The following is a 72089-nucleotide window of genomic DNA, read 5'->3' on the forward strand; positions in this document are numbered from 1 at the left end:
GCTCCTGATATATTGTATGAATGTATAATAAATTTAGAAGTGATTATATACTATATTTGGTTCCTTCATTATGTAAACCATGCACTGAGCAGCACTCTCTAAAACTGCCTACATAGTATTTTGACTATTCTGGACTTTTCATATAAATGGAATCATACAATGCATGGCTTTTTGTCTGGCTTCTTTTACTTACATACATTTTCAAGGTTCATTCATGTTTTAGTGTGTATTAATACTTCATTCCTTTTTAATGGCAGAATAATATTCCATTGTTTGGATATGCATTTTGTTTATTCATTCAATTGATGGACACTTGGGTTATTTCCACTTTTTGACTATTATAAATAATGTTTCCTATAAGCATGAGTACACCTTTTTGTGTAGACATTATTTTTAATTCTTTTGAGTATGAACCCATGAGAAGAACTGCTGGGTCCTATAATAACTCTATGATTAACTTGTTAAGGAACTGCCAATGTGTTTTCCAAAGTGACTGTGCCACTTTACATTCCTACCAGCAATGTCTGAGGGTTTCAACTTTCTCCACATCCTCAACATTGGTTACCGTCTTTTTCATTTTAGCCATCCTAGTGAAGTGGCATCTTACATATCCCTAGTGATTAGTAATGTTGAATATTTTTTCTTGTGTGTATTGGCCATTTGCATATCTTCCTTGGAGCATGCACACTCAGATCCTTTGCCTATTTCTAATGGGGCTTTTTGTTCTTATTGTTGAGTTGTAAGTTCTATATACTCTGGCATCAGTCTCTTATCAGGTATATAATCTGTAAGTATTTCCCTCCAGTCTGTGGGTTGTCTTTTTCATTTTTCATGGTGTTCTTTGAAGCACAAAAGTTTTTCATTTTGTTGAAATCCAGTTTATCTATGTTTTTCTTTTGTCACTAAAGCGTCTGGTGTCATATTAAAGAAACCTTGCCTGATCCAAGATGAAGACTTACTCCTGTGTCTTAAGAATTGTATAATTTTAGCTTAGAACAATGATCCATTCTGAGTTATTTTTTGAGGTTGAGGTAGGAATCTAACTTCTTTAGGATATCTTGTTGTCCCAGCACCATTTGTTGAAAAGACTATTCTTTCTCCATTGAACTGTCCTGGCACCCTTGATAAATATCAATTGATCGTAAATGTAAGGATTTCTGTTGGCTATCGGAGTTCCTTATACTTTCATATAAATTTTAGGATCATCTTGTCAATTTCTGCAAAGAAGCCAGCTGAGATTTTGATAAAAATTGCATTGAATCTGTAAATCAATTCGGGGAATATTGCCATCTTAACAATATTGAGTCTTCCATTCCATTATCATGGGATGTCTTTCCATTATTTGGGTTAAAATTTTTTCCAATATTTTGTAGTTTTTCAGTATACAAGTTTGGTACTTATTTTGTTAAATTTATTCCTATTTTATTCTTTCTGATGTGGCTGTAAATAGAATTATTTTCTTAATACCATTCAGATTGTGTATTACTAGCATATAAAGGTACAAGCGATTTTCGCATATTGATTTTGTATTCTGCAACTTAACTCGTTTCCAAAGCTTTTTTTTTTTGAAAGAGGGTCTCACTCTGTCCCCAGGCTGGAGTGCAGTGGTACCATCGCTGCTCACTGCAACCTCCACTGGCCCAGGCACAAGTGATCCTCCCACCTCAGCCTCCCAAGTAGCAGGGACTACAGGTGTGCACCACCATGCCTGGCTAATTTTTGTATTAATATTTTTAGTGGAGACGCAGTTTCACCATGTTGCCTACCCTGTTCTCAAACTCCTGGCCTCAAGGGATCCACCCGCCTTGGCCTCCCAAAGTGCTGGAATTACAGGTGTAAGCCACTGTGCCCCGCCCATTTCTAATACTTTCTAGTTGGTAGCTTTACCCTATGTGTGCTTTGCTACAAAATATCCAACAGCTCATACTACTTAACAATCCTCTTTTAATGCTTCAGAATAACTTTCTTTTTGATATTCTAACAAAAATTATTTGGACTAACGTATTGCTTTTCCATCCAAAACTACTGTCTAGGCTGGGCATGGTGGCTCGTGCCTGTAATCCTAACACTTTGGGGTGCTGAGGCGGGAGCCAGGAGTTCAAGACCAGCTCAGGCAACACGGTGAAACCCCATAGCTACAAAAATTACAAAAATTAGCTGGGTGCGATGGTGTGCACCGGTGGTCCCAGCTACTTAGGAAGCTTAGGCGGGAGGATCACTTGAGCCCGGGAAGGTTGAGGATGCAGTGAGCCATGATTGAGCCACTGCGCTCCCACCTGGGCAACAGAGTGAAACCCTGTCTCAAAACAAAAAACCAAAACAGAAACTCCTGTCTTAAAGTTTGCATCTTCTAGGGCAAAAATAAAACAACTTTATGTTTTCCCTAAAATGAACCAGTGTGTTGTCTTAGCTTGTACTTAGTCTGACTTAACAGTTATTCAATTATGCTGTTTGATAATGATTATGTCAGATTTATATTTTATGTAGTAACTAGAAGTGGGAAGTCACATCCATGTCCCCTTATTTAGCCATAGCTATTCTGCCTTTGTACGTAGAACACTGCTCAAAAACCATAAATAATCAGTATCTGTTTATTTTTTAAAGTCATGGGCAGCAGCTATAGGTTTTTCTCTTCCTGATTAAATGGTACCATGAACAGCAAGCATGTGTGCTTTATGTGTGAATGTATAAAATACTGTATAGAAATCCTCTTGGACTATATGTCACTCTGAGATCATCACTGGTTGTGCCTTTCATTCACTAGATCATATGAATTTCTGGATGATCTCTGGTCACTTTCCTGACAAAACTGAGCATCTTTTATTTGGATATTAAGCATATAACATTTTCCTGATGTTCAGAGACAAGCAGAGAACTCTTAGCTTCAGGGAGAGAAAAGTTATATATTCAAAGAAACAGAAAAGTGTTTACAATGAATTGGAAAGATGCAAAAAGCAAGTTAAAACACTTAACAGAGACTTGACATTTATTGTGCAATTTTATCCCCAACAGAACACGTGGCATTCTAGAGGTATATGAGGTAATAAAATCAACACTCCAATTAGAACACCTGAAATAATTGGCTCTAGTAACAAATGTCTCTTATAATTAAAAATATTGAATGTTTAAAAAACTTTTATAACATTTTAAGTTCCCAAAAGAAATGAGCCTAACACTTAAAAAACAACTTACTCTTCTATATAAATTGTTCACAAAAAAATCTTGCTATTCTATATTACACTATGCATTTGTAGTTTTATTAACATATCCCTAGTGGGTATTAACTCTACACAGTACAATCAAATAGAAATTATTCATAGAGAATCAACAAGACTCCAACAATAAAAATATCAGGATCAATGGATTTGTCACAGTTTCTCCACAAGTATTCATCATAGAAAATAGAGTAAAGGCAAGTCGGCCCCGGTGTTAGGCTGCTACATGAAGTTCCAGAGAGGAGAGACATAAAGGCAATGCTTAAATTGGGCAGGGTCGGGCTGGACCAGTGACCTTGAAAGCTTCAGGACCCACTGCTAGCATGCCCTGTTCCCAAGAAGCACAAGCCAGGACCCTCATGGCCTTGGCATGCTCTTGAACTTAAACACAGCCAAAGGGATGTGAAAGCCAAAACTACAGGAAAGAATCAACAGATTACTATATTTTCTTACAAAATTTTCACAACAGTTCTCACAGAGACATCATAAATTAAAACTCTCTCTTCCAAACCAACCAGACTCATCAGCTCTAAAGCTACAAAGACACAAACGTGAAAAGTGAATTGAACATTGGCTACCTGACGCCCTGGTGCTATTTCTAACATCTAGGAGTTCCCAAAGACTCTCACTTCACTGACTTCAAATGTTTGCTTTTATCTCTCCCTGCATTTTTGCACTAGGAACCTATGAGATAAATGTGAACAAACTCCTGATTTTAATTTTAATTCACCTACTTTTTAAAAAAGTTTTCTGCTCTTCGTCATAGGATCTTACATAGGTCAAGTCTTATACAGAAACCTGGGCAGTTCCCAGAGGACATACGGTTTGTATGTTCCTACTTAAGTATCGACATACTTTAGAAGTAGTTTTTAGTAATACACAAATATCAACTCTCCCTTGATGGCATAAATAAAACAATAAATCCAATCCAAAGTATTGATGTGCTCTGAGAACTGTGTTGCAACTACTGAGGAAGACTGAGCTCATCATTCTGCTTCCTACGCCCAAAGTGATCCTCTTCTTAGCTAAGTACCTTGGGCAGTTTCTTTATCAATACAATGGGAATAAGAACAGAAACAGCCTCAAAGGGTAGCTGTGAGGATTAAAATGAAGTACTTATCAAAGTAACTGGCACACAAGAACTCAATAGATAGATATTAATTATAGTTACTACTGTTGTTGCAATTAAGTGGTTCTGAATGGGCCCAGATAGTTTTCCAATGTGGCCAGGATACATCTGGCCTCTTGTATTAGCCTGATTATTCCAAGAATAAACAGGTTTTCAAATGAGTTTTACTAGCAGATGTGCTTTCATTCTAATTCGAGGATCTGTGATTCAATAAAAACACAGCCCTTATATCAGACAGCTATAGAGTTACGAGGAAAATTAATCTGGTCACCATTACTGCAAAGACTTGGTGATTCAGTGCCTTCAGAAGTCAAATTAACCAAGCTGGTCATTAGATGAGGGAAGTCTCGACCTCTCAGTGCTACCTGTAACTGAACATACTGTGGAGTGTGAAAGTGGTCTCTAATGTGTACACAAATCAGTTAAAATTTTATATTTTACATTTAGAAGACAAATATTGACAGATTATTATTTTTGCACTCCATGTTGTCTGATGTTAATTCTTCACTCTCCAAAAAAAGAAAAAAAAGAAAAAAACAACATAAATGAAAGAACCAGTGCCACTGGCTGACAATGTAACTTTGCAGAGGACTATCCATCCGCTGGGTGACATTTTCCTACATTATTCCAAGCAAAGTGGTTATTTTTATCCAGTACTTACATGACTGAAAGAAGCCATCACTATGTTTACAAAAATACATCGTAATGATACACACTGCTGTTTAGACACATTTACATTAGAGTTCTGACTCAAGCACTCCATTTGACATGTTTTGCCAAACAGTTTTGGCACGTGTTGCCACATTAAACATACACCAGCAAGACTTGCACCATATGTGCAAAATCATTTTCTATTACATTTCTAAATATCTGTATATATGAGCTGTCAAAAATTAAGGCAGATATGTACTGTGAAATGACATAGCACTGAATGAGGAAAGTTATACGTTTAAATCTTTTCTAAAATTGAAGCTATTATCCATGGATGAGATTTTTAAAAATAATTGAAATCTAAGAAACTCAGGAGGTAGTCAATGGGTATTAAGTTTAGGTTCTAGAGCATGTAGTGAAGGATGGCATCTAAATGAGGGCAATGGATGTCTGCTTTTCTGAACATAGTGCATGTTGCATCTTTACCTGATGCTCTATCCATTTTCTGAGCACAACAGAAAGGAGGCAACAAGCCATTGAGAGTGGCAGGGGAATGTAGGAATCATAAACCCATAGATCCAAAGTCTGGATTATTGCCTAATTTGGGATAAACATCTGATAGTGCAAGAATAGTTACTGGACTTAAAAAAGTCCTATCAACATCAGTTACCACTAGTTGATGGGACATGGAGTAGTTGGATCAAATAAGAAATGTTAATAATTTATCTCTCCTTATAATGCTGAAGGAATCTCTTATGTCAATGTGTCTGTCACTGATAAAGGGATAAGGAACAATGCAGAATACACAATCACCCACTAACTCTACGGCTGTGAAGTAGCTACATATATATCTTGATTCCCCTACCAAAGGAGATGATAGCAACTTTCTGCAAATGCTCTAATATCCTTACATTCCTAGTGAAGCTTAATGAAACATAAATGGTAACAGTCACCTAAATGCTGTGGTGGAATGAGGAAAACCAAAAAAGTGATGCCCGGGTTCAAGGGCTAGAGGAAATATTTTCAAGTAAATAAGGAAGGTACTTGTAAAATGTTCAAGTTAAAACGGGAAAGTACTTGTAAAATTGAAATGGTTACAGTTTTTCTTGAAAGCATTTAACACTAAGGTTAAGCCATGTCATTTTGAACAGTGTACCATCAATAGTCAGTGAGAAAAGTGACTTCAGTAACGTCTTGCAAAATACTGGTCCCTCCACAGGCTCCCGGCCTACACTATCCAATACCGATCATTCGAGGGCCATCCTGAGCCTGGCTGGAACTGAGCTTGGGGCTTCAGCTCACTGTGAAAAGCCGGCATGATCTTTGTAACAAGATTTTAATGTGGAAAACACAGGACACCGTCACTTTTGGTAGGTATGGCTCTTCTGATAGCTGGGCTTATGGACCACACGTAGTCACTGACAAAAAAGCCACATTTAGTCTTTGTTGTCACGCCAGCCCCGTGACCTCCTTCTCTCACCAGTGAAGCAGGGGCACGGCTGCATCCTGAGCTGTTTTAACTCCATCTATTTTACACCACCAATGCCAACATGACTCAAGAAGGACTCTAAAAGCTGACATGACTAAGTTTTTTATGAGAGCAATCCGTCCATTTGCCAGATAAAGATGTAGAAAATCAAATCAAAATGATAAGCAACACTTTCAAGTCTCCAAGGATTTCAGCTGAAAGGCTCACAGAGCAATGGCAGCATCCCGTCTTAGTGGGCGAGCTTTCAACTTGGCTACACAGAGGCTCAATGGACTTTACCAAAAACAAATGAACACCCTTTGTAGGTCCTGATTTAAAGATCATGAGACCATGCAGACAACCATCGTGAACTTAGGTACATACTAGCCTTAAAGGTGAAGCTCAAGTGGCAGTGTGGATATGTCCCAAGGAGAGGAGCCAGCAGTGTCCACATTGATGCTCCATCATAGCCTCAGTGGCTGCCAGTGCCTGCGTCAAACACCAGGCTTGGCTAAAGGAACCTAGCAGTTACACGAACAGTAGAAGTACAGCGGAACATCTCACTCAGGCAAAAGTCGTAGGAACATCTCATTCAGGCGTAAGTCGTAAGTCCTAGACCCAGGAATTAGAACTGGCTGTGTGATGCTGAGTATGGAGCGTGTCAGCCTTGTGCAAAAGAGATGTCCAACAATTGGTCTCAACATTCAGAATTTGTTGATGGAGAAACAGCTGATAGAGAAATGATTAACCTGGTATGGGCACGAGGGAGGAAGAGACCAGGTGTAACTTTGGAACAAACGTGGTGGGCAAGCCTGGGACAGCAGCGTTCTCAGGAGTAACAGTGACAGCCAAACCACAGGCTGCTGTCCCCTGCTCTTGCAGCACTGGTGCAGGTGCGTCATCACGTACGGCCATGGAGCGGGAGTGCAGAAAGTGCTCTCAGCCTCAGCGAAGACCAGCACGACAGGGCTCCAAGATGATATCTGGATATCAAGAAACGTTCAGGACCTCAAACTTCCAGGAAAACAAGAAGGGCTAGTCTTTTTTTCTTAAAAGCAGTGATCAAATATTGTTGCTACAGAAACACAGAACAATGTGCTCAGCAGTAAGGATAACTTAAGGCCAGTGAAAAATTAAGGTAAGATGGAAAAACAGATGCGGCTATGGTGGTGTTTTTCTTCTAGCAAAGATGTCATGTTGTCAAAAAATCTTATAAGACAGACACTGACTTCTTGGACCTCTAAAAATGCTTTAAGAGATCTTTCTTCCTTGGAGAGCCAAAGATACTGGTCTCGTGGTTGCCATAAGAACATGGCATTTGCCCATATAATTTCTTTTACTTCCAAATTTTAGCTAATTTGCCCCAAATAGGATTGAATATTAGTTCTCCCTATACCATTGAGTAAATCTGACAAATTTTAATTTTCTCAAAACAGGATTGAAATATTAGTTCCCCCTGCATCACTGAAAAAAGACAGATGACCATCTCCATAAACATTAAACTTTTCAATGGATGAATTCTAGTAATACAAAAAAAGCTAATAAGCAAAAGCTACAGAAAGACCTATTTCTAGGACTTTGTATATAGTGAATGCAAACTAAGTATTAAATCTAAAGGATAATTTATGAGTTTATGTTGACAAAAATAGCCAAAAAACCCTTTATCAATGGATGCTCATCAACCTGAATCTCCATTCAATTTTCAAAACCCTTGGTCATGTCTGCAGATGATAGATAGTAGCCTTCAATAAATGCTGTCCATTTAGCCCTTTGCTCTACAAAGAATGTAGTAATCTGGACTAGTTTGGTAAAGAAAGCCTGACTCCAAACAGAAAGCCCTCAGAAATGATGATTCTAGCACCTCTATAGCATTTGCCAATATGGAAAGGTTCCAAAGATACCACTAATTTCACATATGGACCTCAACAAATTAACCAGGGGATAGTGAGTGGGAGCAGCACAGTGCTAACTTAGCCATAGCTACAGGGAACATTGGGGAAAAGGAGGCCTGGTGGGGATGAAACATTTTCATCAAGGACAATGGGAAACAAGTTCCATACAAATTCTAAAGATCAAATCAGCAGAGAAAGACCCTCACATTTCAGAGCAATTACTGACAAGCCCATTGCATAGTTGTCAGAATGGCCTTGAAGCTGTGTGTATACAATGCCAGAACATCTAGTCAATTCAGGGCATACCAAAAGTCACACCACTTGTTTGGTCTTCAGTGCACCAAACAACTAATTGATTTAAATTTTCATTGTTCTACCCATCACTTTAGCACTGTGTCAACAAAGCCTGATTTAAGGCTATGGAAACTATGGATTTATTAACCTACAAAACTGAGCATTTGAAAATGGTTTTGGATCTTTGGATGTTTCTTGACTAATAATGAAAAATGACTACTGTTTGTAAACTCCAGAGATCAAATAGTGCCTTCTTGATCAACACAGTCGTTTTTAAATAACAGAAAAACAGCTGACCTGTAATTAATCACTGTCTGTAGATGTTGCCTCTGTTCTCTGGTTTCTTTTTAGTAAGACATTATTAATGTCAAAATGGTGTATGATGTCATCTATCCTATGCCTTTGTCGAGAAATACGAAGTCAGGTCTTTGGAAAACATAAAGACAACTTACTTGAATTAAGAGAATGTTTGCTCCTTGTCCCTTAACACAACTCCATGTCTCCACCTTCTCCCATGGGCAGAAACACTACCCCAGCCTACCTTGGGGACTATCTCTGCCCAGGTAGCAGAGTTTGAAGATTTCAGAAAGGTAACTAGGAGCTCACGTATTTTTTCACCCTCACCATCTAGCCAGTAATCATTTAAAAATCATAGCTTTTTCTTTTTATAATATTCCAAAAGTCTGTTGTAGGCGCCACAGACTTCCCAAACAACCCTAAAATGGATTTCTATTTGGGTACTGTGGCAGCTGAGTACGTGCAGAGTATGGCAGAATGACATGCTTTGGACTCTCAGGTGACAGGAACAGGACATTCACAATTGGAACTCTTGAGAGGACCGGCTGCTACAACAGGAAGATTCTGTCCACTAATCCCCAGATCCATCCTGGGAACTTTTATTGAAGACTTCATCCTGAGAAGCCTGATGATCGATCCCTTCATAAAACGAGCCACCGTTGTGCAGGAAAGTCCCCACCGCCCGCCCCTGTCGGGCGTGACCAACAGCGTCGCTGAACACTTTGTTTATCTGCTCCTCCGAGGGCATCCACCAATCGGGGTTGGAGGTACAATGCATCCTAATGAATTCTGTAGGAATATACACAACATCAAAGAGAGAGAGAGAAAAACAGCTGGTTTTTGCAGAAGATGATAGGACAGGCTGCTTAAACTTTAACAGAAGCTCTATAAGAAAAGCTTTATGGGAAATCCAATGCAATGCCATGATGATGTCACTCATTAGACCCAATTTATTCCATACAAATTTTCTTCTCATGTGCAAAAGTAAAAAAAAAAAAAAAAAATTGCATAAGTAAGAGGGTAATCCCTCTAAGAAACATTCGCTGTTGAAACAAAAGGTAGGTTTGATTTGTAAGGCATGGGATGCACCATGTCTGGTATAAGCAAGGAGTAGATTTCAAAACCCAAGTTGTTACCTGCTCACATTTTGAGAATGTTACTATCTCCAGAAGCACAACAAATATCATTAGCATGGTATTCTTTAACCAGTTACTAATTTGAAGATGGAGTACAATAAAATAACAGTCTTAATGACTGAGAAGGTGCCTAAGTGTTAGTTCAGAAAAGGTACCCATGTTCTTAGAATGTCATGTGATTAGCTATACTTATTTCCGAAAATGTAATTTCTATACATGGGCTGGCAAATATTTTTTACATGCTATCTCCTCCTAATATTTAATTTTACCACAAAGCAATTAACATGCCCGGAAGAGTGAACTGTTTCAGCTGCCTCCAACATGGACAATCACCGTATCTTGCCTATGTATTCCCCACCCAAAAGCTGGATGGAGATCCATGCATTGTGGCCCTAAGTGAAAAATGCGCTGGAGATGGCAGTCTCTGGTTAGGCAGCCTGGGCTGCATCAGGCATCAGTGTGACAGTGGCTCCTGCAGTGTTTCCAGAGCAGCAGCACTAGTTCTCTGGGATGTATTTTAATCCATCACTTCTACTGACTTGCTATAGAAATATAAAATGTTGTGTAACAATTTCTGGAAAACAATACAGCGATGAAACCCCTTATTTGACTCCTTTATAAGCCTAAAGGCAACTCCCTTGAGTACACACATACAGGGCACAGTCAAGCCCCCAAGCTCAACACTGCCTCTTGGTGAGTAACTCCATCATCTCTGATGATGTCAGGGAATACAGAAAACTGTAGCTAGTTTGGCAGGACAGACCCTGGAAATTTCTACCACCTAGTTGCTCTGAGTAAGTGGAATATTCAGACCGACTAATAGGAGGTGCGCTGGAGCACTTGTGCCTAGTAAACACAGGCATTTTCATCTCAGGTGGTTTGCTGAATCGTAGGCCATGTGTGCATAAATCCCTAAGGTTGTCCTGATCTAGGAAACACGCATGCCTGCCCCATCCCTTCTGAATCAGAATCTCTGGGGACAGGCCTAGGGAATCTCAGCTGCTAACCAATACTACGTATGCATCCTAGGCACATAATGTCACTGTGGGCATCTCAGAAGGGAGTGCAGAAGTATTCTGTCATATAACCAGGGCCTTAGCAGTGATAATCCAGCTTTTTTTTTCTACTGTGATTTCCTCACCACGACAAATTTTTATCCCTATTTAGAGTAAATCAATATTAAGTCTTTCCAGTCAATAAAACTGCCATTGAATTGTATAGGTTAATATTGAGCTTTTTGATATGGATTTTTCAGATGTGAACAATGTTTTGTTGGCACTATAACACTTCTATTTGTCTAGGTCTGTATTTGCACTTGCTGAATCAACTGGATACCTCCTGATTCCTCCTTCCCACCCCTCTGCCTGGCCTACAATAGTGCAGATCAACTGCAAAGTAATCAGCTATTAATACTGCTGAAGTCGTATTATCTCCGCAGTACATTTAATAGAAACTTTTTTTTTAACCAAAAGAAAAATGTTTTACTGGGCAAGGTATATTTTAGCATTAAGGAGAATTAATCCTGAACAAATTTAAGGAGTTGGGCCAAGTATTTTTGAGAAGGTACTAGAAGAGGACACAAACTAGAACTGGAAATGAGGTAACATTTTACCCATTAAAAAAAATTTCCACGCCTTCCCTTCCTCTGCGTGTTCCCCTATGCTCCAGTTTTGCTGGAGGTGGCCTTCTCTGGCAGCAAAGAAAATCTGAATTTGAAGCGTGAAACATGAGGTGTTATGCGATGCTTATGTACCACTAAGTGAGAACAACAATGCTAAGGCAAACAGAGGTTTTTAAAAGAGCTTCTCAATACTGAGTAGATGGGCCACATGAAGCCTAGACGTTCTCAGCAGAAAGAAATCAAAATACAGTAAGGCTGAACACTTGTACGGGGAGAGCCACAGCCAATGCGGTGAAATGAGATCACAGATGGTGACACTGAGTGGAAGGATGCAGTACCTCGGAGGCATGTTACTTTAACTGGATCCAGAGGGCGTCTTTCGGGACCTGTCTCTCCTGACTGCACTGACCTTTTCCTTTTCCCAAGGCCGCATGAGTACTTAAGCTCATCGGTTGTGAAAACAAATCTGATGAGGTATCGAAGGAGCCGTCTCCCATCTTTCTTTGAAGAATTTACAGCCTCATCCCACTGTTTGCTCGTTATGTAGACAGGATAGTTGTTCAACAGCTGCTTACTTCCCTGGAAAAGCGAAATATTTTCTCATTACCCACCGAGTCAGCCAGCCAGAAGCAGAAGTGATCTCCATTTCAAAGGCAAACATGCTTTTTAACCAAATGGCTATGCTGACAATGAACCAGGTATTGAAGTGCGCAAGTAATTGCTCAGACTCAGAAGGGGCACTTTTCAAATTACATTTGCATTTTCTGTAACAAGAGCCAATGAGGTATAATGAACACCTTTGAAAGGGGAGCTATTTATAACTTACATTTTAACAGGTAGGTTCAAATGTGTCAAGATCCAATGACAGGGAACACTATTTAAATCTAACCTGTAACTTTCCTTTTCAATCTATTAAAATATGCAAAACTTTGAAGAGTGTGATCAAACAGGTCCTTCATGTTTTGGTTACTTTTAAATACTTTTCGAAATGATGCTGGTGATCTATTTTAATAAGGCATTACTTGTGTTTAACGCACCCAACAGCTGGTAGTCACTGCATTACAACAGAAACAACATTAAAAAGCAAATTTTAAGAAGGGAGAATTGTGGAAACTGAAAAAAGAAACCACTAATAATAATGCAAAACAGGTTTCCTCAAATTATAGCTTCTGCAAATGCCACTATGTCAACTCAAAATTTTTCTTACTTTTCACCTTGATAATTTATGTCTGCTATAAAATTCCCGGGCTAAATAGCTGCAGTGGGACTAATTACGGGAATTTCTGTAACATTTATAAGCCATGTTTAATCAATTGCACCTACACAACCATTACTTTAGTTCTGGTTGTCCATAAAATTCTACAGTCCAGGACAAATTAATTAACCCATGATCTTAGTTTTAATGTACTCCTTCCCGAGTAATTAAGGTGTACAAAACAAAGAAGGGAAAACTCATTCATTTTTACAACTTGGCAAATTTACTACAGGTTATAAATTTGGCACCATTTGGATCTGATAGGGTTTTATTTCAAAAAGTGCCCTGCTTAGTTAAACACTGAGAACGGGAAATGGCATAGGAACCAACAAGAGGTAGGCAGCCCGATGCGGCTGGGAAACTGGCACTGAGTTCTGCGCGTGGAGACTCACCACGGCAGCACTCATACGCTCCTCAACGAGCATCAGTGTGATGTGGTCTCCTTTCCTAAGGCAGGCAGCTGAGGCACCTAGTTTGTGTTCTGAATTTACAGTCAGGCTGGGTTTGAATTGAATCTTGGTTCTGTGTCTTATTAGACTAACTTGAGCAAGTTACTTCAAGTTGTTGGATCAGTTTCCCCATCTATACAACTGAAAGGAACTGAATTATCATGAGTACAAGATGTGACTATTTGGGAGCATGAGCCAAGCCTTGGCTGGGTACAGTGGAGGACCCTGCATGTGAGAGACAATCAAAAGATGGGCAGGGGCCCAGAGCTCCCAAAAAGTCCTTCAGCCCCGGCTGCTGTTTCCTGGCAGGAGGTGAGAGACGGAGGTCTGAATCAAGTCTGTGCAAGGCAGAGAGAGGTGGGAGTGAAAGCTGTCCAATCGAGGGGGCCAGGCAACCAATTCCATGGGCCAGGGTATGTACGGGAGACTGAGGAAGCAAGACGATCCCCAGGTCAAACAGTGATGTCTTTCACAAAAATGAGGAACAGAGGCTACGGTTGGGAGGAAAGCCGCAGCAGGGAAAATAAATACATTGCTTCCCAAGCACTGAGAGGAAAGGTCTCCTAAGGGCTCTGAATGGTTAACCCCTCGGCCCTCAGGGAGGCTGGGTGGGAGGTCGGGGGGCGGCATGAAATCTGGGGGCTGGCTGACTCAAAACCACTCACTGTGTCACCAGTACTTTCATGAAGGAAGCTTAATAAACATCCCCATTTATTGCGCAACAGATGACCAGCCCGAAGCACCTGCCCCAAGCACTTTGCACACTTCCCTCCTTTCTCCTCACAGGTGGAGGTACTAGGTCTATTCCACAGCTGGGCTCTGGGGTCAGCCTTGGGCAAGTGACTTGTCTAAACTTCGTTCCTTTCTGTTAAAATACAGATGATAATCCCAGCTTGGTGGTTTGTGGCGAGCAGTCCAGCCGTCTCCCACTAGAAGATAAGCTTACGAGAGCTGGAACTGTTACCTGTTTATTCTATGCCAGACTCTCAGGGCGGAGTACAGTGCCTGACACAATGTAGGTGCAATAAACATTTGCTGAACAGCTGATGCAGTGGAGCACGGGCCTCTGTGGCTGGCACACAGCAAACACCCAGTAATGGTGGCTACAATGAAGAATTCTTACTTTTTTTTTAACCACTGAATATAAATTCGCAAAGGTAAAGAACTTTAAGGAGAGCAACACAGATGAGGAGCCACTAAAAAGGAGACTTCTACCATCCTTAATTTAAAAAACGAGACTTCCACCATCCTCTTAGTTATGGTCCCTGTAAATAGTCATCAGCCTTAGAAAAGACTGTCTAGCTGCTTTTTAAGCTGTTTATTTAACACCATATAATTTTGAAAAGCTGTTTTACTCAGGAGAGTGAGCTCACCTGGTAAGCCAGGATTACAGCTCTGTTTTACCAAGGAGGTCAAATCCCTTTCCAAGGCTTCACAACTCAAAGGGATGGGGCTGGGGATGCCATCCCCGAGTTCAGGGTTCACCCTGTACGCAATGCTTTGCTGTGCCCCTGAAACTGGTCTATTTCAAGATGGGACAGACTAGTGATCTGGCAGCTGACAATCCAGGAAAGGAGCTTTCCCAAAACCTTTGAAAAAATCCACTGAATGCAGTAGCTCTGCATAAAATGTTGGTCTCATAAAACGTAGGAATACCATTTGGAGGTAATTTTTATCAAGAAAAAGGGAAAGAAAGAGAAAGTAATTTATAGCCCAAAGCACAATTCAGAATGCTCTCCGGGTTATGGATGAGATTTATAAACCTGTTTTAGCATAGTTAATAGAAGTAAAATGTGATAAATAATAAAAATGAGAAAATGCTCGTGTGCCTGAAATGACAATAAAAATAGTACAGTCATAATGATGATGAGTCATAAAGTTTAAGTAGTCCTATCCAGAGGAAATGTAGATATTTCCCCTATCTTCTTATTTTTGTAGAATTCTGGTTGTATATTTTCTTCAATTAGCCACCCACAGGTTATTAAACATTGACCTATTGTTGAGTCACTGAAAAAAAACAAAATGAATCACTCTGAATGGGTTACTTGAGTCATCATCAAATGGAAGACATAGGTGTACATTTACTATTAAGCAAGGTAACTAGCTCTGAATTACACTTCTGAACAGTGTGCCACACAGGCACAAAGCAGGGGTGTGGCAGTCAGGGAGAGCTTCCTGGAGGAAGTGGGCTTTTCAATTGTGCTTTTTGTATGACAGTAATGTCAAGTCAGGAAATACGGATTTAATTCTAGGGAGCAAAGGATTTTAAGTATACATTTACTTTGGATCTGTAATTCAGGGGGGAAAAAGAAAAACTTTACAGTGTGGAGAACGGAGAACAAAGAAGCTGCTGCAATAGTCAGGTGAGACAGTCAACCTAGGAAAAGAGAGACAACTCAACATAGCTGTAGAATTCTTAGACTTAGGAAATGAGGGGGTCAGTGATGTGTCAAAACTTCTACCTGGGGTTGGTGGGGCCTTTATTAAAAACTGGAGGAACTGCAGATGGGTATTCAGAATAGGTGCGGTGAGATCAAGCGGTGTATGGGCAAACCACCGTGGGCCAGGCAGTTGGCGCAGTGGTCTACAATGAAGCCACCAGGACTGGTGCTCTAGGTATGCATGTGGGACTTGTTAACACACATCTAGTGAATGTTATAATAAACACAACTGGACCCAGGCTCATGCCTGTAATCCCAACACTTTGGGAGGCTGAGGCAGGAGATTCACTTGAGCTCAGGAGTTCGAGACCAGCCTGGGCAACATAGTGAGACCCTGTCTCTATAAAAACTAAAAGTTAGCTGGGCGTGGTGGTGCACACCTGTAGTCTCGGCTACTTGCGGGGCTGAGGTGGGAGGATCACCTGAGCCTGGGAGGTCGAGGATGCAGTGAGTCATGATCATGCCACTGTACTCCAGCCTGGGCAAGAAAGTGAGACCCTGTCTCAAAAATAAATAAATAAATAATAAGAAACATAGCTGATGAGAAAAGGCAGTAGAGAGTGAGAGAAAAAGACAAAGCATGAACTCTGGAGAACAGTGGATGGAAAACCTCACGAAGGCGTCATAGGAAGAGGGGCAAGGAGCCAGGAGAAAGTACTGACACTAAGGCTAAGGGCAAGAGAGAGCACAGAGGAGGAGAGGTGGGGGCGTGGGGTGACCAGAGTGGAAAAAGGGTCACAGGACCAGACAACTGGAGAGTCACCAGGGGCCTCTTGCAGAAAACTCTGGTAGTGGTGGAAGTGAAGCCAGATTACAGGGGTGGGGAAGAGCAAATGGAAGTTAAGAGAGAGAAGATAAAGAATATAGACCAGCTTTTCAAATGTTTAATCATTAGAAAAAAATGAGGTCACCATTCAGCAATCATGAATCGAGTGTCTTCTATGACACTAGAGATGAGACCCGGGCTGAACTTCCGAGGAGCAAGATGTGCTGTAGTGCAGAATGAAGGTGCTGACCCAGGATGCTTTGGGAGCCTGGAAGGAGATGGAAGTAGAAAGGAGGGCAAAGACGGCAGAAGAGAAGGAGAATCCAAGGAAGGCTTATTTTTAGGCTGGGGGAAACCTCAGAGCTTCCCCAGGGGATTCTTGTGGGGATTGTCCACGGTTCTCAAGTCTTGTATGAAAGTCATATATTCAAAACTGAGTCCTGAACATCTTATAAGTATGTACCATCTTTATTACTATTAAAACACATAATTTATTCTATAGATTGGGAGAGATTGTGGTTTCTTCCACTGAAACCCAGATGAAAAAACTAACCCATATCCAGAGGCCCGGACCTCTGGAAAATGCCCGTCTAAGCACTGGAGAATCGTGCCCGGTGTGTGAGGTGCCCAGAGTGAGGGGCATGTGGAACGCAGGCTCTGTCTGAGGGAATGACAAGTTGGTGTCTCTCATTTCAGGCATCTCTGTGCAAATAGAATGGTGGAAAAATTGTCCATGCTATTTAAATTGTCATTACCTCTGTCTTTCCCCACTCAGTACGAAGCTGAATCTCTGTAAATACATGTGTCATCTTTCTCCACAAATTACATACTTACAGGTAACAGACCCGTAAACCTCAGTCAAAAACTGTTTTGCTAGCCAGTCTGTTCTGGTATACACTGGTAAATTATCAAGAGACTTCATCTTAAGGGAATCCCAAATGGAACATTTATCTTTTCCCTAGAGACCACTTGGCCACACAGTTCTTCCCTAAGTGTCCCAAAGAAGCTCAACTGATTTTATCCCTTTATATATTTCACTATTACACTATTTTTTGAGGCTTAGTCTTATAGACTCCTTGAATAATCATAATAAAAGTGAATAGATACCTCAGTTGGCTGGTCGGCTGGCTGTGGTATCAGGAGTTGGTTGTGGTGCTGCAGAACCGTCTTCAAGTAATCTAAAACGGTCTGGCAGGGCACTGGGTGGAAGAAATGGCAACAATTACACATTGGCTTTCCCGTAACACAAACATAAATAAATATTTTTAAGTTTTTTTTTTTTTTTTTTAAACATAGGTCTTACTGGCACCCACACTGGAGTGCAGTACGGTGATCTCAGCTCACTGCAACCTTGAACTCTTGGGCTTAAGTGATTCTCCCACTTTAGCCTCCCCAGTAGCTGGGACTACAGGTGCTCACCACTGCACCCAGTTAATTATGTTAATTTTTTTGCAGAGACAGGGTCTTGCTATGGATGGTCTTGAGCTCCTGGCCTCAAGTGATCCTCCTGCTCTGGCCTCCCAAAGTGCTGGGTTTATAGGCGCAAGCCACTGCACCCAGACTCTAAAAAGATTTTTGATGAAAACTTCTAAAAAAAAAATATTTTCTAAAGGAAATAGAATCTTCTTTCATTTGGCATCCGTAGTTATTTCAGTTTGTAAATATAGAACAGATGCTATAGTTTGAAAAGAATTTTTAGGTTCAGCACAATTCACTGAGAACTTTCAAGTCAAACTTACTCCAAGATGAATTTGGGTCAACAATCATGATCACAAAGAACCCACAGAAGAGACAGGCCTTGACTTAATTGACTCAGGTTGTAGCAGTGGCACCCAATGATGCTTTTTAAAATTAAAGTACCGAAAACTAAGGTTTTGCTAATTATTAATCAATAATACAAGTGTTTCTAATGATGGATTCACTCCTAGTTCTTCAGTAAGCAGAATTCCATACAGTTAGACTTGCTTCTCAACGCATACACACTTGGCCACACAGTTCTTCCCTAAGTGTCCCAAAGAAGCTCAACTGATTTTATCCCTTTATATATTTCACTATTACACTATTTTTTGAGGCTTAGTCTTATAGACTCCTTGAATAATCATAATAAAAGTGAATAGATATTAACCCAACATTGACCATGACATTTTTTTGTACCACTACATAAATAATGCCTACATCTTAAGATTTACATTAGAACCCTTTCAGGAGTAGTAACTAACTGCCTTTAAAGGTCTTGGCAGCTTAGCTAATAACCTAATTTATATGAATTGTTGCCACTGTATTTCTTAGCTGTGTGTTTTCTTAAGATGTTCTTGTCACATTCAAAAAAATAATAAATATTTAACCTAAGCCCTAATTTTAAAGTATCACCACCGAGCTTTCTAAATTTCGTTTTTCTCACGATTTTTTAAAGATAGCAAACAGGAATTATCATTTTATGCAGTGTAATATAACAGCCTTGGATTTTTTAGGTGACATCACAATGTAACATAATAAATCAAAAACTACTTCAACATCCTTTTGAAGATTTTCAGTAACAGGAAGTAGGGGTAGGTTAGAAAATTTTTCTTCTTGCCAAAAAAGCATTTTCTTAAAATAGTCATCATCCTTACAGACCTCGGCTGGGGCCACTTGTGAACAGTTATATGGATATATTCTCCAAATTGAAGAAGCACTTGCTGAACAATAAGAGGTCAACCAAAATAAGTCATATGTGTATCAGTTAGAAGTAGGCCTGTTATTAAACCAAAGTTTAATAAAACCTGTCAAATGCCCCCAATTTCACCAGCTTCTTAAAAGTCCAGCCCTTTTTACTGATGCCACAGCGAGGAAGAATGTGTCTCCTGACACTGAGCATTAATTGCTGGAAAAAACCCTAAGTTTCGAGAAACAAATGGAGACAGGAAACAGGTCTGCATTTTAGTTCCAGGTTTTTCACTGACTGTGTGACTTTGGGGACTTCATTTACTTTCTACGTATGAATCTCTTCTACACAGGGCTGAGTATGAGGCTCCAAGGCAGCATTCTGTTCTTCACAGTTTACGGTTAGAATAAAACACAAGGGTACATATGTCACTGCTTTGTCAAGCGACATGTGCAAGGCACTACCTTGGATTTTGCTTGGAAGTTTTGGAGAAATTGTAAAGACTCATTGACTGATCAGGATTTGAATGAACTTTTTTTTGACCCCCCATCCATATTTTAGAGTCATTAAGATGTTGCCAGGCACGGTGGCTCAGGTCTGTAATCTCAAAATTTGGGAGGCAAAGGTGGGAGGATCGCTTGTACCCACGAGACTGAGACCAGTCTGGGAAACATAGCAAGAACACATCTCTACAAAAAAATCAAACCAATAGCTGGGTGTTGTGACCTGTGCCTGTAATCCCAGCTACCCAGAGTAAGCTGGGAGGATCACCTGAGTCCAGCATTTCAGGGCTGCAACAAGCCATGACTGTGCCACTGCACTCCAGCCTGGGCAACAAAGAAACACTCGCTCTCTAAAACAAACAAAAATATGTGTATGAAAAATTTTTTATGAGAGTCATTCACGACAAATCCACAGCCAGTATCATACTGAATGTGAAAAAGCTGGAAGCATTCCCCTTGAAAACCGGCATGAAACAAGGATGTCCTCTCTCACCACTCCTATTCAACACAGTATTGAAAGTTCTTTGCCAGGTGTTGTGCCTCACGCCTGTAATCCCAGCACTCTGTGAGACTGAGGTGGGCTGATCACGAGTTCAGATCAAGACCATCCTGGCTAACATGGTGAAACCCCATCTCTACTAAAAAACACAAAAAATTAGCCGAGTGTGGTGGCGGGCGCCTGTAGTCCCAGCTACTCGGGAAGCTGAAGCAGGAGAATGGTGTTAACCCAGAAGGCGGAGCTTGCAGTGAGCTGAGATCGCACCACTGCACTCCAGCTTGGGCAACAGCGCAAGACTCCGTCTCAAAAAAAAAAAAGAAAAAGTAAGTTCTGGCCAGGGCAATCAGGCAAGAGAAAGAAACAAAGGGTATTCTAGGCCTGGCGCGGTGGCTCATGTCTGTATTTCCAGCACTTTGGGAGGCCAAGGCAAGCGGATCATGAGGTCAGGAGATTGAGACCATCCTGCCTAACACGGTGACACCCGTCTCTACTAAAAATACAAAAAATTAGCCAGGCATGGTGGCGGGTGCCTGTAGTCCCAGCTACTCGGGAGGCTGAGGCAGGAGAATGGTGTGAACCCAGGAGGTGGCTTGCAGTGAGCCGAGATCCTGCCACTGCACTCCAGCCTGGGCAACAGAGCAAAACACCATCTCCAAAAAAAAAAAAAGGTATTCAAATAGAAAGACAGGAAGCCAAACTGTCTCTGTTTGCAAATGACATGATCCTGTATCTAGAAAATCCCACTGTCTCAGCCCAAAAGCTTCTTAACCTGATAAGAAACTTCAGCAACGTCTCAGGACACAAAATCAACGTGCAAAAATAAAACAAGCATTCCTATACACCAACAAGAGGCAAGCAGAGAGCCAAATCATGAGTGAAATCCCATTCACAATTGCCATAAAGAGAATAAAATACCAAGGAATACAACTAACAAGGGAAGTGAAGGATCTCTTCAAGGAGAACTACAAACCACTGCTTAAGAAAATCAGAGCGGACACAAACGGAAAAACTATTCCATGCTCATGAATAGGAAGAATCAATATCATGAAAATGGCCATACTGCCCAAAGTAATTTATAGATTCAATACTATTCCCATTAACCTACCATTGACATTCTTCACAGAATTAGAAAAAACTACTTTCAAATTCTTACGGAACATAAAAATAAAAGCCCATATAGCCAAGACAATCTAAGCAAGAAGAACACAGCTGGAAGCTACAGTAAGCAAAACAGCATGGTACTGGTACAAAAACAGACACACAGACCAACGAAACAGAATAGAGAACTCAGAAATGAGACTGCACATCTACAACCATCTGATCTTTGACAAACCTGACAAAAACAAGCAATGGGGAAAGGATTCCTGGGAGAACTGGCTAGCCATATGCAAAAAATTGAAACTATACCCCTTCTTCTTTATACCTTATACAAAAATTAACTCAAGGTGGATTAAATACTTAAATTAACTCAAGATGGATTAAAGACTTAAATGTAAAACCCAAAACTATAATAATCCTAGAAGAAAATCTAGGCAATACCATTCAGGACATAGGCACGAGCAAAGATTTCTTGATGAAAATGTCAAAATCAATTGCAACAAAAGTAAAAATTGACAATAGGATCCAAGTAGAAGCTTCTGCACAGCAAAAGAAACTATCATCAGAGGGGGCAGAGCAAGATGGCCGAATAGGAACAGCTCCAGTCTCCAGCTCCCAGCGCAAGCAACACAGAATACGGGTGATTTCTGCATTTTCAACTGAGGTACCGGGTTCATCTCACTAGGGAGTACTGGACAATCAGTGCTGGTCAGCTGCTGCAGCCTGACCAGCAAGAGCTGAAGCAGGGCGAGGCATCGCCTCACCTGGGAAGCGCAAGGGGGAAGGGAATCCCTTTTCCTAGCCAGGGGAACTGAGACACACAACACCTGGAAAATCGGGTAACTCCCACCCCAATATTGCACTTTACTAAGGGTCTTAGCAAACGGCACATCAGGAGATTATATCCCACACCTGGCCAGGCGGGTCCCACGCCCGCGGAGCCTCCCTCATTGCTAGCACAGCAGTCTGCGATCTAATGGCAAGGTAGCAGCAAGGCTGGGGGAGGGGCGCCCGCCATTGCTGAAGCTTAAGTAGGTAAACAAAGCCACTGGGAAGCTCGAACTGGGTGGAGCCCACAGCAGCTCAAGGAGGCCTGCCTGTCTCTCTAGACACCACCTCTGCGGACAGGGCACAGCAACTAAACAACAACAACAAAAAGCAGCAGAAACCTCTGCAGATGCAAACGACCCTGTCTGTCAGCTTTGAAGAGAGCAGTGGATCTCCCAACACGGAGGCTGAGATCTGAGAACAGACAGACTGCCTGCTCAAGTGGGTCCCTGACCCCTGAGTAGCCTAATTGGGAGACATCCCCCACTAGGGGCAGACTGACAACCCACACCTCACACGGCGGGGTACACCCCTGAGAGGAAGCTTCCAAAGTAAGAATCAGACAGGTACACTCGCTGTTCAGCAATATTCTATCTTCTGCAGCCTCTGCTGCTGATACCCAGGCAAACAGGGTCTGGAGTGGACCTCAAGCAATCTCCAACAGATCTACAGCTGAGGGTCCTGACTGTTAGAAGGAAAACTAACAAACAGGAAGGACACCCACACCAAAAGCCCATCAGTACGTCACCATCATCAAAGACCAAAGGCAGATAAAAACCACAAAGATGGGGAAAAAGCAGGGCAGAAAAGCTGGAAATTCAAAAACTGAGAGTGCATCTCCCCCTCCAAAGGAACGCAGCTCATCGCCAGCAATGGATCAAAGCTGGATGGAGAATGACTTTGACGAGTTGAGAGAAGAAGGCTTCAGTCCATCAAACGTCTCAGAGCTACAGGAGGAATTACGTACCCAGTGCAAAGAAACTAAAAATCTTGAAAAAAGAATGGAAGAATGGATAACTAGAATAATCAATGCAGAGAAGGCCATAAACGAACTGACAGAGATAAAAACCATGACACGAGAAATACGTGGCAAATGCACAAGCTTCAGTAACCGACTCGATCAACTGGAAGAGTACCAGCGATTGAGGATCAAATGAATGAAATGAAGCGAGAAGAGAAGTCTAAAGAAAAAAGAGGAAAAAGAAATGAACAAAGCCTTCAAGAAGTATGGGATTATGTGAAAAGATCAAATCTACGTCTGATTGGGGTGCTGAAAGTGAGGGGGAAAATGGAACCAAGTTGGAAAACACTCTTCAGGATATCATCCAGGAGAACTTCCCCAACCTAGTAGGGCAGGCCAACATTCAAATGCAGGAAATATCGAGAACGCCACAAAGATACTCCTCGAGAAGAGCAACTCCAAGACACATAATTGTCAGATTCACCAAAGTTGAAATGAAGGAAAAACTCTTAAGGGCAGCCAGAGAGAAAGGTCGGGTTACCCACAAAGGGAAGCCCATCAGACTAAAAGCAGCTCTCTCTGCAGAAACTCTACAAGCCAGAAGAGAGTGGGGGCCCATATTCAACATTCTTAAAGCAAAGAATTTTCAACCCAGAATTTCATATCCAACCAAACTAAGTTTCATTAAGTGAAGGAGAAATAGAATCCTTTACAGATAAGCAAATGCTTAGAGATTTTGTCACCACCAGGCCTGCCTTACAAGAGACCCTGAAGGAAGCACTAAACATGGAAAGGAACAACTGGTACCAGCCATTGCAAAAACATGCCAAAACGTAAAGACCATCAATGCTAGAAAGAAACTGCATCAACTAATGAGCAAAATAAGCAGTTAATATCATAATGACAGATTCAAGTTCACACATAACAATATTAACCTTAAATGTAAATGGACTAAATGGTCCAATTAAAAGACACAGCCTGGCAAACTGGATAATCAAGACCCATCAGTTTGCTGTATTCAGGAGACCCATCTCACATGCAGAGACACACATAGGCTCAAAATAAAGGGATGGAGGAAGATCTACCAAGCAAATGGAGAACAAAAAAAAGCAGGGGTTGCAATCTTACTCTCTGATAAAACAGACTTTAAACCATCAAAGATCAAAAGAGACAAAAAAGGCCATTACATAATGGTAAAGGGATCAATTCAACAGGAAGAGCTAACTCTCCTAAATATATATGCACCCAATACAGGAGCACCCAGATTCATAAAGCAAGTCTTTAGAGACTTACAAAGAGACTTAGACTCCCATACAATAATAATGGGAGACTTCAACACTCCACTGTCAACATTAGACAGATCAACGAGGCAGAAAGTTAGCAAGGATATCCAGGAATTGAACTCATCTCTGCGCCAAGCAGACCTAACAGACATCTACAGAACTCTCCACCCCAAATCAACAGAATATACATTCTTCTCAGCACCACATCTCACTTATTCCAAAACTGACCACATAATTGGAAGTAAAGCACTCCTCAGCAAATGTACAAGAACAGAAATTATAACAAACTATATCTCAGACCACAGTGCAATCAAACTAGAACTCAGGACTAAGAAACTCATTCAAAACCGTTCAACTACATGGAAAGTGAACAACCTGCTCCTGAATGACTATTGGGTACATAATGAAATGAAGGCAGAGATAAAGATGTTCTTTGAAACCAATGAGAACAAAGACACAACATACCAGAATCACTGGGACACACTGAAAGCAGTGTGTAGAGGGAAATTTATAGCAATAAATGCCCACAAGAGAAAGCAGGAAAGATCTAAAATGGACACCCTAACATCACAATTAAAAGAACTAGAGAAGCAAGAGCAAACACATTCAAAAGCTAGCAGAAGGCAAGAAATAACTAAGATCAGAGCAGAACTGAAGGAGACAGAGACACAAAAAACCCTCCAAAAAAATCAATGAATCCAGGAGTTGGTTTTTTGAAAAGATCAACAAAATTGATAGACCGCTAGCAAGACTAATAAAGAGGAAAAGAGAGAAGAATCAAATAGATGCAATAAAAAATGATAAAGGGGATATCACCACCAACCCCACAAAAATACAAACTACCATCAGAGAATACTATAAACACCTCTATACAAATCAACTAGAAAATCTAGAAGAAATGGATAATTTCCTGGACTCTTACACTCTCCCAAGACTAAACCAGGAAGAAGCTGAATCCCTGAATAGACCAATAGCAGGCTCTGAAATTGAGGCAATAATTAACAGCCTACCCACCAAAAAAAGTCCAGGACCAGATGGATTCACAGCTGAATTCTACCAGAGGTACAAGGAGGAGCTGGTACCATTCCTTCTGAAACTATTCCAATCAAAAGAAAAAGACTGAATCCTAACTCATTTTATGAGGCCAACATCATCCTGATACCAAAGCCTGGCAGAGACACAACAAAAAAAGAGAATTTTAGACCAATATCCCTGATGAACATCGATGCAAGAATCCTCAATAAAATACTGGCAAACCAGATCCAGCAGCACATCAAAAAGCTTATCCACCATGATCAAGTGGGCTTCATCCCTGGGATGCAAGGCTGGTTCAACATATGCAAATCATTCAACGTAATCTAGCATATACACAGAACCAAAGGCAAAAACCACATGATTATCTCAATAGATGCAGAAAAGGCCTTTGACAAAATTCAACAGCCCTTCATGCTAAAAACTCTCAATAAATTCGGTATTGATGGAACGTATCACAAAATAATAAGAGCTATTTATGACAAACCCACAGCCAATATCATACTGAATGGGCAAAAACTGGAAAAATTCCTTTTGAAAACTGGCACAAGACAGGGATGCCCTCTCTCACCACTCCTATTCAACATAGTGTTGGAAGTTCTGGCTAGGGCAATCAGACAAGAGAAAGAAATCAAGGGTATTCAGTTAGGAAAAGAAGAAGTCAAACTGTCCCTGTTTGCAGATGACATGATTGTATATTTAGAAAACCCCATTGTCTCAGCCCAGAATCTCCTCAAGCTGATAAGCAACTTCAGCAAAGTCTCAGGATACAAAATTAATGTGCAAAAATCACAAGCATTCTTACACACCAGTAACAGACAAACAGAGAGCCAAATCAGGAATGAAATTCCATTCACAATTGCTTCAAAGAGAATAAAATACCTAGGAATCCACCTTACAAGGGATGTCAAGGACCTCTTCAAGGAGAACTACAAACCACTGCTCAGTGAAATAAAAGAGGACACAAACAAATGGAAGAACATACCATGCTCATGGATAGGAAGAATCAATATCGTGAAAATGGCCATACTGCCCAAGGTAATTTATAGATTCAATGCCATCCCCATCAAGCTGCCAATGAGTTTCTTCACAGAATTGGAAAAAACTGCTTTAAAGTTCATATGGAAACAAAAAAGAGCCCGCATTGCCAAGACAATCCTAAGTCAAAAGAACAAAACTGGAGGCATCACGCTACCTGACTTCAAACTACAGTCAGGCTACAGTAACCAAAACAGCATGGTACTGGTACCAAAACAGAGATATAGACCAATGGAACAGAACAGAGGCCTCAGAAATAATACCATACATCTACAGCCATCTGATCTTTGACAAACCTGAGAAAAACAAGAAATGGGGAAAGGATTCCCTATTGAATAAATGGTGCTGGGAAAATTGGCTAGCCATAAGTAGAAAGCTGAATCTGGATCCTTTCCTTACTCCTTATACGAAAATTAATTCAAGATGGATTAGAGACTTAAATGTTAGACCTAATACCATAAAAACCCTAGAAGAAAACCTAGGTAATACCATTCAGGACATAGGCATGGGCAAGGACTTCATGTCTAAAACACCAAAAGCAACAGCAACAAAAGCCAAAATTGACAAATGGGATCTAATTAAAGAGCTTCTGCACAGCAAAAGAAACTACCATCAGAGTGAACAGGCAACGTACAGAATGGGAGAAAATTTTTGCAATCGACTCATCTGACAAAGGGCTAATATCCAGAACCTATAAAGAACTCAAACAAATTTACAAGAAAAAAACAAACGACCCCATCAAAAAGTGGGCAAAGGATATGAACAGGCACTTCTCAAAAGAAGACATGCATACAGCCAAGAGACACATGAAAAAATGCTCATCATCACTGGTCATCAGAGAAATGCAAATCAAAACCACAATGAGATACCATCTCACACTAGTTAGAATGGCAATCATTAAAAAGTCAGGAAACAACAGGTGCTGGAGAGGATGTGGAGAAATAGGAACACTTTTACACTGTTGGTGGGATTGTAAACCAGTTCAACCATTATGGAAACCAGTATGGCGATTCCTCAAGGATCTAGAACTAGAAGTACCATATGACCCAGCCATCCCATTACTGGGTATATACCCAAAGGATTATAAATCATGCTGCTATAAAGACACATGCACACATATGTTTATTGCGGCACTATTCACGATAGCAAAGACTTGGAATCAACCCAAATGTCCATCTGTGACAGACTGGATTAAGAAAATGTGGCACATATACACCATGGAATACTATGCAGCCATAAAAAAGGATGAGTTTGTGTCCTTTGTAGGGACATGGATGCAGCCGGAAACCATCATTCTCAGCAAACTATCGCAAGAACAGAAAACCAAACACCGCATGTTCTCACTCATAGGTGGGAACTGAACAATGAGATCACTTGGACTCGGGAAGGGGAACATCACACACCGGGGCCTATAATGGGGAGGGGGGAGGGGGGAGGGATTGCATTGGGAGTTATAACTGATATAAATGACGAGTTGATGGGGGCTGACAAGTTGATGGGTGCAGCACACCAACATGGCACAAGTATACATATGTAACAAACCTGCACGTTATGCACATGTACCCTAGAACTTAAAAGTATAATAATAAAAAAATACAAATAAAAATAAAACTAGAACTGTGATAATGACCTACTGTATACAGTTATTGTGAGGATTAATTAAAATAATACATGTAAAGCAAAACGCACCCAATAAATAGTGCCTAATGTAAGCTACTGTCATTTTAAGATTGGGAGTCTAGTGAATTCTTCATTGAGGCCACTTAATTGACTCTGTTGACTGTGCTGTCTTGTATGAGCAGCTGGGAAATGAGACTAGTGAAATGGTCTTCCTAAATAGTTTTCCTTGGGGAAAACCGCTCAGATTCTGGTTTTGCCCATCTTAAGGGTGCTTGGGTCTCTAGTTCCTAATTTTCATTGCATTAAAATCTTGATCAGAGTTTCTCTCTTCACCCTTCAAGTAATATTTAATCTATCTTGCTATACAGTTGTTTTCAAGGACTTAAAACATCTCAAAATACTCCACATACACTTTTATAGGGCAACTGAATTATTTACTGTCTTCTGACAACCATGGCCATCTGTGTGTTTCATCATCTTTACGTGCCCTATTCACATCATCTCTGTAAAGTATAAGCTCCTGAATTGTAAATATTTAGAAATAAACAATGAGCTGTATTAGTCAGCCTACAGATGCGCAGTTATATTTTTGTTCATGTCAGTATCCTCATTCCATTAATTCAATTCAATTAACATGTAGATGTTACAACATGCCTAACAGTGGGCTAGGAAAGAGGGGACACAAAGATGACTTTGAGCCTCTGTCCTCAAGGACCTCCATGGCCTGTCTCTCTTCATATCAGGACATCAGGAGACACAGACACATATAGAGTAACAACTTCCTATGGTAACAATAACAGAATCTGCATGACGTGCTATGAAAAGTGATGAATTTTGCTTGGGAACTGTGGGAAGCATTTGTTAAAGTGTCACCTGACTTGGGTACTAAAGGATGGATAGGAGTTTCTCAAATGGAGAGAAAAGGAGTATGTTCTTAGGTTGAAAGGAATAGCAGGAGTAAAGGAAGGCCTGAAGTATGGAAGTGTTTGGCTGTTCAGGGATTCACAAACTGTCCAATGGGGTTGGAACACTTCGTGTCTGGTGGGCATTGAGGGCTGAGTCTCCAAAGACAGACAGGAAAAGATCCAGGAATTGAAGAACCTTGTGTGTCACACTGAGGATGCTAGAATTTACTCCATAGACTGTCTGAAGCCCTTAGAGGCTCTTTGGCAGTGGGGGACCTGGGGTTGTTTTGGGCAGAGACTAGAGTCTGGTGTGGGAAGGACTGGAGTCTGGGAGGGGAGCTTAGTGACTCTTGCAACAGCTCCAGTTATGAGATGAGCCTGGTTGACACTAGTGGAGAGAAAGGAGAGGTCCCACTGATGGGTGTGTAAGAGGTGGGACCCAGAAGAGTGGAGGCTGACTGGGAGTCAGAAGGAGAGATGAGCTCTGGATAGATCCGAGGTTCCCCATCTGGCCAACTAATTGAATGGCGACACCTTTGTAAAGTAAGAATACCACTTATCATAAGGAAAACAACGTATGATTCCTGGAGCACTAGGCACAGAATAATTTCCTCTTTTTCTTAAAGTTTCCATTTATTGAGTGCTTACTGGAAGACTAGTAGGCACCCAACCATGACTTCATTGCTTTTGGTACTTTCAACATCCCTACAGTATTATTAACCTCACTTTATAGAAAGGGAAACTGAGGTTTGGCATGATTAAAGCAATTTGCCAAAACAATCACAGATACCAAGTAGCAGGAGAGGAGATTCAAACATGGCTTTGACTCCGAATCCATTCTCTTTACCTCCTGTTGCTCTGTCTCCCTCAGTGTCACTGATAGCTGTAACCAAAAGCCATGATGACATTCACCAAATTCTCAGTGAAAGAACTCAATTCTTTATTCCTCTGTCCCTATCATTCGCTCTAATACTCAGAATGTACTAAGTTCTTTTCATCTACCTCAGAGCCCCCATTTTACATATGATCCGTGAGTTTCTCAGGATCAGAAATCGATCTGAGCATTTTCCCTCCCACAGGCCCTTGTGGGTATATTTAAGTTTGGAGGGTGGTGAGGGCACCGGAGAATACTAGCACACGTCTACACTGCATCTACTGTGGGGTGTTCTGTTCTTGCAAAATTCCTGTTATTCAAAAACTGACATGACTGACCACTTTAAAACTTTCTTAATTAGAGAATGACAACAGTGGACTAACAAGATCAGAACTGCAGAATCCAAGGTTAGTTCTCTAGTTTATAGCCTCTGGAGTTGGTACAGTGGATCCTGATGAGGATTCATGGATTCGGTATGTGCAAATGTGCTTTACTTGCCAAAATGTATTTGTAACCCCCAAATCAGACCTTGTGGTGCTTTTGTAGTGACTCACAGGCATGTGCAGAGTACTGCAAACCTGATATGCACACATTCCCAGCTGAAGCGCAACAAGGCAATGTTCTGCCTTCTTGTTTCAGCTCTCATCACTGTAAACAAGTGTCCTCACCATGGTCTATTATTTAGTGCTACAGTTGTTGTATTTTTGTGACTTTTGCTGGTGATCGCACTGTTTCAAATGGCCCCAATTGTAGCACTGAAGTGCTGTCTACTGTTCCTAAGCACAAGAAGACTGTGATGCGTCTTACAGAGAAAACAAGCATGTTAGATACACCTCATTCGGGCATGAACTATAGTGCCGTTACTCAACCAGCGATAATTATTAAATAAGGTCTCTTTAAATAAACACACACATAAAACAAAGTTATATACTGACCAGCTGATGAAACTGCTGTGAACAGAGGCTTTTAAGAACCTAGCTCTGTATTTCCCCTATGAGGAATGTTTTAATATTCTCAATGTGGTGCTCACAGTGACTTTATAGAACACAACGATGTTGAATAATGAGAATCAGCTGTTTTGAGGGTGGCACGGGGTAACAAACTAGATCTGGAGTCAGAGGCTTGGATTGTAATCCTAGGTTTCCAACTGAGCTCAGTATCCAACCTCTCTGTCTGTAAAATAGGAATGATATTAATATTTGCTGTGGCCCCATGGAGTTATGAGGATAAAATGAGATAATTTAAAAAAGTACTTTTCAGAAAGTAGAGGGTCCTACAAAAACATTAACAATGCTCTTCAACTAAGGGTTTGGGAAAACTGGACTTCTACATGCAAAAGAATGAAATTAGATCCTTGCCTTACAGTATACACAAAAATAAACTCAAAATGGATAAAAGACCCAAATACAAGACCAGAAACTATAAAAGTCCTGGAAGACAACACAGGGAGAATGCTCTGGACACTGGCTTTGGAAATAATTTTTTAGGTACCATAAAAGCTCAGGCCACAAAAGCAAGAATAAATAACCCAATGTAACAAATTTGTACTGTACTTGAGATTAAGGATATTGAGTAGATTTTAGCAGCTCTTACTACATAGAACAACAACAGAATTTTCAGGCCACAAAAGCAAAAATTTAAAAAATGGAACTGCATCACACTAAAAAGTTTCTGCATAGCAATCAACAAAATGAAACAGCAATCTATGGTCTGAAAAAAAATTTTTGCAAACCATGGGATTAGTATCTAAAATATATAAGGAATTCACACCCCTCCACAGTAGAAAAACAAATAACCCAATTACAAAATGGGCAAAATACCTGAACAGATACTTCTCCAAAGAATACCAACATATATATAAAAATGTACTCAACATCATTAATCACCAGGGAATGCAAATCAAAACCACTATGAGACACCACCTGACACCAGTTAGGATGGCTGTTAGCAAAAGGTCAAAAGATAACAAGTGTTGGTGAGTGTATGGGAAAAAGGGAACTCTTCTACACCATTGGTGGGAATGTAGAATGGTATAGACATGGGAAACAGTATTGGAATTTTCCTAGAAAATTAAAAATATGACCCAGCAAACCTTCTCCTGGACATATGCCCAAAAGAAATGAAATCAACATCTTGTAAAGACATCTGCACTCCCAAGTTCATTGCAGCATTATTCCCAATAGCCAAGACATGGAAACAACCTAACTGTCTGTCAACAGACAAGTGGATAAAGAAACTGTGGTGTATTATTGGATAGAATTATTTTTCTGACCTAAAAAAGAACAAGATTTTGCCACTGCCACAACATGGGTGAGTCTGGAGGGCATTATGTTAAGCCAGACTCAGAAAGAAAAATATTGTAAGATCTCACCTACATATGGAACCTAAAATAAAGAAAAATTCAAATACACAGAGCTAGAAAACAAAGCAGTAGCTACAAGGGGTGGGGAGTTGGAGTGGAAATGGGGGGATATAGCTCAGACGTTACGAAGTAACACATATGTAGGATGAATAGGTCTAGAGATCCAACACAACATGAGGAGTACAGGTGACAGATTTGTACCGTACTTGAGAGTAAGGCTACTGAGTAGATTTTAGCAGCTCTTACTATAAGAACAGCAAAATGGGTAACTATGTGAGATGATAGACACAGCTTCACTACAGTAACTTTTAACTATCTATATATCCTATAACTTCATTTTGTATACTTTAACTTTACAAAACAAAATTTAATTAAAATATCAACAATAGACAGATCCTTCCTATATTTGGCACACAGAAAATTTCAAGGTATTCTTAATGTGTTATAATTATTTTACTTTGGACTTTTCTTAGCAAAAATTACCACATTTTATGATTCTAAGACCCACAGTTTTTCATATTTAAAATCTATGGACTTTATGTTCAAAGGTAATTAAAATGTACAATTATGATTTCTTCTTTCTTAGTGGAACATAAAGACTGGTGTAGCTTACATCCACTGGCATCTTAAATTAGATGAAATATGGTTATTTTATATTTGTCCTCCTTTATAAGTTCTCCTTAGTGTTCACTAAGCTTCCTAAGCAAACGTGACTACTCTAAACTGACACTCTCTCCAATGAGAGTTCTATGCACTATTTTCCTTCTTTTAAAAACCTCTCATCCCTTCATGCTCCTGATTCAAAAGTCTTCTGCTTTTGTGGCTTTTTCTTTTAACATAATTTCACTTTCTTTTCAAAAAATTTTACTTCTAAACACTTTCTAATTTTCTAGTGTGGTGATCCAATACAGAAGAAAATGTGCTGCTATTTCATTGGGATAAAATTTGAATTCCCTACACCTGCAACTAACTCTGAAAAGTTAGAGAGGATTTTCCAGAAGCCCCTGCCTTGCCGCATGTAGCTGATCATCAAAAGACTGCAAATAATACCGTAACACTGCCCCTCTCAGAGGAGTGCCAGAAATAGTGCCTGCCCACAACTTCTTTGTTTTGGTATGGTTTCTCACCTTTTCCCTTGAGAGATGCCCAAGTGAAATCATTTTTTCTTGTAGACTGATAGGCTTGTTTACTTTTAACTCTCATTTCAAGAACTGCTCCCAGGCATAAAGGCTTTATTTCAGGAAAAAAAAAAAAAAAAATCCTCAACAGCACTCCTCCGGACAGGCAGAGAAATGACCAAGGAACGCTGCCTGGGCTCTGACCTGCAGCAGCTGACCCATCTCCTTTTCAACCTTACTTTCTGTGCTAACTGCTGAGAGTTGCCTTCTCCTTTGTATTCATCCATCCTGCTTGGCTGTAAAGAAGTGATTCCCACAACACAGGTAGATTCTACTACAGAAAGCCTCAGGTCCTTCCACAGAAATGTATTGGCCTCTAGAACGATGGGGTATTGTTGAGACCACTGCTTAGGGAAAATCCATCCCAAATTATGTAGGAGAGTTACTGTAGGACAAAACATTTTTATTCTATGCAAAACCAGTGTACCACATAGCACACTTTTCTTCAAATGATAACGATACCCCTCCACCCAAAATGCACAGCTAATCAAGTAAAAAGTGGATTCCTGGGTGTCACTCACAGACTGGTTTATTGTTTAGGTAAAAATGGGCATTGAGAGGTAAGGGCAAGAGGGCAGTGACTTCTCCCTTTGATCAAGTTTTCATCTCCAAGTGACACTTTAACCTGTTTTCCAATATTAAGGGGTCCCTAGGTCAGAAACACGTGGTAAGTAATCACAAATAAACTAATATTTTCTTCACTGCATACCATTTTACTATGCATAATTAATAAACTGGCTTTTCATCCATATTGCTGGATGTATTACTTAACGTAAACACAGTTATCCATGTGAAATGGTTGCGGGTTCAAGTTCAGGGAGGGGACTGTCAACAGGGTTGAATGTTTACAGTAATAGGACTGATCATTAGCCTAATTTCAACCAGTGTCAATTCAATGTTTGATCATCAAGAAGGTTCAAGAAATGGCAGCATTTCCATCTTTCTGGGAAGTACAAAACACAGTGATTAGTGGCAAGCCAACAGAGTGAACCCCTACCACAAAGCGCCTGACCTGCTATGGGTTCGGTAAGTGAGAGTGGGACTGAACCCCAAGTTTGCTTAGGACACATCAAGGACATAGAGCTTGCCAAATATTTAGGACCAGGAATTAGACAATACTACTTAGGACATTTGTCACCTGTCCTTGCACTCTGAAACTCTTTCCCAAGATGAGATCAAGGAGTGCCACTAAGCACTTCAAAAGCTAGGAAGGCTCCTTTGGTTATGGTTCTGAGTGGCTGACGAAAGTCTCGGTAGCTGGATGACCTCTAGGACACTATTTTCTGCCCCAGTTAAAGAGGGGCAGTGGGGGTGACAAGAAAAACACCTGTGAGATAAACCCAGAATGAACTAAGTAAGCATGGGTTACATAGCTGTGAGACTTGTAAAATCCCACAGTGTGCTAGCTGCAACCACGTCTCGGACTTGGGGAAACCAGGAGTGATCTGGTTCCATTACATTCTTCTGGGTTCTACCCAGTGTCCCTCTTGTAGTTGGTGCCTGCCTGGCGTGGGAAAACATTACGCGTCTGCATCTAACTCCAGGGCTCCAATGCAAAAGGAGAAAATGGATTTGCTGCACCTCTTACTTCCCCACCTCCACAAGACAACTGCACTTAATCTAATTCCAAAATGTTCTGAACCAAACCTCAGCTCTATTTGGAGAATATTTTAAATGATAAAACCTTCTTTTTGCTTCCTTTGTCTACTAATAAACAAGTGGGTAGCTTTCTTTAACATTTCCTTCTTTCTAGATCAGCTGCAAAATTGAGTGATACAAAGATACTGTATTTGGAAAAGAATACAGCTTATACTGGCTGGGTGCAGTGGCTCGCGCCAGTAGTCCCAGCACTTTGGTGGGCCAAGGCAGGCGGATCACCTGAAGTTAGGAGTTCGAGACCAGCCGAACCAACATGGCGAAACCCTGTCTCTACCAAAAATACAAAAAAAAAAAAAAAAAAAAAAGAGAAAGAAAAAAAGTAGCCAGGCATGGTGGTGCGTGCCTGTAGTCCTAGCTACTCATGAGGCTGAGGCAGGAGAATCGCTCGAACTCAGGCAGCAGAGGCTGCAGTCAACCAAGATCACGCCACTGCACTCCAGCCTGTGCGACAGAGTGAGACTCCGTCTCAATTAAAAATAAAAAAGAATATAACTTATATTTATACATATGTATCGGCATTAAAATTTTAAAATTTCCTATGTATGATTTATTTTGAACCCCAATATATTAGAATAGTAGTACATGTACGCAATTAACCAATAAATGTGTAGATTGGTGGGCACAAGCTTCAACACTTTTTAGCAACGACTGCACAATTAAAAAGGTTTGAAGAGATTGTTCTTGTTAATGATCTTGTCTTCTGTAAGCCACAGACATACAGGAATGAATTCAAAGATAAAGGTAAAATCAGGGCCGGCGTGGTGGCTCACTCCTGTAGTCCCAGCACTTTGGAAGGCCGAGGTGGGTGGATCACCTGAGGTCAGGAGTTCAAGACCAGCCTGGCCAACATGGTGAAACCCCATCTGTACTAAAAAATATATATGTATATATATAAACTAGCCAGGAGAGGTGGTGGGCGCCTGTAATCTCAGCTCCTCAGGAGACTGAGGCACGAAAATCGCTTGAACCCAGGAGACGGAGGTTGCAGTAAGCCGACACGGTGCCACTGTACTCCAGTCTCAGTAACACAGTGAGACTCCCTCTCAAAAAATAAAAAATAAAAAAGACTTTGCAACCCAGAGAGAATGTCTTGCCAGAAAGATGATTTTACTACTCTGAAAATCTAGTGTCTCTAAGAGGCAGGAAATGCCTCATATTTAGCCAAGGCCAGCCACAAATAGTTTGGGGCCAGTTGAATTACTGGTCTATCTTTGACCTATTAGTTTTATAGTTTCTTAATAACAGTAAAGGACAGTGTACATGCTAAAGAGATTATGCTTGTTGAAACTTAAAAGGCAGGGAAAGTTAATGAAATAGAAAAAATCATTTCATTTGTTCAGTGCTACTTGAGTTCTGCCTCTCAAAGTATTTCATTTTAATTTCTATCATTGACTAACAAAATGCATAGGATCAAAGTTTTTAAAAATTCAAAACCCATTTTAAAGGAACAGGACCACTTTTTAAGAAAATAGGCTTATAGCACCTGACCTATTTCATTGTCAAAGCAGCACATCTAGAAATGATTTTTATACTGATAGAGATACCTTTTAATAGGACTATGGCGTTCTATACACAAGAACACGGTAGCTGGAAGTAAACAGGCTAGTGGCTCATCCTACAATTTCTGTCTGGCACTGGATGGGCTAAGAAGCCCTTGAGCATGTCTGTTTTTTCCAACTTTTTTACATCACTGGCCAAAAAACAAAAAAAGCCCACACATACATAACACATACACACACATGAGTACAGAAATACAGACAGACAGATGAGACAAGTGAAAGAAAGAAGGGTTGCAGCTGTCTTGCAAGGAATACGGCAGGATACCTGGGATGCTCTCTAATTTCCTTCTGAGCTCTTCATTTTCTTGTTGCAGTGAAATAACCTCCTGCTCCAGCTCCTGGCATCGAGGACAATAGCCTTCCTCTTCCTCCTCCTCCTCCTCTTCTGGCAGTGTAGATGAAGATGGGTGGCCATGGGATTCGGACGTTGCTGGGGAAGTCCAGCCACCTAACGTATGCACAGGAGAGGTTGACAGAGGATCCACATCGGCCAGGTGGCCATATTCACTGGCTGACGAGGGGTTTGGAGTCGGAAAGCTCCCCGAGAGCAAGTAATTTTGTAGAGAATCAGTGAAAACCCTCAAAAAGGCAGAAGTTTGTTGTTTCCTTTGCATATATTGCATCTCTATGTCTACATTGTCTGAGGTCTGACTGTGGACCCCTTTCCCAATGTGACAGTGCTCCTGTCTTTCGTTGTAACTTAAGCCTTCCTGCTTTACACAAGAAATCATGGACTGAGAATGGCGGGAGTCCAGGAGTTTTCCTCCACAATTTAAGAGGCTAAGAACTCGACTGCACTGTTGGGCAAAGGCATCCAAGATCATTCGACTCTCTGAAACAAATGAAAAGACACATCAGTGACCAACAGTCAACAGCAAAATATAAATAAAGTCCTCAATTTTGAGATCAACATTCAAACATGTTAAAAATATGTATTTCTACTCTCTGTCATAAGCCAAGACGACACAGTAAATCCACTATGAATAGAATGCATAGCTTCCTGTTGTTCTGCGACTGCGGGATGCTAGATGAGTCACACCCAGTCTCTTGCTCTAGGAAACGGCTGGACTGTGACTCTGGGCACCATATAGAGATTTTCCTCTCTGTGGCATTAACTGGCTACACAGGTCTGAACTCACACCTTTGGTTTCATTAATATCCTTACTCTAACGAATCAAGTCAGCCACTGCAGACTCAATTCCTCATTGATAGGAGGGCTTAAAGCAATCATTACTTCTATTTCTGGAGTGCCCTCATGCCCTTGCGATTAATCAGTTGATACAATCCCTGCCGAGAGTACATAGCTCCCAGATGCAAACTGGAAAAGAAAGATAAGTCTTTCTGAAGAGCTCACTAGAAATCTAAGGTAAAGCAAAGAGTGGGCCTATGGGCACAGGATGAACACAAAACTGTATGTGTCTTCTAACATCTGTGTTCACTATTCCTTCTTTTCATTTATTTGCTAACTTGGATTTCTTGTCAAGGCCAATGTTTAGGCTAACCTGATCATTTGAAAATCAGTAGTATCACTTCTTAGAATCTCTTACAGTAGACTGCCAAATATTCTAAAATGGCACAAGGCACGGGTGCCTCTTAGCCCATGTACATGAATTCTAAAGCATACTGTCAACCAGTGAAAGCAAAAAGCAAACAAAAGCAATCAACTCACTGCAAAAACAAAAGGGGGAAAAACCCAAATTGTGAAAACATAATTTAATGATATCGAAAGGTCTTGAAAATTTACCCTAAATATAAATGTCACAAGGTAGATTCACTTCTTTCCTGATTGCCACCTAGAATGGGCTATTATAAACACAGAGAGGGGCACTTTTCAGAGCTGACACAGAAGCATAAGGATGTCTCTTATTTCCTCTCTCCTTTCCCAGAATAATGGCAACAAACAAAATATTCGAGATTTTAGATGCCTATAACTATTGTTTAAGATAAAAATGAAACTAGCACTAGCTCTCCCTGAAAATGTTGACTAGCAGTATTTTTTTTGGGAGGAAAAAAAACTTTCAGAACAAAAAATGGTGAGATGTTCAAGGGCTGCTATGGGTATAAAGGGCTAGAACAGCTTCAATAAGAAATCCCCTAGAACACATCCAGGATGTAAGACCAAGGAAACCACACTTCAGGAGAACTCCACACAGTGCTCAATATTCCACTATGTTCTTTTTTCTTGCTATTCTCTCATGAAATAACTAAGATAATCAGAGGAGAGGGGTCCAAGTGCTCTTTTCCAACTTTTTAATAAGAATATATATGTAAAGCAGCTGGGTATGGTGGCTCACACCTGTAATCTCAGCACTTTGGGAGGCCAAGGTGGGCGGATCACGAGGTGGGAGATCAAGACCATCCTAGCCAACACGGTGAAACCCTGTCTCTACTAAAAATACAAAAATTAGCTGGGCATGGTGGCACATGCCTGTTGTTCCAGCTACTCAGGAGGCTGAGGCAGGAGAATCGCTTGAACCCAGGAGGCAGAGGTTGCAGTGAGCTGAGGTGGTGCCACTGCACTCCAGCCTGGAGACAGAGTGAGACTCCATCTGAGAAAAAAAAAAAAAAAAAAAAAATATATATATATATATATGTAAAGCCCATATAGCACAGTGTTTGGCACATAGGAAGCATCCGTTACATCTCCCAAATCCTGAATCCCGCTGAAAAACTGCAAGTCAGAACAGAAGCCTGATCTCTTCTACTCAGTAGAGGATCATAAACTGCACTGGAGTGTGAGAGGCCAGCACAACGCCTTGAGAAATAGTTACTGAACACACAGCAAGTACTCTTGTACATACATAGAGCATCTCAGTTTATAGCATTATCAGATTTACTTGACTGGCGTGGGGGTAGCAAGTCCACGCTAGGCTGGTTGAGTCCATAGGACTATTTTCTTCTTAGGATAGTACTTTCTTATTCTTAGGAATTTCCATTCTAGACCCTCAGACCTTAGCAACAGAACCGCCACCTGACCCTCCTTCTCCAGCCAATCCTGTCCCCATGGCCAAGTACCCCAAGATCCAGGAATTCCCCACTAAAACTGCTTTAAGGATCTATGCTGCCATCTTCTCTTTAGCCATCAATCCAAAGACAGTGACCATGGTGTCAGATCCTGGAAGTGTGGACTGGGACCTCCACATATGTGTATATGAGGTCCCTCCTGGTGGAAGATAAAGCTGGGAGTAGGGAGAGAAAGACATGGGTTGGCTGTAAATTCCAAACCTGGTTACCATGAAGGTGTATTTGTCAAGGTAGGTGGACAAAACATATTTTGTTAAACAATTTGTTAGTTTGAACTTATACTTTGTAACTATCTGATACATGCTCTTTGACGCACCATCTGTACTCTTATCTGGTGTCTCACAAAAATATTTGGGTGCCATTTATTTACAATGGCCAAAACCAAATAATAAGAATGCCAACAGTTGAACTATACAAGTAAGAGGTTTAAGATGTTACACTCATTTTTTTTTACTTCCTGGTTTCTGTTCTTTTATTAGTAAAATCAAAGGATGATATTGATTAGGAATTTTCAATTCTAGCACAACAGCAGTTTTCATTCATTTTAATCCTATAATCCCATTCTAGACCTGAAGTTGTATTTACTGTTTGCATTTTAATCAGCATAGTCCAACATAACCTTGATGAAAGGGACAAAATATGAAAGTCTAACACAGAATTGCCTGGTAAGAACTGCTTGAATGTATTTGTTCGGTGTCCTACAATACACTCAGTAGTTTTAATCATATTGATAAATCACATTAGAGCATAGATTTTAAGAGAAAAAAATCTGACTTAGGGACAAGCGTGATTTGTTTTCTTAATTGAAGGATAAACTTGTAACATGCTGAGAAAAAATCATTATGTGATATACTACATTATGAAGATAATCTATTAAAGTGCACTCAGAATATGAGAGAATAGCTACAATCATAAAGTAGTTCTTGCCTGCAGTTTTTTAAACGCTTCAATCTGAATTTGCTTTCAGAAATGATATGTACAAAAAGGACTACGTCACCCTTAAAGTTGAATTTTTTCTCTTATCAATACCTTGAATTATTTGAATATTATTTTAACATTGATACATGGAAGAGTGTGATGAAAAATACTACCATTACATTTGATGGAAAATAGCAAATCTTTCCACCTAATACACATTGCATGCAGCAATAGTTTTAGCCTTCTAGACAGAATATAATTACAAATGCAAGTACTGTGTGATGCCCATTATCATTAAGAAATGGACAAAAGTTCTGTTTTCATACGATCACAATTGAATGGCTACTGATCTATGATTCTCAATTGAGCAAACTGTGAACATGTATTATGATTTTAATTTTTTTTTTTTTTTTTTTTAGTCATAGAATGCTCCACTCAAGTGATGGCAAGAGACGATCAACAGTTTACAGAAGGACTACTTTATCCCTAACTTCCCTAAAATTAAACACCATAAAATGTTAATAAATCACAATCACAAAGCCCTCCAAAATGCCCACTTCTAATTTATTTTGCTTTATTGTGCAACCTATTGGGAGATAATATCATGCTGCAAATTGTGCCTTGTCCGATTCCAAAATCTGAACCCATTTTTTTTTAATTAAAAAATTCATTTTGAGAAATTCGTCTGAATTTAAGTTGTTTAATCCATCCTAAATCTGATAAGTGAGTAAGAAGAGATGGGAAGTAGGCAATCAAACACAGTCTCCCTACTTTACCGCCCTTCTTTGTAAGTAAAGCCTTGAATGGAATTTGCCCATCCCAGCAGATTCCCAAGAGAATTCTGTTTCTATGAAGGAGATCACAGTAGTCAAGATTAGTGGTAACCTTTTGAATTTAGCCCAGCGAAGGGTGAAATATATTAATATTAAAAATGCAGAAGCAGAAATCTTTTTTAGTGACCTACTATCATGTACTCATATATTATATCTACCCAAGGATTTCTAACTAGTTCAAAATAGATGATTTCCTTAAAACATTAATTTAACTTCTTTTTAAGAGATGACTTCATGGCATAGAAAATATAAGTTAGAAAACGAAAGCATCTTTGGAAGCACCACCCTTGTCTTAAATCAATGAACTATGTCTTTTTTAAAAAATGCCATCCAATTTTTTTTCATAATGGCAAACATCAACACAGCAAAACAGGATGCAATTTTTCTAAATAAATAAATCAATGATGTGTCAAAAATTAACAGATGAGTTAATATACTCGGTGCTATCAAAACCAGATGGTGCTTCCTAATATTCATCCTGCTCAGTCAATCCCTGAATATTTTCTGGACCATCGGTATATAAAATAGGATGCTGCTATTTGTGATGGCAAACAAAAGCAATCATGCCTGCCAAGCACATACTATAACAGGCAGCATTTCAGCTCTGCTAGACAGAAAGTAATTAGAATGCTTTTAATGTCCAAAAGAATGATGCTGATAGGCTGCCACAGATGTGTAGATTTATGAATATTTATATGGTGGTTTATAGCTGACACTTTTATCAGTTGAAGAAGATAAAATATCTGCCTGACTCAAAAGCTTGACAGTCAGGTTAATAAAATCTCATTAAAGAGAATGACCTATGCAATTATATAGGATTTATTGTAATTCATTTTTGATTGTACTCTGCTTAAAGATGCAATTTCCCATTTCCTGATGCCAAATTTAGGCTGCATATCAAGATCTACGTGGGTTTTAACTCTAAGCCTCCCACAGAGGAAAAATATGCTTTTAAAACCATGGTGTATTACCCCTTTTAAGGAAAATTATACTCTTCATGAGATTTTATAAAAATGTTGAAAAAAATCTATTTTTACTTACATATTTCTCTCTCAGTTATGGCCCTTAATGGCAACTAAGATTCACTTCAACCCTTTCATCTTTTCACTGCATTTACTCTGGACACTCAGTTATGTCTCTTCTTCTGTCCTTGATTCATTTCATCACATGAATGTTTTGGCTATTTTCACTTTACCAGGCAGCCTCAGACACTGCAAATACACTTTTGCGAAGGTGCAACAGGCAAAGCACCACTCCCCTCCCCACCCACCCTGTATGCTTAAATGGCCATGGGTCTGTGCACACAAGCTCATTGGTTCAAAGTGGAACGACTAATTTCTCAAAGAACCAATCAGCTCTTCAAGTGGTTGTTCCCCTGATGGCCACTCACAACACTGTGCCTGTTAAGAGATGGCTTTGTCCATCAGTGATTAATATTATGACTACAATTCATGATGTCTAATTCAATGGCTTTTCCCCCCCAGACTATTTTCCTCACTGCATGGAAGAAACCTACCATCCAATCCCCATCTTTCCAGCAAGCACGAGGCATCCAGCCCTTGGTGCTATCAAGCTTACCCCTCTCGATGACCTCCCTTAAAAACAACAAAAGCAGCCGTGAGAATAAAAGAAAATACAGAGAAGTTTGAAGGGCATCAAAAAAACCCCTCTTCACTCCTTTAGATTTAGTGATGTTATAATTTCCATCTGTGAACAGAGACAAAATAAACTAAACAGGACATTAGAGGGAACACTGAAAGAGAACATTGAGAACAAGGTGAGAAAAGGGAGGAAAAAAAATAAAACACTCCACATGAATGAAGGACACCAAGGAAACTGCCAGGGTAGAAGTGACCAAGGAAAGAACAGCAAGTGACTTGGTGCAGAAAAAAAGAAGCAATGCAGGAAATATATAGCCAGCTAAAACTATGGATGAAAATGGAAATGAGACGGGGGTAAATTTACAGTGTATAACAGGAAGTAAAATATGGAAAGACAGTCAGCAAAGGCTGGAAAGAGAAAGCAAGAGGAGATGAAAAACCGACCTGGGCAGATAATGAGGGGAAAACCTCAATGAAAATGATGAAACTGAGGCTATGCGAAAGAGTAAAAGCAAAACACAGAAAATGGGAAAAGGACTCAAATGGCTGGAAAACAACATAAAAATACAGGATGGTAAAGCTGAGCCTAGAAATAAACATACGCCTGAACAAGAAGTAGTTTAGGAGAAAATAAGATCCCAAACCAGAAAGAAAACGAACCTCCTTAAGAAAGGGGGAAAAAAGAAGAAAAGTAAGGAGGAAAATCAAGTAAGCCAATTGCCTACCGAAGAATATACAAACACAACGGAATACTGGGGCAAGAGCAACTGAAAAAAATATACCCCACAAACAATAAGGAAGCCCACCTAAGAATCCCACTGAAAGCAATCAACCATCTTCATGTCAGTGAGAGATGTGACAGATCAAGTCTTCACTATAACCTGTAATTAGGTTTTCTTTTTCAAAACCAATCCTTCAGTGTCAAAATATTGACAAACAACAGATTTATTAGTGGAGACATCTATAACTCATTTAGACACAACCCTCTATTTCCCACAGGGGAAAAAAAAAAAGTCTCAGATTCACTGACATGCAGGATTTGGGGGGCTCCAAAGTGTCATAAAAGGCCTTGGCAGGAACTTTCAGCTCTAATGAGCGGATAAATGTGGCTGCACCCACTGGGAGCTGGTGGAGAGCTTGGGCTCAGGCCTCAGGCTGTGGCCTCGCAACCAGCCCATCTCGCTCCCTGCAGGCAGGCAGTGGGCTGCTTTGCCCTGGCAGCGCCCGCGGACTCGGGATAAAGGAGAGGAGTCGCGCACCCCAGGGTGGGTGCTCCCCACGAGGCGTTTCTGTAGAGCTCAGGCGAGATGCTCGGGAGAGGCAGGGCCCCGCGGCGGGCAGGGACCAGGGGATGGCGGGGACGACGATGCGGGCGGTGGGAGCAGAGTGCCTGCGGCTCCCGGGCAGGGAGGAGGAACGGGATGGTTCCCCGCGCCTTGCGAAGTCCACGGCGTGGCAGACGCGGGGCCCCGAGTCTCACAACCAGAGTGTGGGAGGGGAAAGGGACAGAGCAAGACAGACAGCACCCGAGAAACACAGGCGCATATAAAAAGACAGAAGGAAAAAAGCAGCTGAGAGTCAACCAGCGTAGACTGCGATAGTGTGAGAGTACATCAAAGAGGTGGCGAAGAAAGCACCAGAAGGCAAAGGAGAAGTGGAGAGAAGAAAGAAATGGAGTAAGGAAGCGAAAGGGAAGAAGCGGACGGAAAAAGTGAAGCAGTACTAGAGCGTCCCAGCGGGGCGGCCCGAGAAGCTCTATAGCTTTTCCCGGAGCGGCCGCCGCTATCCCCCTGGGGCGTCCGGCCCCACTCCGGCCCACGCCCAAGCGATCCCGGCCGTCGACCGCCACAGCCGTGCTTCCCGGCGCCACATCCAAGCAGCGGAGCCACCTGTTAAGCGCGCGCCGTCGGAAGCCCAGCCATAGCCGCGCTGGAGAATCCTCCCGAAGTTTCCGGGCGCGCGGGGAGGCCTCAGGGTGCGCCCAGACGTCCCAACTCGGCCCAGCACGGAAGAGTGTCGGCGGGCCCCCTCTTCTCCTTCCCGGGCCCCCTCCCGCTGCCCCCGGCCGTGGCGGTAAGGAAAGTTGTGCCGAGAGTTGGTACCTGCGCTGAGCTCCAGGCTGGCGCCGTCGCTACCCGTGCCGCCGGTGCCGGCGGCCGCCGCCGCGCCTGGGCCATACCTGACGACGGCGGCGAACGAGGACGACGACGAGGCGGCGGGGGATGCGGGGGGCGGCTGCGCCGGAGTCCTCAGGTGGCCCTGGGATGTGGCGGGCGTGCAGGACGGCGACGACGACGAAGCGGCGGCGGCGGCCCGGCCGGGCCCGGGGGGGTAGGAGCTCTGCGCCTGGAACTGCTGCGGCGGCGGCTCGCTGCTGCTGATGGAGACGGCGGCGTGCGGCGCGAAGGGCGGCGGGGGCGGCGGGGGCGCCCGCACGTGCGGCAGCTCCACCAGGGTGGGTCGCTCGTAGCGCTTGGCCAGCGCCGGTCTCTTGCTGGGGAACGTCTTGAGGACGCTGTAGGGGCTGCGCTGCTTGTAGATTTTGGGGACGCTGGGCCCCTCCTCTGCAGGCTGCATCTCCTCCTCCATCCGGCGCCTCGGGGCCGGTCCCCCGGAGCACGTCCCCTCCCCGCCGGGCGCCGGGCTCCGAGGGTGCCTCCGCCGCCTGCCCGCCGGCTCTGCCCTGGTGCGCGCGTGTGGGAGGGTGTGTGTTTGTGCCGTGGCCGCCGCCGCCGCCGCCGCCTGTCGCTGAGGCTGGCATCGCCGAGCCCCCGCGCGGGGGGCTGCCGCCCGAGCTCCTGATTGACAGGCCGCCTCGCCAATGCCTGGAGGGAGAAAGGAGGTAAAGAGCAAGTGTTTAGGGTAATATCTGCTAATGATAATGGGGGCGGGGCGGGGCCTGGCGCGGCAGCCGCCCGCGGGGTCTGCCCGCCGGCTCCGCGCCTCCGACGGGGAGGGGGGGAAGGGGGAAAGCGAGGACCTGGAGGGCGCCCGGGAACTGGTGAAGAAGGTGGGGATCCTGGATCTGGCTACGGCGAGACTTTAGGGACCCAGATGTGGACTCGTGGCTTCTGCGGCTGCGGGCGGGGTCCGGCTTCCTAAATGAGCTCCTGGCGCCCCCTGCATGACCCCAAACCCTCGGGGTTGCGCAGAGGAGGGGCTAGTCGTTGGGGCGGGGTCGTCAGAGTACGTGTGTATTACCGCAAGTTCTTCTACCAATCGGGAATTGCTCTCCGATCTTTTTGAAAAGAACCTCTTGAAGATCTTGGCCCAGGTGGTCGCGCGGTGTTTACGGGGCTCTGGGGTCCTGCTTTCCGGAGGCTCGCGGCCTCTGAGCTCATGCGGAACGTAAAAGCGCGCAGGGCGTAGAACTTTTTCACGTTTTCATTTGTTTCCCGTAGGGGCCCTGAGAATGTGCATGACACCATCATTCCCCCCACCCCCCCATTATAAAGATGAGAAAACCGAGGCGCAGAGAGGCCGAAGGGAATTGCCCAAAATCAGATACTCGGGAGTGTGTGGCTGTTGCACTGATGCATTCGGGTTGTTTGAATTCAGCTCCTGACTTCTCATACCCAGTAGACTCTGTGCAATTGAGTGGGGAAATGACCTGACACTTCCCTTTGAGGTGATTACTTTCAACAGTGTCATTTTTAATATGTGTATATGTACTTGCAAGACCAAGGTAACCCGAGAACTCACTCCTTGCATTGTCTTACTCACTGCAACTGGCGTCATCCGGCGAGGGTCTGGAGGGTGCCCAATTTCAGTAGCCGTTTGAATGAGAGATCTCTGGTTTGGAGGAAGATCCTCCATGAGGCGCAGATGTCCTGTCTCTCCCAGCCACTTTTTGGAGCAGAGGGTCCATTGCTGCCTATCTCAGATCACGCCTCCTCTAGGCCAACCAGCATACCCTGCCGCAGAGTTGCTTTTCAGCCTTCCTTTTTCGTTCTCCAGGTCAGAGTTCTGGGTGCTCCTTGTTGTAGGACCCTCATCTCTGCACTCTGGAGTTTGTTTCCTTTTCAGACCCTTCCTTTTATTCTTTGGAAGGTGACCCATTTTCTTCTGGAGGTTCACATCTTTCGGCCTCTTCTTTCCCTGGTCTCCTTTCCTTTGGAAGCTTTTTTCTCTCTCCCTTGCTGGTTCAGCTTCTGTATTATTCCCCCCTAGATTGTCTCCCTCTCTCCTGCAGCTTCCTCAGATGGTGCTGTGCTTCTACCCCCCCATCCATTTATTAGAGATGAAATAAATAATGCCATAAATAAAAGTATTTGGGAGTCCAGGAACTGTCAGGGCTGATTAGGGCATAGAGGACATTTTCTTTCTCATTATGCAAAAGCATTTCATGGGGAAATAAAAGAGGTTTCATTGTAACTCATGCATGTCATATTTCAAGGAATTCAAGATATTAATCATATTTAACATTATTTGCAATGTTTCTCCCTGGCTTCTGAAAACTGCTAAATGAGGACACGTGGATCACTAGGAAAAGGAGACAAGCATGAGAGGGACAGTTAAGAAATAATGAAATGCTAGTGAAAGACAGAGAAAGAGAATGAGATGCCAGGGAGATGTTTCTTAGGCACGTAAGTGAGAAATGGGGGAGCTACTTCTGAGACGTGAGACAGCTGAAATTGAATGATATACTGGAGGAAATAAATGATAACAAACCTCCCCACACTTTCCTTTCTATAAAGCAGTTCTGAATTTTGCATTGAAGTGTTTTCCTCCCACTTTAGTCCCAGATAATTTGCCAATAAGTCCTGGCTTTTGAAAAGAAATTGGGGTGGTGGCAGTGTGGGGCGTTTAGGGGGGGAAATCTTTTAGTTCTTCTGAAGAAGTAATTTCCCGTACCTGGGGTCTTTCTCTTCTATGTAGTTTTAAATGTATATCCTCCTCACCACTTAAAACACCTGAAGAGACTGGGAACAATACTTCTATTGTATATTTTCTATTGAAAAGGACCTGCTGTCCTTTACATCAAAAAGTGATCATTTTCATAAAACTGAAATAATCAACTGAAATAATCAAATTAGTCATTTAGCTTTTTAAAAGCTGGAGGAGGGGAAGGTTCCCAGAGGAAAAATATTTAAAAGTTGTAAATGATCAGCTTTCAGATTTTCATGTGGGCAGTTGCCTATATCTGGGTCCTGGGTTCATAGAAAAATGAAGTACTTAAGAATCACTCTTTAAAAAATAAAGTGAGTATTTATTCTAAGTGTGGAGTTGAAGGCAATTTTAAAATTATAACTGACCACTAATCCCTGCCTGAGATTGTGTTTAACTGAGTATTGTACATCGATGTAATGTATTTAAGTGTTTATAAAATTACTAGTAGCACTCTGTGAGCATCTTGCTCTACATTGTGGCCTAGATTATCAGTAGTGACTTTGCTGATGTCTTGGGGGTCTCATAGGAGCCGATAGAATAGTAATTACACCCATACTTTAAATCTTTTTAGATATTTACTCTTATCTCAGAAAAAAAAAAGAGAGAGAGTGAACTTTTAAAAGCCGAGTGGCTATTTATGGACAGGGTGATTTTTTGATTGGCAGCATGTCAATTCCTTGAGCCATCCAGAATGTAGGTTTTAAATAATAACTCAGCCATGGGAAATGCTTTTTATTGCACCAATTTCAATGATATTTAATGAGCTTCTGATTGACTGTTTGATCTCCCAATATTTTGTGCTACTTTTAATTCATTTCGTATAATAGAAAAAAAGTAATTGGAATAAAATTTTGTGACAAGATAATGACCTTCCACTTTGAAATTATATGTCTGATTAGCTTCAACATTTTAATGCCAAGATGATATTGCAGCAGGAACAGGACTATGCATGCTATCATTTGGTACAAAATGACTGAGGAATACTCCTTTGCTTTTCCCATTGCATAGCAAAAAAGGTGTGGTGGCTATGTATTCGTAGGTACACAGGACTAGAAGGGACCTTTGCAGTCTTTTATTCTTGTGACTGAGCCTCTGCCCATAGTTTTTGATGGCCCTGGCAAGTGGTTGTGCAAATCATGTTTAAATGCCTCCACTGATGGGGATCTTGCTACCTTCAGGGACCTTATTTCCCCAGGTATTTATTCCACAAATATTTACTGAGTGTCTACCATGTGCTAGGTATATTTCTAAGCACTGGAGGATATAATGCTAACCCAGATCACAAGGTCCTACTATTATGGATTTAGGAGGAACAGGTAAACAAACTAGTAACTAACTGAAAAACATTATTTCAAATAGAAATAACTATGATTAGGGACAGGCGCAGTGATTCATGCTGGTAATCTCAGTACTTTGGGCGGCTGAGTGGGGAGGATCACTTGAGCCCAGGAGTTTGAGACCAGCCTGAACAATATAGTGAGATCTCATCTCTACAAAAAAATAATAATTACTGGGCAGGGTGGTGTGCATCTGTGGTTCTAGCTGCTTGGGAGGCTAAGGCGGGAGGATCACTTGAGCCCAGGAGTCCAAGGCTGTAGTGGACTATGATTGTGCCATTGTACTCCAGCCTGGAGGACAGAGCTACGCCTGTCTCTAAACAAACAATGATGAAAAACCAGGATGGGAGACTGGGCTTGGTGGCTCATGCCTGTAATCCCTGCACTTTGGAAGTCCAAGGTGGGAGAATCGCTTGCATCCAGGAGTTTGAGACCAGCCTGGGCAGCATAGTGACACCCTATCTCCACAGAAATAAAAAATTAGCCAGGTATGGTGGCTAATAGCACCTGTAGTCTCAGCTCCTCAGGAGGCTGAGGCTGGAAGATCACTTGAGCCTAGGAAGTTGAGGCTGCAGTGAGCCAAGATCGTGCCACCGCACTCAGCCTGGGCAACAAAGAGAGACCCTTTCTCAAAAAAAAAAAAAAAATAGGGCAAGGGTGTTACTTTTGATGGAGTGTGACTGAGATGATCTCTCTGCGGTGGAACAATAGTTCACTCATGAGAAAAAGCCGCTCATGAGAAGAGCAGTCCAGGCTGACGGACTATAGGTGCAAGAGCCATAAGAGCCATAAGATGGGAACAAGCTTGATGTTCTCAGGGAGCTGAAAGAGGGCAAGCCATGGGAATTGCCCTGGCAAGGGGCAGAGCAAGGAGGAGAGGAGAGAGGCGGGCTGGGCCCAGGCTGTGCAGGGCCTTGTACATCATGGGACACTTGGGGGATTTAAAGGCAGTGGGCAGTCTTGGAGGTAGTTACACGGAGGTAATGACATGACCAGATTTATGTTCTTAAAAAATGATGTTTTCAGAAAAGTTAAAATCATGACTCTCATACAGACATAAAAATGAACACGTGTTAAAGATTTTATTAAACATAATTATTCAGGGCCCTTATAGTGTTCAAAGGGAAGCACAGGTTGGTGTGGAATAAAGGAATGTTGAATGTGTAAATTATTTTTCCATGGGGGCATGCAGGTGAGGAAAAGGGAATCTCTGCCAGATGGGACAGTTTGCATGTCTATCAGTTACCTAAACTTGCAGAGTTTAGAACTTGTAAAAATAATTCAAAGACAATGAAAGAGTAGAATCAGATAACTGAGAAAGGGTTGCATGTAGGCAGTGCATAGTTTTCCATTGAAACACAATTTATTTTCTGCAGTGCTTTCTTTAAAACAACTTTCTATTTTGAAGTAAGTACAGATTCATAGGAAGTTGCAGAGAGGTCCAAGGTACCCTTCATCCATATCCTCCGATGGGTACATCTTATGTCACTAGAGTTATGTGAACGGAATCGTGTAATATGTGATCCTTTGAAATTTTTCACTTAATTGAATGCCCTTGAGATCCACCTGTGTTGTTGTGTGCATCGGTAGTTTGTTCGTTTTAATTACTGAGTAGATTCCATGGTATGGATGTACCACAGGCTCTTTATTCACCTGTTGGAGGACATTTTGGTTGTTTTCAGTGTTGAACTGTTACAACTATTGCTGCTCTGAACAAACACAGGTTTTTATGTGGACATGAGTTTTATTTTTGGGGGAATAAATGTCTGGGAGTGGATTGCTGGGTAATTTCATAGTATTTTAAAAGATTCATTCTGCTTTGTGGACAATTAACTTTACAGGATCAGATTGGCAGCAGGGAGACAATTTATTTTCAAAACAGCAGCTGAGTGATCCTTTTAAAATATAATCATGTGGGTCGGGCGCGGTGGCTCATGCCTGTAATCCCAGCACTTTGGGAGGCCAAGGTGGGCAGATCACGAGGTCAGGAGTTCGAGACCAGCCTGGCCAATATGGTGAAACCCCATCTCTACTAAAAATACAAAAATTAGCCAGGTGTGGTGGCATGCACCTGTGGTCCCAGCTGCTCGGCAAGCTGAGACAGAAGAATCGCTAGAATCCAGGAGGCGGAGCTTGCAGTGAACCGAGATCACGCCACTGCACTCCACCCTGGGTGACACAGCAAGATTCGTCTCAAAAAAGATACATACACACACACACACATACGTAAAATGTGGTCTCCACTCTGCCTTCTCTGATCTTCCTCCTTAGAGTAAAACGCAGAGTCCTTAAAATTGACAGCTTAAAGCCTCTCATGATCTGTCACTACCCCTTGCCTCTGGGACCTCATTTCTTATACTCCTATTATGGTGGTGGGGAGAGGGGTTCCTTGCTCCCAGAGCTCCCAAGATGGTGGCTGGCCGCTTCCAAAATGGTGGCGGCCTGTTTCCAAGATGGTGGCAAGCCTTGTGTTCTCTGACCTAGGGTTCTTGGCCTCAATGGATTACAAGGAATGGAATCTTGGGCCATGTGGTGAGTGTTATAGCTCTATTAGAAGCCATGGGTCACGGAAGAGAACGGTGGAACCCAGTGACTAGTGTTCAGCTTGATTAGGACGAACCCAGCCACTTAGCTGTGCAGGAACAATGGCAAGCCTTTAGCCTGATCAGGAGTGGCAATGGGCACCTCGCTGGATCAGGAGCACAGCAGACACCCTGCCGGATCTGGAGAGATGGAAGTCAGCGGCAGGTCTGTGACTGCGGCAAACAGCAGTGGTGGACAGGGAGCGAAAGCTCAGCTCGAGCCGTAACAAACATGGACCAGAAGACAGTGCAGTTGCAAGAGTTAATAGAGTGAAAACAGAGCTCCCATACAAAGGGAGGGGATCAAAGAGGGTAGACTTTGCCAGCTCGAATGCCTGGGTTTATATCCTGATCATTGTACCTCCTGCTGTGCTCTCAGGTGATAGATGATTGGCTATTTCTTTACCTCCTGTTTTTGCCTAATTAGCATTTTAGTGAGCTCTCTTTACTATCTGATTGGTCGGGTGTGAGCTAAGTTGCAAGCCCCATGTTTAAAGGTGGAAGCGGTCACCTTCCCAGCTAGGCTTAGGGATTCTTAGTTGGCCTAGGAAATCTGGCTAGTCCAGTCTCTCATTCCTTCCCTCCCTTGCTTCTCTCCAGCCCCACTGGTCTTGAACTGGCTAAAAATATCCTGTCTCATGCAGGATTCTTGCTGTCACTACTCCTTCTGCTTGAAATACTGTTTCCCCAGATACCTGTATAGCTCTCGCCCTCATCTCCTTTGGGTCTTTGCTCTTGTATCCCTTTCACAGTGAGGCCTGCACTGATCACCTATTTACAGCTGATTTACCTGCCCGTCCCTACCCCCCCATATCCTTTCCTGTCTGACACCTATCACCATCTGTTACTCTGTATATTTACTTGTTTATTATTTGCTTCCATTGACTAGAATGCAAACTCCCTCAGGGCAGAGATTTTATCTGTTTTGTTCTCTACAGAGTCCACAGCATCTAAAATAATGCTTAGCACATAAAAGAGGCTCAATAAATATTTGCTAACTGAGTGACATGATGAAGCCCTGGCAGCAGTCTAAATAAGAGCCAAGACTGCTTGGACCAGTGTAGCGGCAGTGACGATGGAAGGAAGTGGGCAGATCCGGAATGCATTCAAGAGCAACCTGTTCTGCTTTATATAGCTCTCAACAGTGGAAATTTTTTCCTTGTGTTGAACACAAATTTACGTCTTTGCTTCTCAGAACTGTTGGCCCTTGCGGCTATTCAGAGGAAGCTTAATCCCCTCCTTCCTCGCTTTGGAATGAAATCTACAACAGTTTTATCTTTCCTTCTGGGTTAGGAAAAACTCTAACTGCATTTTTTCTCTGCTGTCACACCACAACACTCATCAACATAGAAGACTTCTGTGACCAAACGTGTGGAGGGTTTTCTCTACCACCAAGCACCGGACACCAGCTGGTGTCAATTCAGTTCTGACACCATCTACCTGGAGATAGCATCAGATCACACAGGATGAAGGGTCAGTCCCCAAGACTGCCCCCTCCACAGATACCAGTCGCAAGTCCGGGCCTCCGGAACTTCAGACCTACTGGCTTCATGTTGCGGTTCCTATGACCCCCTCTTTGGGTTCAATTAATTTGCTGGAGCAGCTCACAGAACTCAGGGGAACAGTTACTTACGTTTGTCAGTTTACTATAAAGGATATTCCAAAGGGTACAGATGAAGAGACGTGTAGGGTGAGATATGAGGGAAGAGGCTCAGGGCTTCCATGCCCTGCCTGGGCATACCACCCTCCAGGAACCTCCACGTGCTCAGCTATCCAGAAGATTTTGGAAACCAGTTCCTTTTGGGTTTTTATAGAAGCTTCATGATGTCAGCATTCCTTTTCCCAGTGTATAGAGTGGGGCCCTCTCTGGCAAGGGTATTAAGACCCATGCTCATGCTTCTCAGAATAGGGGATTTGGGAAAAAAAAAAAGACCCACAGTCAGAAAGGTGAAGGGAAGATTAAAGTTTGGCCTTGGGGCAGGTGATAGGAGGGCAGGTCAGAGTTTGCGTTTCCTGAGGTCTGCCCCTGAGGCCTAACATACTCAACACTGTAACAAAAGATTGTAACAAGGGCTATGAGAGTTATAAGCCAGGAACAGTGGATGAAAACCAATATATATCTTACCACTATACTTTCCTATGATGGTTTCTAAGACGTTTTTGGAATCCTTTTAAAGAGTAGACGAGGACAGTCATCTTTTATCTAATTACAATTTTTTTTCACTAATAGAATCCTAGAATCATTAGGACTCTTTTAGTAGCAAGTGACAGAAGTCCACTCAAATGGACTTAAGCAAACATGTTTATGGCTTGAATACCCATGAAGACGAGAGATATATCTGCAGACGTGGGTGCTCACATGCTGTTATTAGTAATCTACCCCTGTCCATTCTTGCCTCCAATTTTCTTTGTGCTGATTCATTCTCTGGCAGGTCTTTCCTTTACAGTGTCTATCTGGCCACCAGCAGTTGTCAACTGGGTGCAAGAGATTATCTCTTTCCCGTCAACTCCAGAATTAACTATTGGCTAGTTGGGTCTTGATAATGGATTAGTTTATTTGTCCACTGACCCTTCCAATATTATGATGTTGTGGCTATTTCCCTTCAGAGAACTGAATAAATTTCCCCAAAGTCACCAAGCAAATCATTGAAGAAGTTAGCTCAATATTCTTCTCTTTATCAGTGTAGCAAATATACCTTGTCAAGTTTCATAACTTCAACCTTTTATTCTCTATTCTTCACTTTCTTCCAACTCCTAAAGGAACATTCCTCCCAAAGAGCTGAAAGCACCATGGACATAAGTATGAGCTTTAAATATTTAATTTTGTTTTTTTATTTCATTATTATCATTATTATTATTATTATTGGAGACAGGGTCTCACTCTGTCATCCAGGCTGGAGTGCAGTGGTGTAAATCTGGCTCACTGAAGCCTTGACCTCCTGGGCTCAGGCAATCCTCCTGCTTCAGCCTTACGTATAGCTGGGATCACTGGTTGGAGCCACCATGCTCAACGTTTTTTTTTTTTTTTTGGAGAGATAGGGTCTCACTTCATTGCCCAGCATGGTCTTGAACTCCTGGACTCAAGTGATCTTCCTGCTTCGGCCTCCCAAAGTGCTGGGATTACAGACATGAGCCTCTGTACCCAGCCACTTGAAATATTTAAGAGAATAAAATTGGGTACTAAAACCAGGAGGAAAAAAGGAGAAAAGAGGAAGAGAAAGTTTAGAAGATATGATAATAGCAAGTCAAACTGTTGGGAATTTAATTCCTAAAAAGAGTTTGCAGTCTTTTCCATCAAGATCCATTTCCATCCTGGCCACTCTTTTTTTTTTTTTTTTTTTTTTTTGAGATGGAGTCTCGCTCTGTCGCCCAGGCTGGAGTGCAGTGGCGCGATCTGGGCTCACTGCAAGCTCTGCCTCCCGGGTTCACGCCATTCTCCTGCCTCAGCCTCCTGAGTAGCTGGGACTACAGGCGCCTGCCACCTCGCCCAGCTAGTTTTTTGTATTTTTTTAGTAGAGACGGGGTTTCACTGTGTTAGCCAGGATGGTCTCGATCTCCTGACCTCGTGATCCGCCCGTCTCGGCCTCCCAAAGTGCTGGGATTACAGGCTTGAGCCACCGCACCCGGCCTCCTGGCCACTCTTAACTTTCTTTGGGTACTGTGCTGCAACAGGAAATGATCAGTTCATAATGGTAATTGGTGTTTAAGCCAAGGTTTTATTCCATACCATCACAGGAGGACCACTTCCATAGAGAAGCTTCTGAAATGAGCCACTGAAATATAATCTTAAATATTGGTAACTTGAGGTTTTGTAACATCACACATTATATGCTTTATTAGAATTTTTATAAATTAATGCATGCCATTTGCTCCCAACCAAGAAAACAACTGGATTTGTCTGGTGTTCTGGTTGCCTGGAATATTTCACAGTTTACTAACAAAACTTCTGTAAGCACCAGTTTTTGGAAACCAATAGAAATATGATTTTGCTTCTAAAATTGTGATAAGAATCTAACTGACTTATATAAGAAATGTCCAGGCAGCTGAACTTTTTGGATCTGTTTTCTAGGCTAGGAAAGAACAAGGACTTTTTTTTTTTTTTTAACCTCTTCCTTGGTCTCCAAAAAGTAGCTGGTAACAGACTTTATATATTGCATGAAGACCAACAGTGATCCTTTGATTTATTGTTTTCAAGTAATTCAAACTTGTGGGTCTTTCTCGCCACCACTCCAGCATCAAAGTGAATGATTGCAAAGTCATAGATTTTTATTTTCCATAAGGGAAAAGAAAAGGCTGCCATACCACAAACGGAATAGCTTACCCAGAAATTTGTCGTCTCAGAGTTCTAGAGGCTACAAATCCAAGATCCAACCAAGATTCAACCAAATGGTGTCAGCAGGAGTGGTTCCTTCCGAGGGCCATGCGAAAGAATCCATCCCATGACTCTTTCTTACCCTCTGGTGTTGGTTATCTAGCAATCTCTGGTGTTCCTCAATTTGTAGAAATACTACCTCAATCTCCATCTTCATGTTCCATTACATTCTCCCTGTGTGCCTGTCTCTGTCCAAATTTCTGTTGTTTCAGCCATCCAGTTTGTGGTACTTTTTTTTTTTTAGTTGGAGTTTCACTCTTGCTGCCGAGGCTGGAGTGCAGTGGCATGATCTCGGCTCACTACAACCTCCACCTCCTGGGTTCACGTGATTCTTCTGCATCAGCCTCCTGAGTAGCTGGGATTAAAAGTGTCCGCCACTACGCCTGGCTAATTTTTGTGTTTTTAGTAGAGATGGGTTTCACCATGTTGGCCAGGCTGGCCTCAAACTCCTGGACCTCAGGTGATCCACCTGTCTCAGCTTCCCATAGTGCTGGGATTACAGCACTTTGGGCATGCGCCACCATGCCCAGTGTGGTACTTACTGCAGCATTAGCAAACGAACACATATACCATATATATAGGTGTATGGTATATATACATATATGATAATCATGTACCATGTATAGGTTATATGATAATCTCTGTTTATCAGAATGAGTTATGCCAAAAAGGTCAAGTATTTGATTTTTTTGCAAGTCTATCAGAACTCGTATGATTTCATATATATTAACAGAAGACTTAAATATACACAACAGATATGTACACTTGGGCATGAAGAGTGGGTTCTTAGGAGGCCGCAGAACAAAGGGCCAATGTGTGGCTATTAAGAACAGGGTCTGCACTTTGGGAAGCTGAGGTGGGCAGATCGCTTGAGCTCAGGAGTGCAACTAGCCTAGGCAACATGGCAAAACACTGCCTCTACAAAAAATAAAAAAAAATTAGCTGGGCATGGTGACATGCACCTGTGGTCCCGGCTACTCGCAGGCTGAGATGGGAGAATCACTTGAGCCTAGGAGTTTGAGGCTACAGTGACCCGTGATCGCGCCACTGCACATCAGCCTGGTAGAATGAGACCCTGTCTCAGAAAAAAAGAACAGGGTCCCTTGCTCATTTCCATCACATCTCTAGAAATGTCCAATATGCTTTAATGAATTCAAGCACATCCCAGGAAATGGTGAAGGACAGTTACTTAGGACCAATGCCTCCAAGCCTTTTCTGACACTACTACCAAAAGCGTGGACAGAGAAGTTATTCTAGTTGAATCACTCATAAAAATTATTAAAGACATATATGAACATATTTTTAGTCAGCCAATCTTAACCTTGGCTTATTTAACCTTAGCTGGAGGTATTTTGAAAAATACTGATACTTGGGCAATTATCACAGAATTTCTGAGGTGAGACTTTGATATTGGTGTTTTAAGTATCTCTTCAGGTGATTTTAATATACAACTATCTTGAAAACGATTGCTTGAAGCACTGGCAATGTCACTAGAATAAACTCATCATGGTATGAAGGTTACCAAGTTGAAAGCAAGTACACATTGGGATGCTTGAGCATTTTGCTATTTATGAGCAAACTGAGTATCTTCCTGTCTCCCCAAAGACAAAGTAAGTTACTGCAGTTAGAAAGCAATCACATCTGCTTGAAGTCTGGGCTAAGTGAGAAGTGAAAATGAAAGAAATGGATTTAATGCGAAGAGGACTGAGGCTAGCAAGACGACAGGTTTACTGGGTATAAAAGAAACTCAGTCCTTTTTAAGAGAGGGAAATACATTTAACCTACACAGGTACCTTCTTTTTTTTTTTTTTTTTTTTTTTTTTTGAGACGAAGTCTTGCTCTGTCGCCCAGGCTGGGGTGCAGTGGCCGGATCTCAGCTCACTGCAAGCTCCGCCTCCCGGGTTCACGCCATTCTCCTGCCTCAGCCTCCCAAGTAGCTGGGACTACAGGTGTCCGCCACCTCGCCCGGCTAGTTTTTTGTATTTTTAGTACAGACGGGGTTTCACTGTGTTAGCCAGGATGGTCTCGATCTCCTGACCTCATGATCCGCCCGTCTCGGCCTCCCAAAGTGCTGGGATTACAGGCTTGAGCCACCGCGCCCGGCCAGCTTACACAGGTACCTTCTGGTGAGAGGTTAAGGAAGAGATTTAAACTTTTAGTGTTTTACATTCTGGCTCTTGGTTGCAAGAGACAGAAATCCAACTCAAACTAGATTAAGTACAAAAGGGAAATTTATTGGCTCATTCAGCTTGGAAGAATGCTAAGGTTTCTCACAGGAAAGGAGGACTGCAGGAATTAGAGTCTTTGGGATGAAAAATAGACTCACTGATTCCAGAATTTTCTCTCTCTCCATCCAAGTCTCACCTCTCTGTGGTGCAGAAAAGATGGCCTCCAGCAGCCATAAAGTGTCATCTTCCCAGCTTAAAACTCACAACAGAAAGATGATTGTCACATGGTATCCTTGGACCAGGCATCATTGCCTGGGAGAGCAGGTCCTGTTATGAGCTACGCTTGGGCCATAAGACACCTCCAGAACTGCATATGGGAGGAAATGGTTTTCTAAGGAAGGGAAGCTGAGTAGACAAGAGCAACTGCTCTCTACTGCATCTTTGAGACTGAGTGAACTAATAGCTCTTCTTTCAATCTTTTAATAAAAGCCATTTTGTGGGATAAAAATATTTCTAAGTCAACTATAAAACCCTCTGTGAAATTGGAAGGGAAAAATGAAAGGACAGAGTCAGACAGACAATCTTGAATGTCAAAAGTGACAGATGACTTTATGCTTTGCTATCTCTCTTTTCTAGTTGGCAAAATTTAGAAGGATTGCTCTGGACAGGTATACCTGCAACAAACAGTGACTTGAGGCACACCATGCCCTATGAATCAAGTCATGTATTTTCTATAATATGCATGACAATAGCTTTACTTAGCTTACTTTCCCTTTAATGAAAGATCTAGTTTTTATTTTTTTCCCAAGTGGATTCCAGGCTTTCCAAGGATGGCCATCCATGAATTCAGGAGATAAGGACAGATCCATGGGTATGACCCTTGCCATGGGGAGCCCACCCCTTGAACCTGTGAGGGCTTGCATTTTCAGCCTGTTGAAATTATCACAACCATTCTGGATGTCTAAGAACACAGATCTGGTTTCAAATATAGATTTTTTTTCAATTGAGTAAAGTTGAGAGAGATCCTATTTTTTTTTTTTTTTTTTTTTTTAGAAACTTGTAAGCTGCTTATGTCCCAAGTGTCTCGTTATTGCCAGTAGGAGGGTAACATGAATGTTGTTCTGAATGAAAGTTCAGGTCATGCAATCTAGAATTACAAGGTTGTGGACTGTGTTAATCACTCATTATAGATGTGCCTGAGAAACAGGAACACTTAGAGGTTGAGGGCATGGGCTCTGGAGCCAGTTGCCTGGATTTTTGATGGTTTTTTTTTTTTTTTTGAGGCAGAGTCTCGTTCTGTCACGCCGGCTGCAGTGCAGTGGTGCGATCATAGCTCACAGCAGCCTTGACCTCCTGGTCTCAAGCAATCCTCCTGCCCCAGCCTCTGGGGTAGCTAGAACTAGAGGCACATGCCAGTATGTCCAGCTAATTTTTTTTATTTTTATAGAGATGGTGGTTCTCCTATGTTACACAGTCCAGGCTAGTCTCAAACTCCTAGGCTCAAGCGATTTTCCCACCTCGGTTCTAACCAAAGCGCTGGAATTACAACCTAGTTGTTAGGTTTTACGTTGACTCTTTCATCTACCATTTGTGTATCCCTGTGTCAGTAAGTAGGCTTCCCCATCTAAAGAATGGGGATAATAATAGTGCCCACTTAGTAGCATTGCTCTGAAAAATAAAAGGATTAATGTGTGTATACAAACCATGCCTGGCACACAGGAAACACTTGGTAAAGATTGGCTTTTACTGTCTTCATTAGATAGAATTAGATTACATCCTCTGTGTATATCTTTCTTTTTCTTTTTCTTTTTGAGACAGAGTCTTGCTGTGTCACCCAGGCTGGAGTGCAGTGGTGCGATCTCGGCTCACTGCAACCTCCACCTCCCTGGTTCAAGCGATTCTCATGTGTCAGCCTCCCAAGAAGCTGGGATTACAGACACGTGCCATCATGCCCAACTAATTTTTGTATTTTTAGTAGAGACAGGGTTTCGCCACATTGGCCAGGCTGGTCTGGAACTCCTGACCTCAAGTGATTCACCCAGCTCAGCCTCCCAAAATGCTGGGATTACAGGCATGAGCTACCGCGCCTGGCTCCTCTGTATATATCTTAATCCAAAATGAGTAACTACCCGCCAGAGAGATCTTCAAAGCTTAGTGTTCTCTACTGGCCTCTCCCCAAGCCACATGAAGAGCACAGACCTTGGAACTTTTTTTTTTTTTGAGACAGAGTCTTGCTCTGTTTCCCAGGCTGGAGTGCAGTGGCACAATTTTGGCTTACTACAAGCTCCACCTCCTGGGTTCACCCCATTCTCCTGCCTCGCTTCCCAAGTAACTGGGACTACAGGCGCCCGCCACCACGCCCGGCTAATTTTTTGTATTTTTAGTAGAGACAGGGTTTCACTGTGTTAGCCAGGATGGTCTCGATCTCCTGACCTCGTGATCCGCCCACCTCGGCCTCCCAAAGTGCTGGGATTACAGGCGTGAGCCACTGCACCCGGCTCCCTGAATCCAAATTTTTGTTCCACTGTTATATGTGAGACCCTAGGCAAGCTGTGTTACTCTGGGCCAATTAGGGACACCTCTGAGTCCCATTTTCCCCAGCTGTAAAAACAGGATAATCACAACGAACTCACTCCTCTGCCAGGTGGGCAGATCAAGCAGGCCAGATTTGCCAGCTGCCCCAGGCCCGAGCTTGGCATTGATGGGGAAGCACAGGGAAGGTGAACTAGCCGAGGAGTGGCTCGGGTGCACCCCGTTCTCTCTTTCCCACTACTGACAATGATTCAGTAAATTCACTGTGACTTATTCTTAACTTTCTTGTTTTTTTCCCCTCATTCTCAGGTTTTTGCTATTCCAGATTTCAGAAATAATTTGGTTGCCAAAACTGGTTGAATGAGCTACTTTTAAAATTAATCAACTGATACGAAGTACTGCTTTGCACAGTGGTTCTAGCAATTTCCCTCGTCAGAACCATTCTATAACAGAATGTTTTGACAAAATGGGAGGATTTCTAAAATTCACATTATGAGAACTACTTTTACCATCCACATCCAGGAAAATCCCAATGTTGTATACGTCTTTCTTCTTAAACCAGAGCAGCAAGATAAATCAAGATGTGGATCATCACCAAAGAATCTTACTTGGGCTACTGGTTTAGTCCTAGCTGGGTGGCCTCAGACTTTTAACCTTAGCTGTTGAATTTGAAGTTGGCTGAGTAGCTCATGTTTATGGATAAATGAGCAAAACATTAAAGATCAAAAGTGAAAAATAAAATTACTATGGAATTCAATATTTTAGAAGCTGGAGCCGGGTAAATGTTACTGAAGTGTGGCATTCAGAACGAAAGGCCCCCACTTATGATAATGCACCTAACAAGGAAATGAGATTGACACAGCAATTCTCTGTTTTGTTGTCCCCTGAGGTTAGAGATTATGCAGTGCATGTTTCTGTTTTTAGTTTCTTTGGTAGTTCCTGTGGTGAGAGACTACACTCTGCATATTTGTCATGGTTGCGCTTCTCTCAGGTGCTGGGGTCTTTGAGGTAGCTCAGGAAATGGCTGTTCTCATCTGAGCCTTGAATTCCATTTCTCCCCACCTCAGGCGCCCCAGGACATCCCCCTCCTATGGCTGATTTCTTTATGTTCAGTAGCCGGGGAATTCCAAAGGGGAAACATGAGTCTCTCTTAACAACAGTTGTTGCTTTCAGAAATGTTGTTCAAGTGGGAGGCCCAATGACAAAAAGTTTACATTCTTTATTTGACACCCCATTGTAATCCTGAGGCCTTTCAACACCAATCAAAGGTAAATTAAGAACAGGCGGCCGGGCGCGGTGGCTCAAGCCTGTAATCCCAGCAGTTTGGGAGGCCGAGACGGGCGGATCACAAGGTCAGGAGATCGAGACCATCCTGGCTAACACGGTGAAACCCCATCTCTACTAAAAAATACAAAAAACTAGCCGGGCGAGGTGGCGGGCGCCTGTAGTCCCAGCTGCTTGGGAGGCTGAGGCAGGAGAATGGCGTGAACCCGGGAGGCGGAGCTTGCAGTGAGCTGAGATCCAGCCACTGCACTCCAGCCTGGGCGACAAAGCGAGACTCCGTCTCAAAAAAAAAAAAAAAAAAAAAAAAAAAGAACAGGCAACTGGCTGGGCGTGGTGGCTCACACCTGTAATCCCAGCACTTTGGGAGGCCAAGACGGGTGGATCACGAGGTCAGGAGATAGAGGCTATCCTGGCTAACATGGTGAAACCCTGTCTCTACTAAAAAATACAAAAAATTAGCCGGGCATGGTGGCAGGCACCTGTAGTCCCAGCTACTCAGGAGGCTGAGGCAGGAGAATGGCATGAACCTGGGAGGCAGAGCTTGCAGTGAGCCGAGATGGCGCCCCTGCACTCTAGCCTGGGCAACAGAGTAAGACTCTGTCTCAAAAAAAAAAAAAAAAAAAAAAAGAACAGGCAGCCTTGGAAGATCAGTATGAAGTTGAATGAAAAATAAACTTGTTAGGCTTATTTTATGACAAAGAAACATGAGTTGGGATCCGTTGACTCTTTGGTAATGTTTATTGTAGCTGAATCCTTGGGTGCAAGTGTCATCAGTAAGCCCCAACTGCATTAGTCAGGGCTTTCTAGAGAAATAGAACATAGATAGTTAGATAGATACATCTCTTATAAGCAATTGGCTCACATGATAATGAAATTGAGTAGTTTTGTGATCCGCTATCTGTAAGCTAGAGACTTAGGAAAGCTGGTGGTGTAGCTTCAATAAAAGTCCATAGGCTTGAGAACCAGGAGAACCAATGGTGTAAGTTCCAGTTCAAGTGCAAGAGAAGATGAGTGTCAGAGCCCAAAAACAGGCAGAGAGTGAATTCTTCCTTACTCCCCATTTTTATTCTATTGAGACCTCCAGTGGATTGGATGGGGCCCACCCATATTAGGGAAAACAACCTGCTTTACTTAGTCTGTTGACTCAAATGCTAATCTCAGCCAGAAACATCCTCACAGACACACCCAGAATAATGTTTAACCATGGCCCAGTCAGTTCGACATGTAAAACTAACCACACACCCAGAGTAATGTTTAACCAAATATCTGGGCACCCTGTGGCCCAGTCAGGTCGACATGTAAAACTAACCATTACACCAACTCAGACCACCTTAAGGAGAAGAGGAATGTGTTGACTGACATAACTGGGATAAATGTGTGGCCAACAATCACCATAGCAGTCAAGGCAATAGCAGCTGGAACCAAGACTTGGTGCTGGCATCCACTCTTCCTCCCTGCTTGCCTCAGTTTATCTTTGAGAGTCCATCTCAGCCTCTCCTCCTGCAAATTGATCCTGTCCACATGTCAGAGCCTACAGCTTCAACTTAGTAGCCTAGCACAAGAGAGTTCTTTCATCACAGGCTTGTATATAAATCCTAGGAAAGGACACTGATTTGCTCTATTTTGGGACATATGACTACTCTGGGACCAATCAATCTCTGCTGCCAAAGGATGGATATTATGATTGATTGACCTGAGTCCAATGTTTACTACTACAGTCAGGGGAGAGGGTGTATTTCCGAAGGAGGGGATGTGATAATCGTCATTAGAGACCAGGACAGTCCATCCCTTGGCTGCCTGACACATATATGCATACAATCAGAAGAATGGATTCATTTATTATAACTGTCCCATGTTCAGCCAAAACACACTCACCCATTTCCTGTGAGAGTAACAACTTAATGTCACACCCAGTTATTGCATCTAGCTCCAAGGATAGGATTTCTGGGCAATGCCTTTTCCTCTTGGTCAAGTTCAAATGTGGCTCTTTATGGTCCACAAACCTATGCCTGATTATCTCCAAAATATCCAGCATATAATAATGGAGGTAAGGGAGGATAAATGCAATTAAAACCCCCAATTAGGCCTCAGTGCAGTGGCTCATGCCTGTTATCCCAGCACTTTGGGAGGCCGAGGAGGGAGGATCATTTGGGCCCAGGAGTTTGAGACCACTCTATGCAACATAGTGAGACCTCATCTCTGCGAAAAATAGCCGAGTGTAATGGTGCTTGCCTGTAGTCCTAGCTACTTGGGAGCCTAAGGTGGAAGGATCCCTTGAGCCTAGGAGATCAAGGCTGCAGTGGGCAGTGATTGCACCACACTGCACTCCAGTCTGGGCAACAGAGTGAGACTTTGTCTCAAAAAAAAATTTTTTTTTGGCCGGGCACGGTGGCTCAAGCCTGTAATTCCAGCACTTTGGGAGGCCCAGACGGGCGGATCATGAGGGGTGGCGGGCGCTTGTAGTCCCAGCTACTCGCGATGCTGAGGCAGGAGAATGGCCTAAACCCAGGAGGCGGAGCTTGCAGTGAGCTGAGATCCGGCCACTGCACTCCAGCCTGGGTGACAGAGCGAGACTCCGTCTCAAAAAAAAAAAAAAAAAAAAATTTTTTTTTTAAATTCCTGGGGAACATAGCGAGACCTCATCTCTACTAAAAATCAAAATATTTAGCTAGGTGTGGTGGCATGCGCCTGTGATCCTAGCTACTCAGGAGGCTGATATGGGAGGATTGCTTGAGCCTAGGAAGTCGAGGCAGCAGTGAGTGGTGATTGCACCACTGCATTCCAGCCTGGGTGAGAGAACAACGCCCTGTCTCGGGGGAAAAAAAAAAAGAAAAAGGGGCAGATGGAAAGCAAAATGTAACAATAAACTTTTCTGTATCTTGCTAGACAGGGATAGCAAGGAGCCCTTTCTCTAGCAGTGAAAGCCCTCCAAAAATCTATTCACTTGATTTGAAGTGGTTTTACTGGCAAGCTTATAATGAAACAACAGGGTGGACACAGAACATTTTCTTAAGAAGATGTGGAAGACATGTTCCCATCCTTGATGCCCATGCCATGCTCAAACCAGTCTGTTTAGGGTTGGGTGACGTGCTGGCCACATATTCCAAAACCCAAACCAGACTTCAGGTCTGACTACAGATTCAAGAACTGCTTCTTCTGTGTGTTTGTGTGTATGTGTGTGTGTGTATGTTTTTTAGCATATGCATATGTGTTTGTACGTTTTTGAAACATGGAATTATATCATGCAACTTGTCTAAAGCCTGCTTTTCTCCTCCTGCCTTCCTAAAAGTTAATAATGGATGACTCAGGGGTGAGGCCAGGGAGTTGGCCTTTTTGAGTGCCTGGGCCCTGGGGAGCATTATGTGCACGAATTCTCTTTTAAAATCAGAATTACCAACCCAGAAACATAGAAATAGAGGTCCCAGCCTAGGACTTGATATCCTCGCACTACCCAAACCTTCCCTTGTCCCCCTCCTCATCATCCTGAGGATTGATTCCTCTTGATAGAAACCCTCTTCTTCCAGCCTCCTTTCTCTTTCTTCTCTCTGTGACAGAGACTCCTGTTTTCAGCTTTATGGGAAGTTCTTCATGAACATTTTGATGGTCTGTGGGACCAATGGGACACAATATATGAAATCACGACTGTCCTAGAATCTCCAGGGCCAGAGGTCACCATCAGACATCAGAGTAAGTGTTTAGTTCCTGGCAGATCCTCTCTGGACCAGGACCTAAATACTTACTGTGATATCTGATGGTGACCCCACACTTGCGTCTGTGGGCAGTAACTCCAGGTTCTTTCATGAAGACTGAATTTTAGGATTGGGGTCAGGACAGATTTTTGTTTCTTCCTTTCTTCTCCCCTCACGTTCTCCTGTGCACAGGACCCCCAAACCTCCAATAGGACAAAAATTGAGTTTGGAGCATGGCCCAAAGGCTGCAGACTTGGCCAATATGCGTAACCTGACCTGTCTTGGGGAGACAGTACTTTATCCCATCCCGCACTTCCTTGTGCATCTCTGCTGTGCATCTCTGTTGTATGCTTAAAGTGACAGAAATGCTGTTTTACGCATTTTCACAAAATGATCTCTCAGCCCAGTTTTAAAAATCTCAGTGGCAATGTTGAAGGTGAGTCAGTAGATCGATAAGAACTCTTTGGAAGTTTAAGTCTTAATCTTTTTTTCTTTTGTGGCTTCAGGTCAAATAATATCCAGCACCTGTAGTGCTACCACCAGAGTGATTCTTTTTAAAAGTGAATCGGGTCTTGTCACTTCTTTGCTCAAATCCATCAGTGGATTCCCCTCTCACTCAGGCTAAAGCTTACACACACTGCAGAGGCCCTTATGATCACCTTTCTTTTCCCCACCTGTGTGATCTCACTCTCCTGTGCTTACCCCACTCCATCCACACCAGTCTAGCTGTTTCTGGAGCCCTCAAGGAGCAGCCTCGTTTCAGGGTCTCTGAACTTGCTGTTCCCTCTGCCTGGAACTCTCTTCCCCTCAGATCCACGGGGGTTGCTCCTTCAGCTCCTTTATATCTCTAATCAAATTCTCAGTGTGAGCAAGCATGCCCTGAGTGAGAGATCAAAATGTTGCCTTCTCAGTGAGACCCTCCTGCCGTGTCTCTACACTCACTAACACCCTCCACTTTCTCTCTGCAGCCTTCATCACTTTGTAGTATCCCTTCTGCTTGTTCCCCTTGTTCATTGTCTACCTCTCACTAGAATGTAGACTCTGTGGAGGCAGAGACTTTTGCTCACTGCAGTATCCCCATTGCAGACAAGAGTGCCAGGCTCCATAAATATTTGTCAAATAAACAAATTGAAGGCAATTTCCTCGGAGGCTAAATAATCATCATCTAGAACTCCTTCTCTTTTTAAGTACAGATACCCACTCATTAATGCAATAGATATCTCATAAGTTGGCCATAACATATAATCTATTTGTCTCTTGATTTTCATTATGGAATTAAAGATGCATTTCTATGGAAAAAAAAAAAAAAAAACTCCCAGGAGATTAAACAAGGATTAGGAAAACTTCCAAGCCTATAACATTCCGGGCGTCATTGTCATGCTGTATACTTGCTGCCTTGGCATTCGCCTATCAGTTCCTGTTCCTTGGTAACATTGCAGCCCCTATCTTGGTTTCTAAGGAGGCTTTCTTTTTTTTTTAATGCCAGGATCCCCTTACTCCATACTCACAATGTTCTGAACCTCTTTCTCTTTTCCTTCTCCTTGTGCCTAATGTGTAATACTATTATCCAAAGGTTACAAAGCACGCCACCTTACAGATACAAATGGAGTCAGAACATTAGAAATGCAGATATCCTGTTTTATCCTCAGACCCTGCAGCATCTCTTGCCCTGAAAATACCTCACCTAACAAAGATTTCTTGGAGTCCTAAAAGGGCCCCACAACTTGGTTGTCACCTATGGACGCCATTTGGTGTCTGCCGTGCTCTTTTTCTCCTGGTTTGGCTTTTCTTAGCTGCTACCCAGTGCCAAAAACACCATCTGAAGGCTCTCATCATTGTCAGTGGGTGGTGGCTGTCTACTGGGAGCATGCCATAGCATATAGGCTAAGGGTGCCATCTCCTGATGCTCCCAAGACTGCCAGTTCTCCAGACATCACTCTAAGAGAAGGACAAAGGTCCCATTGCCAAGTGCATTGCTGCATTTGGTCCTCTGGGCACTGAGGAGCAGCACTGCTTGTTTTTTTCGTTTTGGTTGTTTATCATCTGTCTGAAGCTTTGGAATGACAGTTGACTTCTACCATTTCTACCAAGGTTTCAAAAATCTCAAGGTCAAGTTTTGGTTAGTACTCTAGCCCAAGATTCCATGGGCTTCCTGACCCTGTAGGTTACTGCTGCAAGGATTTGAATTATCCCTGGAGGGAGGTTTGGGCATGGGAGTCTTGAGAAAATGATCCACATCTTGCTGCAAGGATTACTGTTTTTTTTTTTTTTTTTTTTTTTTTTTTTTTTTGGTGTTTTTTTCTTTTGAGGCAGAGTCTCACTCTGTCGCCCAGGCTGGAGTACAGTGGTGTCATGTTGGCACACTGCATGCTCCGCCTCCCGGGTGCACGCCATTCTCCTGCCTCAGCCTCCTAGTAGCTGGGACTACAGGCGCCCGCCACCACGCCCGGCTAATTTTTTGTATTTTTAGAAGAGATGGGGTTTCATCGTGTTAACCAGGATGGTCTCGATCTCCTGACCTCGTAACCCGCCCGCCTCGGCCTCCCAAAGTGCTGGGATTACAGGCGTGAGCCACCATGACCAGCTCTGTTTCTTTCTTTCTTTTTTTTCCCCTCTAACAAAGCTGGTCTCTACAAGTATTCATGATGGTGCAGTCCAGCCTGGGCGACAGACCAAGACTCCATCCCCAAAAGACCCCAAAACCTTAATTGATCAATACCAAAATGGTAAACTCTAGCATGTTAACTTCAATTTAAACTTGAGTTATAGTAATGTCCAAAATAACCCATCTTATTCCCAGTGACTCTGGCCACATTTCTTTGGACCTAATTCTTGCTCTGGTAAGACCTGTATTAACTGAATGTTAATATGCTCACCAGGACTCCTTTGCTGAGCCATTTTTGTGTGTCTAATTTTGTTTATTTAAATCATTTCCAGAAGCGGTTTTTTGCTTAAGCCATGACATTTTCTGGTCTCTCTGTGTGTTTTCAAAGTAGTCCTCGGCTTCATGCTTTGGTGGGCTGGATCAGTCAATGGATAGCCCCTAAAGGTATACATAAGGTTGATCCGTGGATCCTGAGACACAGGGGAAAGAAAAAAGATATTGCATAAGAATGGTGCAGCAAGAATTTCAGGATGGAGACTCTGCATGTCAGGCCTGGGGGATGCAGATTGATGGTGACCATAATTAATGTTCCATACATGCTATAAACTGTTTCTGGGAGTTAACATGTAGTTTATTTGGGCTGCTATAACAAAATACCATAATCTAGGTGGCTTATAAACAACCAGCATTTATTTCTCATAGCTCTAGAGGCTAGGAAGTCCAAGATCAAGGCACTGGCAAATTGGGTGTCTGATGAGGGCCCACTTTCTGGTTCATAGATGGTACCTTTTCACTGTGTCCTCATATATTGGAAGGGGCTAGCTAACTCTCTGGGATCTCCTTCTATAATGACACTAATCTTATTCATAAGAGCTCTGTCCTTATAATCCAAACACCTCCCCAAGACCCCACCTCCTAATGCCATCACCTTGGGGTTTAGGATTTCAACATACAAATTTTGGGAGGTTACAAACATGCAGACCATAGCATCACATGACCTATCTGGCAGGGAATGGAGTAGAACCAAGAAGCTAGGGACCCTCTTTGTGTGGGGATCTTTGGACCTGGTGGATTTTTCATACCTCATGGACCACAGCCTTGGAGGATACCAGGAAGACACACCTAGCAGTAGCCTATGAATCTGTCATTTTTATGTCCTTTTTGATGCCCCATGAAGCTTGTGATTACAAATAACCTGCATTTATGAGATCAATTTCATAATCCATTCACAAACTCACCTGTGCTTCTCCTGAATCTAGGCCTAAGACACAAAATTTGTATGTTCAAACAACTTGTACTTTTGGATATTATCTGACACCTTCAGTCACCCTTTTTTATGAGGGTTTTGACACTGTTCCCATAATTGTCTATGGAATAGTACAGGCATACCTCGTATTGTGGATTCAGTTCCAGACCATTGCAATGAAGCAAATGTTGTAATAAAGTGAATCACATGAATTTGTTGGTTTCCTAGTGCATGTAAAAGTTATGTTAACACCGTAGTCTATTAAGTGTGCAATAGCCTTATGTCTAAAAAAAGCAATGTACATTCTTTTTTTTTTTTTTTTTTTTTTTTGAGGCGGAGTCTCGCTCTGTCGCCCGGACTGGAGTGCAGTGGCCAGATCTCAGCTCACTGCAAGCTCTGCCTCCCGGGTTTACGCCATTCTCCTGCCTCAGCCTCCCGAGTAGCTGGGACTACAGGCGCCCACCACCTCGCCCGGCTAGTTTTTGTATTTTTAGTAGAGACGGGGTTTCACCGTGTTAGCCAGGATGGTCTCGATCTCCTGACCTCGTGATCCGCCCGTCTCGGCCTCCCAAAGTGCTGGGATTACAGGCTTGAGCCACCGCGCCTGGCCTTGTACATTCTTAATTTAAAAAATATGGGCCAGACACAGTGGCTCACACCTGTAATCCCAGCACTTTGGGAGACCTAGGTGGGTGGATTGCAAGAGCCTAGGAGTTTGAGACTGGCCTGAAAATGTGGTAAAATCCCATCTCTACAAAAAATACAAAAATTAGCTGGGCATGATGGTGTGCACCTGTGGTTCCAGCTACTTGGGAGGCTGAGGCAAGAGAATCACTTGAACCTGGGAAGGTCGGGGCTGCAGTGAGCCCTGGTTGTGCCACTGCACTCCAGCCTGGGCAACAGAGTGAGACTGTCTCAAAAAAAAAAAAAAGTGTGTATATATATACACACACACATATATATGTATATATATATACACTTTATATATATATATATATATATATACTGCCAGGTGCAAGGTGCAGTGGCATGTGTCTGTAGTCCCAGCTACTCAGCAAGCTGAACCAGGAGGATCCCTGGAGCCCAGGAGTTTTAGACCAGCCTGGACAACATAGTAAGACCCCATCTCAAAAAAATTTTACGTGATTGCTAAAAAATACTAACGATCATCTGAGCCTTTAGTAAGTCATAATCTTTTTGCTGGTGGAGGATCTTGCCTCAATGTTGATGGCTGCTGAATGAACAGGGTGGTGGTTGCTAAAGGTTGGGGTGGCTGTGGTAATATCTTATAGTAAGACAATGAAATTTTCTGCTGCATCTATTGACTCTTCCTTTCATGAAAGATTCTCTGTAGCATGAGATGCTGTTTGATAGCATTTTACCCACAGTAGAACTTCTTTCAAATTTGGAATCAATCACCTTAAACCCTGCCACTGCTTCATCAACTAAGTTTATATAATATTCTAAATTCTTTGTTGTCATTTCAACAGTATTCACAGTATCTTCACCAGTAGATTCCATCTCAATAAAGCATTTTCAAGCTGGGTATGGTGGCACATACCTGTAGTCCCAGCTACTTGGGAGGCGGAGGTGGGATAACTGCTTGAACCCAGGAGTTTGAGATTAACCTGAATGACATAGTGAGACCCTGTCTCTAAAAAAGAAAAAAGAAAAAAAAAACTTTCTTGGCTACTCCATAAGAAGCAAGTCTTCATGCTTTGCAATTTTATCATGAGATTACAGCAGTTCTGTCCCATCTTCACACTCGTCTTCCAAATCTAGTTATCTTGCTATTTACACATTTGCAGTTACTTCCTCCACTGAAGTCTTTAACTCCTCAAAGTCATCCTTGAGGATTGGAATTAACCTCTTCCAAACTTCTCTTAATGTTGATATTTTTACCTCCTTTCATTAATCACAAATGTTCTGCATGGCATCTAGAATGGTGAATCCTTTCCAGAAGGTTTTCAATTTAGTTTGCCAAGATCCATCAGAGGAATCATGATCTGTGGCAGCTACGGCCTTACAAAATGTGTTTCTTAGTAAGAACATAATTTTGACTTTTGATCTGTGGCTTACATAATGGATATTGTGTTAGTAGGCATGAAAACATTAATCTCCTTGTATATGTCCATCAGAACTCTTGGGGAACTAGGTGCATTGTCAATGAGCAGTAATATTTTGAAATGAGTCTTTTTTTCTGAGCAGTAGGTCTCAACAGTGGGCTTAAAATATTTAGTAAACCATCAATAGAGGTGCTGTCATCTAGGCTTTGTGGTTCCACTTATGGAGCACAGGCACAGTAGATTTAACGTAATTCTTAAGGGCCCTAAGATTTTTGCAACAGTAAC

The 72089-nt window shown here is 42.4% G+C and overlaps 1 protein-coding gene across 2 annotated transcripts; it reads right to left on the bottom strand.

Annotated features, from left to right (window-relative positions):
• Positions 1-2968: 2968 nt before the first annotated feature.
• Positions 2969-46359, bottom strand: BEND4 (BEN domain containing 4). 2 transcript variants are annotated; one of them, XM_030913676.1, is made up of 6 exons: positions 46014-46359; positions 45136-45858; positions 36923-37489; positions 17722-17813; positions 12113-12282; positions 2969-9735 (listed from the first exon to the last, which is right to left on the bottom strand). In XM_030913676.1, exons 2-6 carry the CDS (start codon positions 45620-45622, stop codon positions 9726-9728), a joined length of 1326 nt encoding a protein of 441 aa, XP_030769536.1. In that variant the 5' UTR covers positions 45623-45858; positions 46014-46359; the 3' UTR covers positions 2969-9725. The 2 variants fall into 2 exon arrangements, with proteins under 2 accessions (XP_030769536.1, XP_030769528.1); XM_030913668.1 differs by having other exon boundaries at positions 12042-12282.
• Positions 46360-72089: the final 25730 nt, after the last annotated feature.

The sequence above is a fragment of the Rhinopithecus roxellana genome, chromosome 2, assembly GCF_007565055.1.
Source record: "Rhinopithecus roxellana isolate Shanxi Qingling chromosome 2, ASM756505v1, whole genome shotgun sequence".
Lineage (NCBI taxonomy): Eukaryota > Metazoa > Chordata > Mammalia > Primates > Cercopithecidae > Rhinopithecus > Rhinopithecus roxellana.

What these genes read in the sequence shown, in the direction of transcription:
- BEND4 (XM_030913668.1), bottom strand. Translation starts at nt 45,622, where the DNA reads ATGGAGGAGGAGATGCAGCCTGCAGAGGAGGGGCCCAGCGTCCCCAAA. An exon ending in GAAATTAGAGAGCATCCCAG is followed by an intron (nt 17,814 to 36,922) that starts GTATCCTGCCGT and finishes TCTTCCACCCAG; the next exon opens with TGCCCTGCCAGACCGTTTTA. An exon ending in TAAAGTAACATGCCTCCGAG is followed by an intron (nt 9,736 to 12,041) that starts GTACTGCATCCT and finishes ATATTCCTACAG; the next exon opens with AATTCATTAGGATGCATTGT.